The sequence below is a fragment of the Molothrus aeneus genome, chromosome 6 (genome assembly GCF_037042795.1).
Source record: "Molothrus aeneus isolate 106 chromosome 6, BPBGC_Maene_1.0, whole genome shotgun sequence".
NCBI lineage: Eukaryota > Metazoa > Chordata > Aves > Passeriformes > Icteridae > Molothrus > Molothrus aeneus.
In genome coordinates this window covers 37183747-37255835 of record NC_089651.1, presented here as the reverse complement: position 1 = coordinate 37255835, position 72089 = coordinate 37183747, and the positions used below count along the sequence as shown (strand labels likewise).

Below are 72089 nucleotides of genomic sequence, written 5' to 3'. Positions count from 1 at the left end.
TGAACAGCATTTAATCCAGGGGTGTATTTTTTTTTCGTGTTAAGCCATTAAGACTTATTTCTGTTTCTTATCATACTGCTTCTCTTGTTTTAACATGGAGGGTACCAATTTACTTTTTCTAAGTATGAAATGTAAGACAATATTACACCTGAGATCTTTAAAAAGAAGAGCACTTCACCGTGTTCTGTTCAGCCAAAGCAGGATCCAACAACAAACCAGTTCAGCCAAACCAGTCCAACAACACTGGTACATTGCTGTAGTTTTGTTTGGAATTCAAAGTAAACAGAAACACCTCACATCAATTTCATAAAGCCACGGGCAGTCTTTTTACATTAAAGTCTTTTTGCATTAAAGACTCCAGAGTTTAGCATTTGTAAACTTGATAACAAACATGGCAAAATTAACTACACGTAATGTAAAATGTTCTCTAAACCCACATTCCTCTCTATTTAACTGTATACGGTGGCAAATAAAGACATATGAAGACTCCTGAATTCAGAGATGTTTTACCAAAATGCTGGTTAGTACAGTGTCCCTCCAGATGTGAAGTGCATTAAGAGGAGCAGATTACAGAAGGACAGGTGTTAAATGCAAATTTTCACCTGCTTGATGTAGTTTCCCACTGCTCCACTTACAGCATTCTAGAATATAAAATGTTTGATCAAGGCCTTGCTCAAATGTGATTTCCGCTGAAGTCAGGATTTTTTGCTTGAACAAGGACTGCAGGATTTAGTACACAGGATTTTATAGAAATTATTTATTTTAGTGGGAAGTTTAGTAGTAAGTGCAATAGGAGAAAAAGGGGAAATAACTTGGGATAAGGGATTTGTAAGAAAGTTCCTGTGTTTGCATAAAAAATCTCATGCTTTTTAATGTTTTGGGTTGTTCTTTTTTTTTTTTTCTCTGTTGTAACACCTGTGTTGTAAAAATCAAAAACAATGTTGCATTTTAAAGCTAGCTCCTTTAAATTTTTTCTTCTTCCTCTATTACTCGCATTTCTTTTCCGGTTTTTATTATCTTGCCCCAGTGGGGATATTCTTTTAACTTTGTTATATTATAATAGGTAGTGTGTGTACATGAAAAACCCACTGACCTTTTTCTGACTTGTGAGTCACAGGATTAATAGCTGTGCATATGACCTTTTGAAAATAGGAAAAAATTTCCCTTAACCTGGTTTGCAGGTGAACAAAAGGTAAAATTCCTATTCTGTATTTTCTCCACATTTATTGCAATAGATTGCTTCTTTTTTATAACTGTCTCAGATTTTCAAGTTGTATATTTTGATTACTAATCTATAGAGTTATCCAGATAATAATATAGGTAACAATATAGTTATATATTCTGTGTTTGTTTTAAAAAGCAGATATTTTGTGCATTTTCCAGTATGTAGTTTCCATAATTGAAAATATTTTGAATTAGTTGGTTAAGGTCAGTCTCTAACCTCATTGTTATCTTCACTAATATGAATAGTTTCAGAGAAATACCATAGGAAATCCAGAGCCAGTCATTCCAGTGGTCATGCTGCTGGAAGCATAATAGCATGAGGGAGAGAATCTTGCAATTATGGAGGAACAAGCTGGTTATGTCTTTCCTCTGTAATTCACCCAGCAAATGCTAAGAGCAGCATTAGGGCTTGGGATTTGCCTCATGCAGTGACCTTTAGGGTAAAGAAGATTAGTGAAAATTTTCAGAAATCCCAGTTTTAGGGGTTACGATTACCAGTGGCTTTCTCTGAACTTCATGGGAACCAAAAACTTCATCCTAAAGAAGTCACCAGTTCAGATACCCCATATGGAGACATCCAAAAGTGGAAGTCACTTGGGTAAGTTCTGGCCTTAACTTTTGTGTCTCTAAAACCATTCCATGTAACAAGTAGAGGTTCTGAGAAGTGAGAGGGACAGGGAGATATCATGGGAGAAAGATATCTGGCAGTGGCATTTGCTGCAGAGAAAAAAAGGGACACAAATAGCAAGGAGCAGTTTGGGCTCAATAGAAGGGGAGCAGAGCAGTAAAAACATCACTTTGAAATGGAGCAAAGTCCAGTCTGTCTCAACATAAATTTTCCAGGTGCATTATGCAGCCTACAGAGAGCACTCTGATAGTAAAGCACCCTATGCACTGTCTGGAGTGTAAAGTAATATTTGATTTGCACGTTATTTTATTTTACTTCATTTTTGACCCTCCTTACATAGTTTTCGTTAGTGTAGGGCTTTCATTATTTACTGAAAACCAGACTTCTTGTGAGTCAGACTTGCTGAGAGCATGGGAGTATGTATACTGAGGAAGTGTATCCCTTAGCAACAGAATGCAAGTTAGAGTTCCTCAAAACTTCTCTATTCATGTTTCTCTCATTGTTAATAGATCTTTTACAGAGAAATTGGCTCACTCTTCATTTGGAGTGCTTTAGACCCAAAGGTTAGTCAGTTTAATGAGACAATTTTGGGAGTTTCATTTGCTGCCAGAAAGTGAAAAACGTGTACAGGGTTGCATCAATTGTTCCAGAGGTATAGACCTCCTCAGGAAAAAGGTAAGGGGAGAGAATTATGTCACTGTTTTTGTAGGTATGAGCTAATCTACTTAACAAACATCTAAACTGGAGACATGGTACATTTTAACCTGGTTTGTCTTCATGTTGTTTGCCTTAGTCAGGATTTAGGTGTTAAGGAGCATGTTGCCCTATCAGATGTATCAAGTTAACTGATTTTACCCAGAAAAGATTTTAACCCTACAGGAGTTGCAGTTACAGGAGCTGCATTTACTATCTGTTCCAGTGCCTGTTTTACTTCCAGCACACAGTGAGACACAGGTGGCAGTGAGAAGCAGGCATGCCATGGGCTCTCAGCTCTGACATCCTGACATCCCGTGTGCCTCTCCTTGGGTGACCCATTGCACCTGGCTCTCTGTGGTTGTCACTGCCACCATTCCACCCTTCCTGAAGCTGATGGATCCTGGCAGCAGAGGACAAGAGACTGAGTTTCCACCGGTGCCCATCTCCCAGAAGGTGGCCCAAGGCAAGTCAGAGCATTCCCACACAAGGCAGCAGTTGTTAGCTCCCAGAACACACACCTCAAGCTGCCTGGCCTTTCATGTTGTGTATTTCTATACTGCTGATGGCTGATGAACCCCAGACCACTGCCCCCTATCTGTATTTACTGCATCTATAACCCAGACTCTTAGGGACATGTTAAAGAAAAATCCCCAGGCAACTAGAAGGTAAGGGTTGACTTCATTGTCCTCTGTGTATAACAAATCATGTAGCAAAATCACTAAAGGCTAAACTGGCCAAGTAACACCGATAAGAATGAGAAAATTTGGAGAGGAAAATATTTCTCATAAATTGAAATAAATATTTTGTGTGCCTTTTATGTTGGTGGCATAGTTCACTATTTAATTATTTTTGTTCTAAATAAACCCATTAAATTTGAAATTATAAAAAGCAATCCTAGTAAGCTAAAGAAAAACTAGACTTTAGCTAAGTATATTGCTTAGTTAAATGAAGTGTGTTGCATATTCTGACTTCAGATCTTTCTTTAAGTGTTTTTTCTGTGTTATTGACTCAGTGAATACTTCATTTGTTTTCTGGCAGTTTTCCTGAAAGGAAAGCCAAGGAACATCATCTGAATAAATAATTGTAGTTTATTTTGGCAACGTATTGTAGCACCTCAAGTGGTCGGGTATTTTATTTTTTAACTGAAGCACCCTATCATCTTGGAGCCTCACTTGGAGCTTTCTGCCACTTTACTATTTACTTGTTTCACTCTGTTACCTGATCATTTTTTGTAAATAATACAGAGGACTTTTAGCTAAATATTGCTGTTTCTAGTTTCAGCTATCTGTCTTAAAAGCCAGAAACATAGCACCAGAATCACAGAATGGTTTGGCTTGGAAGGGGCCTCGGAGATCATCTGGTCCCAACACCCTGGATTAGGAATACTAACGTCTTTGTGGTACCCCAAGGAATGTGGCTAAAATACTTACAGGCATTCTCTTTCTGGCAAAACCATAAGTAATTTCTTTGAAAGAAAAACTTTAAAAAATAATAGGAAAAGGAATGAACCTATAATCCTGTGTATTCAGGTAGTTTTCTATAAAAGAATCCTCCAAAAAATATCAGATTTGAATAAGTCTTGAGCCAAAATACTGATTTGTAAACTTATTTCACCTAAACTTGGGAAAAAATATTTCCAGCAAAAATGAAGAATCTTTTCTCAAAAAAATAAAAAAGAAAAAAACAAAAAGAAAAAACACATTTCCATTGCAATTTTTTTTTTTTTAACTGAGAAGTTTTCATTTTAAAAAGTAAGTATACTTTTTGGCTTATACTTGTGTCACTGTCATAATTACCTTTACAAATAGGTAAAGGTAATTATGATGGACAATTAAATAAGCAAGCAATTGCATCTGAACAAACAAATGTAGGCTGAAAATCTGCTGTGCTGCTGCTTAATGAAGATACTCTTGAAGATGGTTGATCTCAGTTTCAGTTCTGGCTTCTGACATCTGTGGATTTTACTGTGACTATTGCTATGTGGAATGCATCAGCCATCTCTGGGATTGTGTACAGGCAGAGGGAATAGGTCACACAGCATCTCTTGGCGCCACCGGGCCTAAGAATGGGATCCCTGAAGGAGTGCCCTGTATTCTTCCTGTAATCTTGATACAATCTTGCTATAAATTGAGAATTGTGTTAAGGCTTCTAGTAAAATCAGTTTTTTAAAGGGAGAGTCTGCCAAAGCACCACTTTACTGTAAATGCCCTTCCTTTGCTTCTGTTTCTGTGGATAGCCTTGGCAGAAAACTCACAGTATAAAAGAATTTGAGGATACCTTGGGCCATATTTATTTTCCCTTTCCCATATCCATTTTTTTTTTTCTTTTCAAACATGAAACTGAAACCAAATACTTTCAGAGATTCATTAAGGAAATCAAACTATAATTACTGGTGAGTTCCACCCTGATGTAGCATGAGATGTGGCTGCCCACTTAAAGCAATACAAATCTGTTTGGTTTTGCCAAGCAGAGAGTTCCTAGTTAATAAACCAGCCATCTTCTGAAACAAGAGGACTAAAATTATCTGTAATGATCTATGCTGAGCTCAGTGGATGGGAAGACCATGACTCATCTTGGCAGACAAAGGAGTTGACCTCCAGGTCTTTGGCCCTTTGCAGGCTGTTTTGCTTAGGTATGCCTGTGCTGACCATGCTCCTGCAGATGATTAATTTGGTTTGTGTTTACTTCATCCTTACTTAAGTGGAAGTGATGAGAGGCAGCTCTTCTGAGTTGATGTAATGCTATTCAGAGATTTAGGAGGTGATATTTCACTGCTGAGGATGCTTGAACCTCCAGTCCCCACCTCTGCCAAGACATGGCTGCAAATTGGATGCAGATACCTGCAGGCAAGATTTGGGTGGGGAAGCACTGGGTAGGTTGGTCTGACCTAGCTGATGTGAGTCTATAAGTTCTGGTTCCAGATCAAGTAGAAATCTCCTGTTTTGCACAGCCAAAACCCTAAGGCTTTGCATCTGAAGTATATGTCACAGTCCTTGCTGGGTTTGTTGCTGGTGGTGGGTGGGGTTGATTCTGGTTTTGGTATTTTATTTAATTTGGTTTTGCTTTTAAGAAAAGCCTAGGGTGTACCTGGATGTACAGGACTCTGTGAGAATTAAGGATATTTATTTTGGAGGCTGGGCTTGTGTTGCATTTTTGATTTTTTTCTAATCCCTGAGTTGGGAAACTGAATCTTATTTTTCCTGGAATACAGGGGGAGGGTGGCAACAAGAATCAATGTGTTAAGCCATTAGCCACCAACTGCTAGAGTACAAATATTGACAAGTGCAAAGGTTTGGTGGTCTTGCTTTTCTGCATGAATATCAGCAATCTGTCACACAAAGCCTGCCTGTACTTCCAGGAGGCCTGTGCCTGCGTAACATGATTACTGCAGCGTAATAGGGAGGGAAATGTTGGACGGGGGCAGTGCAGCTTCCACTGAACCTTCGTTACCCAACACCTGCTTAGACAGAGGTTTGCCTTGCAACACAAATATCATACATAAACTTTGCTGTTCTAAAACCAGCAATTGCTTTCCTGAATCATACTTCCTCATAAAGACAATCTTGTAAGCTCATATCTGATAATTTGATTATGAATCTCTGGTGTCTCCTTTAAAAGATCACATGCTCTGAGGGATGTCCCCCAGGAAGAATGCTGTAACTGTGTTGTTCACATGCTAGGAATAGAGTAACTGTGGGAACTGAGCAACTTTCAAAACTGAAGCACCTTGCAGTGAGATCTGTGAAATGGATGGTCAGTGGGCTCTGAGCAGGGATCTGTGAGCAGAGAAGTAGATGGTAGACTTTAAAATCTTGTCTGAGAAAAGAAAAAAAAAATGAAAACTTTCCACTGTTGTTCAGTCTGGCTGAGCTCCATGAGCTTGCAACACTGAGTCATTATAGAAGTTGAGTCACTGGATGCCACAGGCAGTTTCAAAGCTAGAAGCCCTGGTGTTGGAGATGTCTGCAATCTGTGAGACAGGTACAGCCAAGGAAAGAAGTGTAATCTTGGTCCATCATACTGCAGATCCTCAGCCAAATTGCATACCCATAGTCCCTGGTGTTGTCATTCCAAAGCTGAGCATCCTCTGCAGATATTGTGCTGTCACCTCTTCCCTCTGAAATTCATAAATCACTTTCTGTATAAATCTAACTTTCTACCAGACTCTGTAACATCAGGCACCATTGCTATAGTCCCCCTTCCAAGGAACAGTACTGCTGAGCCTGGCATATATCTGTCTGCAAGTAAATAACTGCAGAACAAGAAAGAACAACATTATTATGTCTTCCACTTGCAGCAGTTAAAAGCACAGTTCTTTTCCATATTTCCATGCAAGTTCCATTCCCTTTTCATTTTCACATGACTATCATCCAAAATTATGATTCTTAGAAATAATCTGGATAAGGTTAATTACTCTGCCCTGATTAATGAAGAATTTCATTTGTTCTTGTGCATTTTATATGTTATATTCTTGTTAGCAGAAGAATTCAATAAGGAAAGCATCTATTCTTCAGTAGACCTCCTGTGCTTTGCTGGCTTTTGATCTGTAAACTTGATTCACAACATTTAATTTCTTTTTCCCAAAAATGTCTTCTTCAATCAGCTGTGGAATGTCATGTGTTACCTGTCAGCTCTCAAAATGACACTTGTGTCTGAGTAGTTTGCAAATGAAAGAAAGCAGGCAACTGAGTCTCACTCATTTTGCTTACCTGTTGCATCATTGTCAGTTTTGCCCTTTTTTCCTTCATTTTCTGCTGGGTAGTTGGTTTCTTGGGAAATTTTGTGGCTTTTAAAAGACATGATATCATGTCTTGCTATTTATAACTGCTTAGGCTTGTGTAAGCAGAGGATTTATGTGAGGACATGGAGAGTGATGAAACTATTTGTAGATCATGGGTGGTTATAGGGACAGTGGAAATGCCCTTCTCTCCACTGCAATGAGTAGATTTCCAGACCTGCAGAGGACATGGAGCACTGTGAAAGGAGACTGTAAGAGCAAGGAGTGAAAAGAGCTGTATATGCAATGCACAGTATGGATCACATCATCTATTCAGATTAAAGCAGCTACCAACAGATCAGATCCTGAAGCTGAGGTAAACAGCCACCAGCAGCTACTGAGTGGACATGGGTCAGACAGTAACCGCTAGGGAGAGCTCAGGTCTCTTTAGCTGAGGTTTAGCTCTTTGGCTCTGCCCTGCAGCAGGGAGAGGCAATGGGTGACCTCCTGAGGTCCTTCCCTGCCCTTGTTTCTGTGATTCCAAAGGTTAAGTGTAAATAGTTCATGCTGAACTCAAAAAGCCCTGAGGAGAAAGATAATGCCTGTGACAAGACCATTCATAGCTCACATACTTGTTTTTGTTATCATAACTGCAGCGAAGACAAAATAGAGTCAATGATGCAGAGCTTTGTGTGAAAGTTTCACAATTATTTCCTGTATTAGTGAGATGATGGAATAAACACAGAAATGGATGCACTTACATGAAAGAGATGAAATAGAAAGATACTCAAGTGAAAAACTGCCCTCTTATTAGTTTAGCTACTTTCCATACCGATATCAAAATGACCTGTAAAAGCAGCACTACTAATCCCTTCACTGCTTGGGCTCTGAAGTTCCACAGAGGAAGTTTGTCATGGGGCGGTTATTGCCTGTTTTATTGCATCATTGTGGAAAACAGCCCTCACACTGGACTAAAATGTGAGCAGAAGTGCTGCTTGCTGTGATGCCCATTCAAGTAATGGTGTGTGACAGAACAAGCAATTCTTGTCATTTGCTGACCTTTATGAGTCACTTAATAAATGTTAAGACAACTGGCACCCAGTGCTATGCCCCATAACATATCTTCCCAAAAGTGGACCACACAGAACATATATCTGCAAAATAAGGTGTCTTATGAATATAAGACACACCTCTAATGCTGAACAGGGCTTGACTGGACTGGTACCTGCATGGAAAATCCATTAAAACCTCTGTATATAGGAATATTTGTCTGCTCTGAACGAGACTCCAAGGTGTAGTGGTTGGACAGTATCTATCCTAGTGCATGAATACTCTTTACTCAAAATGAAAGCAAGTTGATACAATTTCTTCTCTCAGGGCCAGATTCGAGCAGGGATTTAGGGGTGGCCTGAATTATCCCAAGGTCTGTGTGTGAAGTGTAAGGAGCTTTACTTGCTAGGCAGAGACATCTTTCATCTTACATGTAGGACCAAAAAGGTTTGGACTCCTTGTAATCTTAGCCTTTTGTTTTACAAGTAGTTGCCCTGGCTAAATTCCAATTAGCAGTAAAGGTGGACTTAACGAAGAGGGAAAGGGGACTTGGAAGACATGAAGGATATCCTGTTCTGAAGACTGTAGATGTCTTGAATTTAATTGTCAGCTTAGCATAGCTGCCCTTTGTCACCTTGGCATGTCAGAGTTTCTGTTTTCTTTCCCTGGATTTTAAAGAAAAGAGAAGGATTGGTGACTGTGGGTGAGGAATAAGTTTAGTTTTCACAGAGCAATCCTCTAAAGGCATCTTCAAGATTGCCAGCTTCTCAGAGGGTCTGTTGTGTGAAAGATGCTAGTGCAGAGATGATAGTGGAAGTGGAAAGAAAACAAATGACTAATGACTAACAAATGCCTTGTCTAGCCACAGCGTGGTGAGACAAATATATAGACTGTAGTAAGGATAGAGAGAAAAAGTCTGCAGGGGAGAGACTATAGAAGTTGACAGGTGACTACGTGAGGTCCTAAATGATAGTCAAGTTCATATCATGAGTTCAGTGAGCATGCTGGATCTGTCTCTTCCTCTGCCTTTCATAGCTCTGGAACTAATTTTACATATTAAATGAAGTACTTTGTCGACCCAGTGTGTCTGGCACTGAATTTGTAAATCCATGCTTTCCATTTCAGTCAGGCGTGACTGGGTGAACAACCTCTATAACTAAAAGAAATGACATGAATAATTCTTCCTTGAAATAAGGTCAATGTTATCCTCATGTGACTTGAGCTGCATGGAAGGAACAAAGACCTACATCAACCGGGTGCTATTAGCAGCTCTGGGTGCAGATGTATTTTGTCATAAGTCTCAGCTAATAATTAAAGAGTCATTATGATTATCTAATTTTTTTCAAGAAAACAATATTCTTCATAGAAATATCTTCCAGCATCAATTTCACCTTGGGGTGAGAGAAATTTTGTCATTACAAAGCAACTTTCATGTTATGCCCTAGTGCACATTTACTAAAAAGTTGCTAGTATTCATATTCTGCTTGGTCTTTGTCATCATAAGCCTAATCTTTTATTGTCAGATTAAAATGCAGTTTATGTTTTTTTTGTTGGTTTCTGTTTCTTTCTGTAATTCTGACTTACTATTTCAGTATATAACATAACTGATTTACTATTGTCAGCTACCTTTTCTATACATACAATATTTTCAATGTAAAAAAAAGTGGTAATAGTGAATGCAGCCTGCTGCTGTTTTCAGATAGCATCAGAAGGGAATGTTTTGGGTTTTTTAAATATACAATCTCAATCTAGTTTAATTTACGTGGAAAGCTTATTTTGTCGTCACCACAAAAAGAAATGAACGATTCTGTAGATGATTTTTTCTACAGAACGATGAAAGAGCACTGGTGGCCATAAAATAGTAAAATGCAGTACATCTTGCTAGTAGAAAATTACAGTATCTTTAACAAAATGAACCTGCAAAGATCTTTCCTTGATTGTTGAAAGTATCCTGCCTTAAACAGTAGGCAATCTCTTTGGAAATGCTTAAGTTACCAGTTTCACTGCCATTTTATACTTCTGCTTACTGTCAATAGGAGTTCACAGTCTGCACTATGTCTACCTAAATCTGCTTAGAGAAAGGAATGGTAAGTCAGGTGTATGACATTGGAAAACCTACATTATTTTCTTTTGCTTTTCCTTTCTTAACTCTAAATGTCTCAGCACAAATTAAATAGCATAGATAGGAAAACTTGTCTTTCTCATATACACTAATTTATCAGTTCTATGTATAATATTAAATCCATGCTACACAATTTTATAAACATGCCACCAGCTTCATAAACACAGGGCTTTGAAAATTGCTTGTGGAAAACTTAGGATCTACTACTGAATCACATTCAAAAGTTATTATAGGTAAATATAAGGCATCATGAGGTCTTGCATGAAAGATCAGAAAAGAGCATTCTATATTATTGGTTTGTGAACCTTCTCAGGTTACCCAAGAGAAGCTATCTAAAACACTAGCTGGTCTGGAAAAGGTGTAGAGTAACTGGTACTGCTGTGTTATGGGAACCACTTTCTACAACTCCCAGATTATCTTCACATCATCGTATTTGAGATTACAGAGAATGGGTAAAAGAAAGCAGATGGAGATGTGGGTTTATATCTTTTGCTCATGTCACAATGTTTGTTGTTAAACTGTTCTCATTATTGGAATCTGGCACAGGTCATAGAAGAATGTATTTGGGTAATCTTTTTAAAATTTATTATTGATTTACCTGTCTTTTGCCCTGGTTATGTAATTAAAGATAAAAACAATTATTTTTTAATTCTGTTTCCCGGCGGTGGGCTGCTATTTCTAGTGACAGTAATAAATTTATTTTTATTTTAAGTCTAGCAGATTGCACAACTCTGGTTTTACTTCACAGTCTTTATAGATATAGCTACAGCCATTAACAGCAGATTTCTGCCCTTGTATTCTAAAGGCACAGATTCCTGGCCAAACTCAGCAGTCATAGAACCAAAGAATCATACAATTAGTTTGGTTAGAAGAGACCTTTAAGATCACTTCAGTAGTGTTAGAATATGACTAAAAGTCAATTCCTTATCCTTTGAAAATAGGTCAGGAGATAAAAAGGGTAGAACAAGCGACACATTAACATGGGTTGAAAAGAAAACTCTAGATATAAAAATTTATAAAATTGAAGTGGGATACATTTGATTTTCAGGAACTACAGTGAACCAGATCCTTTGAACATTTTAATTTATATAAGACAGTTTGTATAAGCTGACTCCTTTGAAGATGTTGGAATTAAATTCATATATCAGCTCTGATTTTCTGAAGAATTCAGTCAATGTATTTTCTTTAAAGCCAGTGATCTTTTTTACCCCTTCTCATTCTGGTGACAGAAGATATTTTAATGATTGGAGAATTAGAAATAAAAAACTGACTGTATTTTTTTTTCCTAACGAAACTTCTGATCTCCTAAATAAACTGTTCTGCATTTTCCAGGGTCCTCCCTCCACAGTCCAATGCCAGGCAGTAAAAATGGAACTTGCATACCCTAAGTCTATTTAGACTGGTTTTCCAGAAAAGCAACTTAGTCTGATCTCTGAATTTAACCTCACATCTAAACAATGCAGCATACTGTAACTATTGGCTCTTTAGCCCTAAACTTAATGAACAGAAATTTCCTAGATTATTTTTGCATTCCAGGACTGCTATCACACAAGATTCATGGGGACATGAGGAAGATTCAAGATGCTAAAAAACTATATATATATATATATGTAGGTAAAAATTATATTATTCCTCAAACTATCTGGTGAGCTAGCATTTTCTTCTAACATCACTAATTAGGTCTTGAAAAAATTCTGTGGTGTCACAGATGTTATTGCAGAGGAAACCATGCTGGCAAGCAAGAAGGAAATAATAACAGTGCTTTTGTTAATTTTACAGAATAGAAGGCTTAACCCTTTTAGTGTTAGAACACGGCAGGATATGGTGTTTTATATTAAATATTTTCATTCATTTGAAGATGTTAGTGCTTTTACCCTGGAAAGAGTTTTGGTACAGACTAACTGGACAATTCACATAGGCTTCCTTTGATTATGTTCCCAGGTATAAATGGCACCATATAAAAAGATGAATTTTTGATTAGCAGGAGGACAACATGTCAGAGGTTCATTGGACTAATCTGGCTTCAGTCTTGTTGAAGATTGCAATGCAAGTTGTTTTCCATTACCATCTGTATGGCAGATTACCTTTGTCAAGTGGGCAGTTTGCCTTATCTCTCTTTTTGAGTGACCACATTCACACCTCCCTCAGGAGGGGACATTGCTGATAACAGCTATTGAATGTCACTGCATGACTGATAAGAACTATAACATCCCATTGTGAGATGCTCTGCCCAGAGGGAGGAGCCAAGCATTGCTACCCAGATATAATCCAGAAGATTTTGAGACACTGTCTCAGCTTTCTCCATGGGATTCCCCAGAGAAACAGCAGCTGTCTCTTCTTCCACGGGATCTTCAGAGGAAGAACACATCCTTCTCTACAGATCCCCCTCGCTCCAGCAGAACTACACCTGATACTTCAGGAGGACTGCAGCCCCATTTCCAATTGGACTGCTACCAACACCCTGACCCACAGGGTGTCAGGTTGGGTTCTGACTCTGTCAGTGTTGTTCTGGTGTACTGCATTGTTTATTTTATCCTTTTTTTTCTTTTCCCTATTAAAGAACTGTTATTTCCTGCTCCCATATTTTTGCCTGAGAGCCCCTTAATTTAAAATTTATAGCAATTCGGAGGGATGGGGAGGGTTTACATTCTCCATTTCAGGGAAGGCTCCTGCCTTCCTTAGCAGACTCCTGTCTTTCCAAACCAAGACAAGTCTCTACTGATAAAACTCAGAGGAAAGTTTAGCTCCAAAGACCACAGAGAAAAAAACACATTTGATACAAGTGAAAAATGGTAATAGAATGTCATTTTCAAAAAATATATGCAAGCAGTTTTGGTGGCTGCCCAGTCAGTCTTGCCTGGGCTCCCCACCCACAGCCACAAAGGGACCCTGCACCCTGCAGCCAGTCCTCTGGGAGCAGGGTTGGGCTTGAGGCCCTGTCAGTGCACCAGCTCTCCTCATAATAGTGGGAGCTGAGGTTCCAACACTGACTTTTGCTTTGTTTAGCCTCTTAATTTATGTGACTGTCTCATTCCTGAGCGCATCATCACCTGCATGGACGAGGACTGAATAGTTAAGTACTTTCCTATTGTAAGGTCAGCATATAGGCTGCTGTGATGGGAAGGACTCCAGGGGTGTTTATGCCCAAGGGTGGAGAACATGAGAGCCTGAGAGGAATAAAGGATAGCTGCTTGTGAGTGCTGTGTTTTCAAGGCAGATGAACAATTTGGTGAATCTGGTTATTATATTGGCCAGCAATGAAACAAAAAACCCTGGGCACATCATGTCCTTCAAGCTGAGGATTTTCAGCAAGAAAATGTACAGGGAGACTAGAGTTCCCACAAGCACTTATTCTAAGTTCCTAATTGGTTGTGGGTGCTATTTTTAGACATCCTCACCCACCTGCCAGGGAGATAACCAGGAGCTAGTTACCCCCATGTTAGCAGGTTACTGGGAGTGCCTCAGTACCCTCAGCCTGGGGTGGAGAAGAGCATTTTGCAATTCAGGAAGCATTTGGCAAAGCTATTTGTAAGGACTTCTCCCTCGCTAATCACCCAGTTGATATTTATGATACTAATCAAGATAATAGCAGTCCCTGCTTGTCTCTTCTTTTCCAGTCTGATGAAATGCTGTGCTCTCTTCCTGCTAAAGAAGACAAGTGGCAGGTGATCACAGAGGGTGTGGAGCTGTTCTGCAAGAAGTCAACAGGCAAATGGATATGGCTTAAGTTCAACCAGGAAAATACACGAGACTCCCCTGTTGAGTTTTTGGTACATAAAATTTGTGAAGTTCACCTTTAGCATGTGGGTGGACTGCCATTTTGGGTGATGATGGGGAATGTAGCACTAATTTGAGAGTAGGTGATCATGATATAAAAGTGATTGTAAGGCTGCACCCTGGTGCTTATCTCTACTCTCTCTATTGTTCATTTCCTATCTATTGTTATGGTTATCACTTACAATAAAAGGGCATTGATTTACAAAACACTTGAACTTTATTAACAAGGCATTGTTGTAAGATGATGAAGTCAATTGAGAGTTGCACAGCAGAAAGAGGAGGTGGCTTGATGTAGTGTGATGTCTGCATTTGCTGGTTGCAATGATTTGCAAGTCCGGCTCTTAAAGGTCTGGGCTTACATTTCCTGCCATTGCCAGCATACTCCTTACTGTAGTTTGCAGTAGTTCTGTCTTGTGTTTCCTTGTCCAGATTGCATCCAGCTGCATGTCTTTTTGGAATTTTTTTGCCATTCCAGCTGGGTGGCCATACTAGATTGGAGAAGAAATCCAGTTACATTTGACTCCTTGTGAAGCTCTAGATAGCATAGGATTTACAATTTCTGTTGGTGTTTTGTCGGCCTCTGGACATAAGATTACAAAATATATGCTCGCCACTTTTTTTTTTTCCCCTGTTTTATGGTTCCAACCTTGACCAGAAATTTTTCAGAGGGGTAATAAGAGATTGCAGAAATTTGCTTCTTGAGGTTATGGGTTAACAGGAAAAACAAAGAACAGATAATTGTTCCTGGTTATTTTCCCACTTAAAAACATATATTTAAACCTTTATTAGAGCCTTGAAGCAAATACTCCATTTAAGGTCTTAGGTTTGAGGTTTTTTCCTTTGCTGTGCAAGATCAGCATATTGTAAAACTCCCGGGAATACAGATCTAAAGGGACAGGGAAGGGTAAGCAGAAGAAGTATTTAGTGATGGATATTAAACTATTCCAGATGGAATCCTTGAGGGAATATCTTTCAATAGAAATCCCGAAGTGGCAAGACACAAGCTGGGAAAATATTACACCAATATATTTTACAGCCTTCTGAAGAGCTGTTGGAATAATACGAGGAATGTTTTCCTTTCTTGCCACATTCAGTTTCCTCCTGTGTGCTGGCAAAACGTTAAGCATCTTGTGAAATACTGCCTTAAAATACATGAGTGCTAACAGGTTTCCATAGTTATAAACTGCAGGACCGAGTGTGGCTGCCTCCAGTGAGCTGTTAGAGGCTTCTGTAGCTCCCTCCCCTCTCCCTCTCCAGTAGTGGTTCATCACCCTGCATCTGCCTGGGGGATCAGAGCAGACCCCCAGTGGCTGAGAAGCTCCTTAGAGCACTGTGACATTATCCTGTAGATGATGCCACTACTTCCCATGCCATGAATAAAGACTATCTTTGCAGTACTTCTATCATCTGTTAAGACAGACAGAGCATGGCCTGAAACACGCATGGTACAATCCACTACTCAAGTTTGTGAACAAAAAAGAGAGTAGGTTATGCACACACAAGACAAATTTACTTTCCTGTGACCGAGTTTGTAGCAGAAAACATTCCTGTTCTACTTAAAAACCATGTATGTTGTCTTGGAAATAATGTAATTGAATTTCTGTAGGCAATCTTAGATGTCTTCTCCCTTATTTGCTTATATGTGTCCATCACATTTCACACCACATGTAACATAATCAATAAGTGTGGTTTGCATGCATCTATCATATAATTTATTCCTCTAATTTTCTATATTATGGCATTATAGAAAATTAGTTTTGTCATAAAAATACTATATAATACACTTTATAGGATTTAAATATTTTTCATTATTGGATTGAATCACATGCTTTAAAAAGATCAACAAATTACTGTTTGCTATATCACTGAGTTGAAAATGCTGCCTCCCCAAGCACTGCCTTTTGCTCTTGCATGCAGCTTTTGGCAATAATTAGCTGCCTTTGGGTGTTATGTGAGGTAGAGACCACTCATTGGAAATTACCAAACTGTTATAAATGAGGATTTTAGTGAATTTAAGGAAACTTATGATCTATTTTCAGGAAAATCTTTGGGGTTTTGGAGGTTTTGTTTGTTTGTTTGTTTTGGATAGTGGACAATCAGAAAAAAAAATCTTGCCAGAGAGGAAATGGAAGATAATTTGAAAGCATGTGAATGAGCTGGAAGAAAGAGGATACCCACATTTTCACTCATACATGTTTTCATCAGCTAGGAAGGTAGGGTCAGAGAGGCTTACTGAAAATTTTCTGTGCAGTAAATATTACTTTGAATTCAAGGTTATTTGTCAGGAATTTGACAGAGAGCACGAGTACCAAATATTTAGCTGAGTTTGTTTCTTGTGGAGTAATATAAGTTCAGGCATGAGAGTGAGATTCTGGGCTCTGTCTCTGTGTTAGGGTTGGACATAGACCAATGCTGGGCTTTCAATTTATTGTACTTTGCCTTTCTGTCCAAGACAATCCATGACTTCCTCTCTGCACCTTATTGACCATGTAGTTCATGTTCACTGACAGGGAATAGAAGTGGAAATGTAGCATCTCATAACACTAAAAAAATCTTTTAATATCACTTTGTCTTTGAATTATGGATATCAGCACTGAGAACATTTACCAGACACTTGACTGTGGGATGTGACCTGCCCCAAGATGACTTCATCAGTGTAAGTCACCATTTCCACTGCTCTGATGTGACCCACTGGGAGGGGTTTGCACTAGAAAAGAGTGTGCCAAAGTGTCAGCAGGATGTGCCAGCACCAGATAGATATGGATGGGATGCACATACATTTCTATTAGAGGAAAGCAAATTCTCATGGCATAATTTCCATGCTCAGATGAACAATTCTGTTGTGATTGCATTACTTTCTCAGCCATGACCCTCCAAAACAAACTTATTTTCCCTGACCTTTAAGGCCTTTTGAAAATCACTGTGGTGCCCAGAGCATAAAATAGTATACAGTTTAGCTATTATACATCTAAATATACATGCATGCTGAGACCCAGATCTTATCTATGTTCTTTATTTCTTAGTGCATAGTTCATTTGCACTAAAATGTGTTGCTGATACTAGACAGGCTAACAGGATGATCCAGTTTTCTCTATAAAATCAACCTATCCTTATCATTGATGCTGTATCTACTCCTGGTCACATATTTAATAATACACATACACTCAGAAAGCTTGTTGATGAAACAGCAGCTTACTTTAAAGACTACCTTTAAAATGTTGATTTATCTTTTCTGTATTTCATGGGAAAGACAGAAGTTTATAACAAAAATGTCAAGAAAAGAGATGAACATGAATCAATCTACTCTAGGATCAATACACTACAGCCTATTGATCTGGCCTCTATAAAAGCAATAAATCTGCTACAAGAAATCTCTTTTTGCCCCCAAGACTTGACTGAGGTCACATGCAAGATTTTAGTGGACTTTTCATCAGGCAGTTTTCTCTTACTTATAAATGCAGAGTAGCTTTTGGGATATAACATGACCTTAAGAATCCTCTCCTGGGACTGCAGGATAGACTCATGCCTAGATCAAGCTTAAGCAAGGAGTGTAATCAACCTCTAGAATCACAATGCAGTGTGGCACAGATCTCTTCAGGTGACTCCTCAGCCCAAGCCAGAGGGCATCATCAGTAATTCCTAGTTAAGTAAGGGTGCAGTCATTTGCCAAAAACCTTTCTTTTCAAAACATAAACATCTCTTTCTTCCTAGAGAAGGGAGAAAAAGACCAATTTTAAAGATGGGATTTTTTTTTTTTTCGGATCACACTATCTGATCATTCAGAGCACAGCAGTGCAAAGAAGAGCCCAGATGAATTTTCCATTCACAACCACACAATGAGAAGAAAAGTTTAGTCATGGGTAGTCTCTATTTATATTTCTCCCATACATCCAGAAAAAATGGATATTTTCCTCAGAAAATTGCAGAAGAATGAATTAGGTAGAGGCTCATTTAGCACAGACATAAAGCTTTGAAGATGTGCCTGGCTGCTGCAGTCTCTGGATAAGGCAGCTACCTGTATCTGCTCAAATTATCTTAATGTAAATCTCCACTGAAGATACTAGCTGCTCCTCTCTGGTTTGAGCACCCACATTCCCAAAGGTGGTGTTGCTCTGTGATGTCCAGGCTTGACGTCCTTGAAGCTGCTTTTGAACCCCCAGCAGATTTTTGGCAGTAAATAGCTACTTACCCTCTGACGTGGAAATCCCCAGAAAGGCAATGAAGGAACTGCAAAGTGAGATTGAGCTGTTTATTAAGTAAGAATGACATTTTGTACTGAGTTTAATTACTGCAGTGTCTGTTCAGAAAAGGCAGCTCCAAAGATCCCTCATGAAAAAAAATGTTGGTGACAAAAATGTTCCTCTTCAAAAGAGAGATTATAGTTGCAATATCCAGGGGTTCTATTTGAACATACTAGCATCCTGACATGCTAACATTTCACAGTCAAACAGACAGTGAAAAAAATATTAACATCAACTTCTTCTCTGTGGAAGAATTATGAAAAGCATGAATTAAAGTCAATCAATCCATTCTGGCATTAAAATAGGAGTAACTGGATCCTTGCTTTGAGTTGTAGGAACATTGGCTTGTCTACAAAATCAATGCTTTAAATATATATGAATTAAATAATTGGTCAACTCTTTTGGTTATGGTATTTTTCACTCCTTTTGCTTTAAATAGGCAAGAAAGTCATTACACAAGGCCTTTCTCCATTAAATCCCCTATCTATCACTTAAGTCACCATCTTGTGCCTGTAACACAAATTCTATTTAAGTTTTCCCATAGGACACAAAAATAATTTCAACACCTATGAAAAGAGATATGGACAGTATTTTTCCACAATACTTGTAATTCCTTTAAGAGTCTTCTTTTTTTAATGCACTACATGAAGGCCTAAATTTTCTTTTCTGCATTGCCTTTAGAAAGTTTTGCTGGGGAAAGACATTACTAGCTAGTAACAGCAAAGTATGTTTGAAAAGGCAGGTTTTAATTACAAGTATTGTTCTTTTTTGCTGAGTTGCAAGTAATTTGTGAAAAGTGATGTTATTTGGCCAGCAAAGAGACCTCGTGTCAGAGATGGAAAAGCCTTGTGCACACTGCTCTAAACACCAGGACAAGGACTTTCAGGTGTAAGAGGACTAGCACAGCATTTGGCTGACATGAGCTGAAAGCTGTGCAAGTGGGATCGATAACTACTGGGACTTCTGCCTTTAGCTCTTGATTTATGAAAATCACCCGATAGCATTGATTTCTGTGGCTATTATGTGGCTGGGTAGCTTGCTATCAGTGCTTGCTATCAGAAAGAAATTGCAATAAGAAAAAAAATTGTTTATCAGAGAACCAAATGTGTGAACAAGCAGGAGCCAGCCACATGATCCTCAGAAATCCACGACTGTCCAGATTTTGGTTAAATTTTATTTACAAAAAAAGAAAGTGATATTTTAAATAGATCAAACCCTATGCCCTGCCATGAGGGTGTTTAGAACTGGGTAAAGGACAAACTAAATGCACTTTTGTTATAAGGCTGGCACTACAACTATTTATATGCATAAATTATCAATTTTAAAACTTTACATGAACATGTATTTTACATTTTATGCAGCCAGAGTAAAACCTAGGCACTACTGTTCAGAATAACATCTGGCAAATGTCCTACAAAATAGATGAGTTTTATTAGAAAAATTAATTTAAGAGAGGAAAACAAATCTTTTGTGTAAGTTTTATTAGCAAGCTATTCAGAAGAGAATTTAGGGAACTGTATTTTCATGGTTCTGCATTAGGAGGAAAAATTGCTTTAATTAGGTATGGTAAGTGATCAATTTTGCAACCTATGAATAGGAGGACAGTTCTAGTAATTACATATAGGTTAAGATGTCCAAGTGCTTAAACATCTGTTCCTAATTATTAAACTTACAATATAGACGAAACTTACATCTGTATTAATTTTGTATAACAGAAACACAAATCAAGAATATTTTATTGTGATCTTTATATAAAAATTCTATTTTTAATGAAATGATTATGCCTTGTATTTTATGGGATTTATTATCTTCCTGATGCAAAAAAGTCTATATTTTAGTATAAAGGCCCTATACTTGTAGGATAGGAATAAAAGGCAGAAACACATTGCTTTAATTATCTTAAGTAGTCTAGAAACATTTTAACTTCTCACTCAGGAACTTTAAAAAGAAATCTTGGTTTCTGTTTATTTGTTTAACTTATATCATATCTTAATCTAAAGCCAAAATGGAGGACCATAATTCTTGACAGCTAAGGCATGAGATTTAAAATGTATGCTCACTAAGTTGCTTAAAAATTTTCTACTCATAGGTAAGTGGAAAATAAATAAAAAGGCAAGGAGATGAAATAAGATAAAGCAAAATCACACTCCCCCATGTTGAAGACTATTTTTGTATTCATATGGATCTGAAACAGGTGAGAAAAACCAGAATTCTGATTTTATTCCCTTTATAAGGATTTTTGTTGTCTCTGATTCAGCAACTTAAAAAAATAAAATAAAAACCCAAACCACACACACACATGCACACAAAACACATCCAAAGAGAAAAGTCAACAACAACCCAACCCAGACAGCTCTACTATCTCACTGGCATTTCAGTAACTGCTGTAAGTCGACTGTAATTTTTCTTGCCAGCTAGGGATTTCTCAGAAATTAAATTTGCCTGTACTACAATTGCACAGCGGCGACTTTAATTATAAAACCCAGGTAATAAATGACTGCTCATTCATTAACTAATAGAACAGGAAAAGTGGCAAGTCTGATCCCTAACAATGTCTATCTTCAAATATACTCTTGTTCTGATTTTTGTTTACATCACATACTTATTCCTTGTTTTCCTTGGAAGCTATGGGAAAACTAGAAATGTGAAAACTCAACAACTGCAAAGCAGCAGGGAAGACACTTTAAACACTTTATTTCTGACATTCTTCTTCATCTATATTAATAATCAGTTAATGTCTTTGAGAAAGAAAAGACATAGAAAAGATTTTGAGATCTGGTTTTATCAGTAGAAGTCTCTTTAATATTGAGAACTTTGATATCTTGTTTGTCAAAATTTATGTTTCTGGCTGTTACAGTTTCTGGCTTGAAATCCCTGGCAATGCAGTTAACATGTCTATGGCTCCAGTCTTCTGATCAGAGGATTGTGGATTACTGTTTTCCTGGACATATCCTCTATTTTATTACAATGCACTATTTGGGGCAGACTTATTTCTCTGTCATCAGGATTTACTGTTTAATTCCAGAAACACTGAGATACACTTGGGAGAACACTTGGGAGAAAGGGATGTGGTTTATGGGGAGGAATATCTACTTAAAAAGAAAGTAACTTTTAAATTAATCATAATGCTATCTATGGTAATTTTCTATTTAAATTCAAACCTAAACACTTGCATTGGATACAGCTCTTAACTGATCAATCCACATCAAAAAGGGAAAACAAACCTCTCTAAAACACAAAAATATACATATGGATATCTGCACTCAGATTCCTACAAAAATGTTAGGAATTTCAAATTCATTGAAATGTTGTTTTACAAAAATATTATACTCTCAAAATTTACTGTTTTCCCTTCTTTGTGCTATTTATTTACCAAATTGAACTTCTGTTTACATAAATGAAAATCTCAATAGTTGCCTCTTTTACCCTCATAGCCATACTTAATTCCAAGTTCTTGATGGTATGATACTTGATAGCCATAAAATTAACTGCCTAGTGCAATATTGTCAGACTGTGCATGAAGTGCATTTACCAAACAACTTTGCTCTCCTTGCACTCTGCTCACTTGCTAACTCCCTGCAGGACAGTTTGGAACACCCCAGAGCTCCTCAAGCAGCTGACAACATGCCACAAACATCCATTGCTCTACCAGAGATGCACCACAGGCCAGTAAAAGCTGCAAATTTAAGGTCTGGCATTCCTCAGGAGCTGCTGGAACAAGATAGGAGCAGTTAATCTTATCAGGAAGCTGGAAATCTCACTTCCTAAAGAGCCATTTTTACACCCAAACTGCTTTAGGAAAACCTTGATAAAACACCTGATTGTGGCTGACAGGTAGCTGAGCTCCCTTAGCCATAACAACACTTACAGTGCTGTTTTTTCTCAAGACAAGGATTTGGAAGATACTGGTACATCAGATACTCAGCCCACTTCAAACATGGCAATCTTTAGCAGATGTTTAGACTAGTCAAAGCCTACCTGGGAGTTTATTACACATTAACTAACTCAAACCTGGTTCAGGCTGGATGGCTGGAAAGGAAGGGAAGATACCAGTGACAGCTGAGCTCTCATAGAATGCCATGGGTTGAAGAAACCTTCAATATCATCTAGTTCCAAACACCTTGTCCTGGGCAGGGACGTCACCCACTAGAGCAGATTGCTCAGAGCCCCAACCAACCTGCCCTTGAACACTTCCAGGGATGGGACGTCCACAGCTTCTCTGAGCAACCTGTTCCAGAGCCTCAGCAATGTCACAGTGAAGAATTTCCTCCTTACATCCAGTCTAAATCTCTTCTCTTTTAGTTTAAGTCATTTACCCTTGTTCTATGACTATCTGCCCATACAAAAAGTTCCTCTCCCTCTCTTTTAAAAACCCTTGTAAGTACTGGAAAGTCACAATGAGGTCTCCCCAGAGCCTTCTCTTCTCCCAGGTCTCTCAGCCTGTCTTCATAAGAGAGGTGCTCCAGCCCCCCATCATCTTTGTGCCCCTCCTCTGGGCCTGCTCTAAGAGGTCCATATACCTCTTGTGCTGAAGGCTCCAGATCTGGACCCGGCACTCCTTGTGGGATCTCACGAGGGCAGAGCTGAGGGGCAGAGTCACCACCTCAGCCAGACAGCTGGTGTTCCTTCTTGTTTATCAAATTGTTCACTCCTGCCCAAAGAGGTCAGTCCCAATGGCTGCCATCCTTTCAGGGCATCTCTCTGGACCTAAGACAACTCCCCAAATGACTCTTTATTTTTTTGCTCAGAATTGCTTTTCTGCCACCTTAGCAAAGGAGATCACCCATCGAGGAGTCCAAAGTGTGCCAAAGCAAGTGCAAAGAGAGGTGTGGGGGAAAAGGTGCTGAATGAGTTGTTAGGTCAGCTCAAGCCATGACAGGTACCTTTGCCCTCACTCCTGCTTTCAGTGTGACCTAATATTAAGGGTGCTGACAAAGGAGCTCTGTCAAGTCCTGTGGCTGCAGTTGGAGGACACATCACACCAAAACACTGCTGCTCTGCCATGATACCTGCACAGCAGGCAAAGGAAAGGTACAGCTGCTGATGCCTCAGCTATTTCTGTGTAAAACTAAGCCCCCAGTGAAGGTGGATGTAAGGCTCTGGACTTAGCACTTTTGAAGAGGCTGAGGCAGAAATACATTCTCTTCTGCCAGCACTGCAGAGGAGAGGTTGAAACCTGCAGCAGAGGGATGGGAAGGGCAGGTGGGGTTAGTGACCTCTCAAGAAGCCATGGCAAGGTGTGCTAGCACTGGTGTGTCATTCCTGTACAAACACTACCTGCCTCTTGGCCAGAGGGGTTGTATAACCATACCAACATTGTCAGAAAAGTACCTTCTGTAGGCAGAACTTCAGTTATTTTGTCACTAGATCATGAGACATCAGCTCTACAAATCATGCTATGAGGTATTAAGAGTACTGTTTTACAGTTTCTCATCGATACAAAGAATACTCTTCCCTTCTACCCTTTCTCTTGCTGGGGCCTTTGCAGTTCAGCCCTTGGCACTGAAGAAGTCTGGCTTTCCAGCAGGAAAAATCTGAAAACAAGACTCAAAATGCTTAAAACTCCCTGCTCTAAAAAAGTGTGAAGCAGTTCATCTGTAAATTCTCTTGTCAGAAAAATAGCATTAGTGTATAACTAATATCCAGGCTTGACTGACACCAATTATTCTAATCCTCTAAAACAAATCTCCTTAAAATCATTCTGCCAGCTTGCTAATGTCCTTTTTTAGTCTACTGAACTCTAATGTGCGCCATACTGGCAGTGAAAGCAACAGATATGCAGGATTCAGAAGTTTTCAAAATTAGATGAAATGGAAAATAAGAAGGCACAGAATTAATTTTAGAAGTGAAAAAAAAATTCTCTATTGTAAGGATAAACAGAGCTTTATATGGCAGAGGGATTGCTCATCTATAATTGAATGATGTAGGATTTTTAATTAAATTGTGGTGACACCTTTCATGCCTGAGATGCAGAGCACTGTAAACAAACCTTATGTGTGTCCAAAAGTGCAGGTGACGTGAATTGCCTGATTTCACACCCTCAAGCCTTTGTTTGTGCCCTGTGCAACACTGACATTGTACATGGTCTGTGATAGCTTTGTTTGGAGAGCAGTGGAGTGGTCACAAGAAGTGCTATGGAAGGTTCAATGCCTGGTCCTGTTCCAGCTCTTTTGTTCTTCTGGGTGGTTCTCATCCACTGCAGTATACACTGAGAACTGCTTTGCCTTTTTATTGGCAAGTTCATGGCTTAGCTTGGGAATTACTGCAATTGCAGCCCAGCATCTCTCAACTCAGCTTTGGTACTCCTAGGGGGAATGAGAGAGCTCTTGAAGAGTGTCTGTGGGCTAGGCAGGAATTTGTCCTTTCTTGGTGATGAACAAGGTGATGTGTGATAGAGGCTGTGATTGCTCAGGTCGCAAACTATAATGATGGAATGAAAACTGTTTCTGGGTGCAGTCTGCATGCATGGAGAGGTTCTAACCTAAGCAATCACAACCTCTATCACACACCTTCATTATTATCATCATCAAGGAACAAAGAGATGAAGTAAAATGGCACTGGTAAATAAAACTAAATAGAATCACTACTCTTTGTTCCTCCTGATGTTTTATCCTCACATGGAACAGTAATGCATCTGACTGCTATTGCAAATGGCAGTATGAAAAGCACATCATGCTTCAAGGGCCAAAACACTTTGTCCACCAGAAAACCTGATTTGCCAACAAAGAGCAGCACATGCCCTCCTGAGGAAGACATGACATCAATGGTGGAGGAATAAAAGTATTTCCAGCTCTGAACATCACTCTGCAGCTGGGGCTGTGGACTCAGTTTTCTAAGACAAATCTCTAACTCTCTAAGGTGACTTTTTCTGATGGAGACCTGGAATCTGTCTAACTCATAATTTCAAACTTTCAAAAGGAGAGAAATAAAGCTGTAAAGACTAACTTCAGCTACTGCCAGAAGGCATCCCTCTTAGCCCTTGACTTGTCAAAGTGCATCATTACACTTGATAGAAAGGCTGGAAGTTCAGTGTTTACAAATACCTGATTCTGGTACAGGACTGTATATCTGCACTTGTGTGTGAACAAGAAAAGGGGAAAAATCAAAGGGTTTTGGCACATAATGGCTTTTATATAACAAAAATGTGTACAATAATGTACATCAACAATATTTCCTATGTATCCAAATTTCATAATGTTGAGATTTTGCAGCTGAACTAATCTTGCATCCCTTGCTTAGTATGACAACTGCTCTTACCCTATCATACATGACTGATTTCTCAGATAAGCATTAAGGGATTAATAAGATTCAGAATTGTATCTTATTAATTATAACCCCACTTTAATGTGAAGTGTGTACCTAAATCAAATAAGGTCCTTTGACAGTCCATATCTCACCACATACGAATTTATCTGATGTAATGTTGCTCGGCTCTCGACAGAGCTGTCAGGGACTAACTTTAGAGGATTAGACCTGTGCTTAGTGCTATGCACTGAGGGTAGACACCACTGGATTCAAGGAGAACAAACGTGGAATACGTGACCCGCTCCTGCATCTGCCGGGGCCTGGAGTTTGCAGCTCGAGCAGCACGGACTGCTTGTAATCCCGTCAGGATTCGGGACGTGAAGGGGAAGAAAAGAACCAGCACAAATTTTGCCTTTTTTGGGGGTGAAATGTGCCGGGTTCCAGCCGGAGCCGTCAGTCCCGCGCCGTGCCGTGCCGTGCCGATTGCTGAGCGGGCTCGGGGGGATCGTCCCGCACGGGCAGGCACACAAAGGGACCGCGTCCCGCACGGCAGGGACACACACACACGGACCGCGTCCCGCACGGCCAGGCACACACAGGGACCGCATCCCGCACGGCCAGGCACACACACACAGGGACCGCGTCCCGCACGGGCAGGCACACACACACAGGGACCGCGTCCCGCACGGGCAGGCACACACACACACGGACCGCGTCCCGCACGGGCAGGCACACACAGGGACCGCGTCCCGCACGGGCAGGCACACACACACACGGACCGCGTCCCGCACGGGCAGGCACAAAAAGGGACCGCGTCCCGCACGGCCAGGCACACACACACACGGACCGCGTCCCGCACGGCCAGGCACACACACACACACAAAGGGACCGCGTCCCGCACGGGCAGGCACACACACACACAGGGACCGCGTCCCGCACGGCCAGGCACACACACACACACAAAGGGACCGCGTCCCGCACGGCCAGGCACACACACACACAGGGACCGCGTCCCGCACGGGCAGGCACACACACACACGGACCGCGTCCCGCACGGGCAGGCACACACACACAGGGACCGCGTCCCGCACGGCCAGGCACACACACACACACAAAGGGACCGCGTCCCGCACGGCCAGGCACACACACACACAGGGACCGCGGCCCGCACGGGCAGGCGCACACACGGACCGCGTCCCGCACGGGCAGGCACACACACACACAGGGACCGCGGCCCGCACGGGCAGGCGCACACACGGACCGCGTCCCGCACGGGCAGGCGCACACAGGGACCGCGTCCTGGGGGCTCCGGCCGGGGCTCGGCCCGCGCTGCCCCCGTGGGGTGCGGGTGTGTCGGTGTGTCAGTGTGTCAGTGTGTCTGTGTGCGCGGACTCCGCGGGGCCAGCGCAGGTGGCCGCCGAGCAGGGGGATGGCTCGGCACACGGGCAGCGGCTGCGGGGCTCTGTGGCATCGGTAACTTCACAGACACGGACTCAGGCACAGCCGCCCTGTCCCGCCCGGCTTGCCCGCGGGCAGTGCCTCTCCGCAACGTGACTTTGCTTCGGTTTTGGTTTCTGTGGAGGCTTCTCTTGTTTGTTTAGCAAAACCCGGGCGTGTTGCGTGTGTGAGCGGAACAGAGCGCCTGTCTGCTGCTCGCTTCTTGGGAGGTATTTTACTTGAAAGCATGCTGCCCGGTCGGAACAGACCCAACATCGACCGTGGGACCGTACTTCGTGGCCAGCCGGTGCAGGGACAATGTTACCGGCAAGGGGAACGCGCGGGAACGGCGAGTTTTGGTTTGGGACGAATTTTGTCACGGTTTGACCGCAGCTGTCCCGTGGTGGCACGAAGCCGCCGACGGTCCGGGACGTGTTTCCTGCTACCAGAGCCAAGCAACCTGGCGGGCCCTTTGGGATAAATAATTCAGGGAAGTGCTCTTTTGCTATGTAAACCTTTTGTAAAAGGTGCATTTCTCGCTCAGAAGAACTGCATCTGCCGCTTAATGCAACAGTTCCGTCTGGTGCTGAAAGTGCCGCTGCGGTAGGCGGAGGTAAGAGGCGGCCGGAGAGCCCCGGCGGGGCATTGGCAAACTTCACTTGGGCTGTTCCAAGAGTTCCGGAGCGGCGGAGCAGGACGAAGCAGGGCGAGGCGAGGCGAGGCGCGAGGGTCGCAGCCGACATGCCGGGGGAGCATTCCTCAATGGCGCTGCCCTCGCCCACTCCGGGGGACCGCGGGCCACGCCCCCCGCGCACGTGTGGGAGCCCTCGCCGCGCGTTCCCCGCGGGCCGGCCCCGCCCCGCCCCACGCGATTGGCTGTCCTGGCCGCCGCGGGCGGGGAGGGGGCGGGGCGATCGCGCCGCGGCGGGCGGCCCCTCCCACGTGCGGCGGCGCGAGCACACATCCCGCACGTAGCCGGCGCGTTAATCAGCGCGGGGCCATCTGCCGCCCTCCTGCCGCGGGCGGGGGCTGCCCGCGCCCTTCCCGCCCGCCCCGGGCCGCTCCTGTACACTGCCGGGTGCCGGCGGCGGCAGCAGCAGCAGCGCGGGGCTTCGGCAGCACCGCCGCTCCCGCAGCGTCGGGCCGCGGTGCGTAGCCGAGCCCTCAGCGGCGAAAGTTTTGCCTCGCCTCGCCTGGCGTCGCGCCGCGGCGGAGCCCCTGCCCGGCTCGGCCTGGAGCGGGCGGCGGCCCTGCGGGCATCGCCTCCCAGCGCGGGCGCCGGCGGAGCAGCGGCGCGCCCGTCCCCGCCGCGCCATGCCGCTGGGGCACATCATGAGGCTGGACCTGGAGAGAATCGCCCTGGAGTACGTCGTGCCCTGTTTGCACGACATCGGCTTCTGCTACCTGGACAACTTCTTGGGGGAGGTGGTGGGGGACTGCGTGCTGGAGCGGGTGAAGCGGATGCACCGCGACGGGGAACTGGCCGACGGGCAGCTGGCCGGCCCCAGCCGCGGCGTCGCCAAGCGGCACCTCCGCGGCGACCAGATCAAGTGGATCGGAGGCACGGAGGAGGGCTGCGAGGCCATCAACTTTCTCCTCACGCTGATAGACCGGCTGGTGATGTACTGCGGGAGCCGGCTCGGCAAGTACTACGTGAAAGAGCGATCCAAGGTAAGGGTCCGCGGGGCCCCGACGTGCTGTCCGCCCGCGGCACCGGCTCCCAGCCGGCCCGACCCTCCTCGCAGCTGCCGCTGGGACCTGACCGAAACTTTCCGCGGGCGCTCGCCCGCGCTGTCGGGGGTGCCTGCGGGTGCCCGTGGCTCGGGCAGTCCCGCGGGGCTGTCCCCGGGTGGCGGAGGCGCCGTGCCTGCCTGCGGGACTCCCGTGACGGCAGCCGCTCTCCAGCCCTCGCCGCCGGGTGCGGGGTCCCGCTGGAAGCGGGGCCGCCCCCTGCGGGTCCCTCGCCCCGCCGGTGCCAGCAGCGCTCCGGGCCGGCTCCTCGCCGCTCCCTTGCTGCGTTTTCGCCGGGCTTTTCGGCTGCCGGACCCCGTCCGGTCCCTTGCCTTTCCACCTGACACCGGCCGTCACTTCTGCAGGCAGCTCTTCGCTCCTGGCGGTGGGCTGGAGCCGGCTGCACCCCGCTTCTGGTTGTGCTCACCCCAGGTGCGGACAGGATGGACCCGTGCGGGGCGTACCCCACCGTACCCCGTCTAACCTTGACCACGTTTCGCGGGGGAGCAAGCTCTCCATTCTCTCCCTGCGAACGAACGTACCCGGCTCTGATCCGATTGTTTGGATGTTTTCGCACATGTATTATTATCCTGAATAGTTTCGCGGTTCCAACTTTTGTCGCCGTTCTACAGCTGAAGAGATTATCGTTACTGAATTGAGTATGCACAGAATACGGGATGTTTAGTGGTTTGAGCACAGCAAACTTTTGTTTTAAAGAGATAAGTTGTTTTTTCCTAGGCTTTCTCAGAAATGGAGGCGTAACTTGTATTATTCTTTCTCAATGAAGTTTATTTGCACTGGCAATGACATTAGTGTGGGATAACTTGTATTTTCTTTCCTTACCTGTTTTGCTACGGCAAAGTGAACTAGCTTGGAACTAAGTTTACTTTGTTGTCCTGAATGCTTATTTCTTTATTTCTGACTTGATGTAGTACATTTTCAGAGTACAGACTTGACATAGTACATTTTCACTGCTTTTAGAGTATGCCAGAAACAAAACAATGAATCTTTTAAAAAATGACAATAGGGAGAAATTAGGCATTTCTCTAGATCCTAACTTGCACTGGACTAAGGGCATGTGTGAGTGGTACTGTGATTCTCCCCTGAAAAATGAAAAAAAAAGTACAGCGATGTTCACCAGTTGCTTGGGAACACACTGAAACCTGTGCATACACCCCCACACATTTACACACAGTAGTGGGAATAATAAAGGTTCCTTACTCTTTGCTCCATTGTATTACTGATCGTCAATTCAGTTAAAGCTTGGGTAGGTATGTTTTAAAATGTGGGTAGGTTGGATTGTACTTATTCCTGTTGAGACCCTTGTATTAGGAGGCATAAATAACCTGCCTTGGCACACCTTAAAGGTCATCCCCATCCTTTCTCTGGGTGATTTCTGTTTACCTGTTTACTACTGAAAGTGCATTTCTGGCTAAGGGGGTGTGTGTAGGGGTGGATATTGTCTGTGTGTGGAGGGGGGGGTTGCTTAAAAGTTGGATTGGAGTGAAAAGGAGGCTGTCCAGCCTTTTTACAAGGTATTTGTAAAACAAATCAGCTGGATGAATGAAGGATATTGGTGCTGGCTGGGAAGAAGCATGTTTTCAGCAGTGACTTTGGGTTGTAGAGATGATTTTAAAACAGTTTTGGTGTTTTTGAAGGCATTCTTGTACAAATAGTAAAAAATAGAACAGAACTTGTTTTATAAATAGGCAGCAAGCTATTTACAATGAAGAAAGAGTTCTGGCTCTTGTGCTTTAATGTGAAAGTTGTCAGACTCCAAACAGCACATGGAAGTGCTGCACAACAGTCTGGGACTGAAAGGGACTCAATATCTCAATATTGTTTACAAAACCAAATGCAGAGAAATTTTCATCAGATGTTAATGGTAACCAATCCTCTTGTTATAGTAAGAAGTACCATGGGTATGTGAGGCTCTGGAATAGCAGCTGCTGTCTGTAACTGAGATGTGGGATGCCTTCAGCAGGAAGATTATTCCTGTGACTAACAACTGATTACTACAGTGCGTGCAGGTTCCCACGTCGGTTTAAGACATTTCCCTTCCACCATAAAATCTTATTCTGCTTTTCATCTGAAGTCTTATGAATGCATACACAAAAATCTCAAATTTAAATCCAGTATTTTTATCTGACAGATTATGCATGTAAATGAATGCCCACAAAACTTTCACAGCTTAACATTTGTGGGGTTGTGGGGTGTTCATGGGCAACTGGACCAGAACATCTTTGTGGGACGTGTGCTGTTGTAATTTATTGTTTTGGTATATAGATATTACTCAAAACTAAGAGTTCAGAACAATTGGTTTAAAATGTAAGCATTTAGGTACATGTTAACTCAATTTGTCATGAAAATGTACTTATGTTGTACGAGCCCATCATTATTTAAATGTTTATTCTTTTAATAAGTAGTATGACTTTAGTCTTCAGCCTAAGTGTTGGAAGAAGGCGAGAGATTTTCCTGGTAAATGAACTTAGGTCAGATTATGTCAGTTCAGTGTGAAGTGCTTCATATTTTTGTAGCTACACAAACATAAGTCCTGAACAACTTTTGTCCAATAATTGAAATTTTCCTTTCAGCTAAATGAGAGAAACAAGTCAGTTGGGATTGTGCTGTTGCCAAATTAATTTCAATAGAGTTAAGATTGCATCAAAGAAAATGAACAGAAGTAAAATTTTCAAGGGTGCTGGATATTCATTGGAGCTGCTTGCTGACATTTGAGGGCTGATCATGAAATGTAACCTGCCATCTTTGCAGACCAGTGATACAAATATATCTTTGGTGTAAGTTGTATTTTAAAATACTGGCTGGTTAAATGATCAAAGCATGGTTAAAGGTTGATGGACGCAATGCACTGCTTGTTGGCTTTTGTATTCTCATCCACTAGTCTCCATTTTCTAGTAAGATAATGGAATGGTTCCCCTTTTCTAGTAGGTAAATGACTAAGGACATGACTGAGGCATAATTGACCCAAGTTCACTCTTCTCCTCAGAGTGAGAAGATTGATGTCCTTGTGCAGAGGGATGTTCTGGCCTGAGGACAGAAGTCACTCTCTTTTTGAGGACCTGTCACTACTCTGCTTTACTTGGTGGAGAAAAGCTGGTGGGTATTTCAGGTCAGAAGCAAAGCTGCAGCTTGCTCTGTGAGGCCAGTCACCCAGAGTGCCTTCTGAATCAGGTGATGCTCCAGGGACTGCAGGTGAAAGGATGATGTGCTGCAGCTTCTGACTCCCCAGGTCCCAAAGTTCCTTCTTGGGGTTAACTAGCATTTGCAGGGGGTGCCCTGTAGGAAAACACTGTACTATAAATTTCTCCTTCAAGACTTGAGAAATGTTTTGGTCATGGGTGGAGTGTCTTTGGAGGTTTTTTTGCTGTTTTTTTTAGGAGACTCATTGGAGCCTGGGGGAATTTGGAAGTCCCTGATGTGAGTAGGTAGGGGTAAGACTATGGCAGGAACCAGGCTGGCTGGCTGATGGGTAGAAGTGTTAAAGCTGTGTTTGCAGTGGGGTGTCTGCATAATTCATCTGCTGCTGATGCCCTTTTCTCATTTTGCCTCTGCTGGAGAAGGGCAGCTGTCCCTGTGGCTGGGCAGGGTCCCAGAGCAATGCCAGCAGTGCCTGCTGCCCTGGGTACCCCAGCTGAGTCAGCTCTTGACGTGCTGCCAGCACTGCCTGGGTCCTCATGCTGAGGGGTGGAAGGTACTTTGAACTGGTGTGGCTGCGCTCTCAGTGGACTCTGCACCTCCTGCTCTGAGTCACAGATACCCTCTTGGGTACCACCAGGGGCTGAAATCCATGTCAGGGCTGCCACTGGGGACTTTGAGCCCATCTTGCACCTGCTGGACACCAGTGAGTCCTGCTGGTTTGAAAATAAAGCAAGAATTTATAATCTTAAGAGCTGCTCTGTGCTGAAGGAAGCCTGTGACTGACGTTTTCAGCTCAGAACAGAACTGCTCACGTTGTGTCAAGTGTATGGCCTAAAATTAAAAAATAAAAAAGTGTTTTGAATGTAAGATTAGTTAATTTAGAAGTCCCTATGGGATGTGAACCTTCTCAAAAACTTGCTTCCTCTGCTTGTTGCCATAACACAACCCTGGTGGACCCTCTCTAATGGTCACAGGAGAGGTAGGTCTTTTGGTAGCAGTTCATAGCTAGTGAGTGTTTGCTGGAAACCAGAGTGGGTTCTTCTGCCTATCAAATGATGGGGTAGTCCTAGATAGGTTTTGAAATATGGTCTGCCTAGCAGATTGTTACCAAGATTTCTGTTCCTGAAGATTGAAGAAATAAATGGATGAGATGTTACAGCAGTAGTTTTATAAAGTCCCTTATAACTCAGGTAAGGAGGTAAGGTATTTTTGCATTTATATATGAAGAAAGAAAAGTGCTGTTCTATACCATTTAAATTCTATCCTTTGCAATTAAAACACAGTGAAATGCTGAATTTTCTGACTTGAGGTACTGATTTGAAGAGTGAGATAACAGAAAACTCTAGCTATAGTAGAGTGGTACTGCCCCTTGAGATATACTGGCTTATTGTACTTACAAGGTATTTTTGATACTTGGGTAGCAATGTGCCTTACAATTAGTTTACAGTGGGAGGTCTGATGAATACCACCATCCAGAAGAAATATGCATAATTTCTTTCTTCTAATCAAATGCACATGTTCTGCCATAATGCACAAGTTCAAATCTGTTCTTCTGGCCAGCTGTCGGCAGAGTCCAGAGCCCCTGGAACTGTAAATACAACAGACATGTCATTTTATGATATGAAACTGAAGAATTCAGCATTGGCACAGATCCTAGTGTGGTTGCTTTGGCTCACTGTCAAAGCTGATGTTTATATCTGTGTTTGTCAAGCAAGATTAGTTAGCCTGGTTAATTATACACAGGAATGTATAATTTTTACTTGACAATCAGATGAGTATAAACTTGGGCATATTAACACTTGTTTTTGTTCTTCATCAAATTATTTTCAATGACTTTTGAAACTTTCAAAAGAACTACTTCTCTGAAAGAGGTACTTGGAGAATCTTTTTGATAAATTCTTCTTTCAGCAGGGACAGGGTACTGGAGAAATGGATCAATATTTCACAGAAAGTGATGGACATGTCTGCAAGTGGGTTCAGAAACATGGGAAGCCTCTAGGGAATGGTGTTTCAGTTAATACTCAGGTGTTGAAGTTGCAAGCAGCTTGAATTCAGTAGCTATTTTGTATCCTCACTCTTAAAAACCTGACTGTAGTGCACTGGCAAACTTATTTCATGGTAGGCAGTGGCAAAAACCTGCTGCCTTCAGTGTGTGTTACACCAGGGCCTTTGGCTGCCAAGTGGCTTCTCTTGGTCCTCCTTTCCCCCTCTTGCCAGGGAAGTCTGTATCCACCCAGTGACCTTCATCACACTGTGCCAGGAGCCTGTCCATGTGCTCCACAGCCGTAGTCCCAGAGAAAGGCAGAAGGTGGTCAATCCTATAAATGAGGGGAAATGTCAGTGCTCTCAGGCAATGTAAAGATATGAATGCTCTGTTTATCCTGAGTTTGTGCATGTGTTTCTGGCATCAGGGCAATTTTTTTTTTATTGTCTGTAGTTTTACAGTCCAGCAGTTCTTAGTGAGTTTTGATAGACTCTGGTATTGCACAATGGTGACAAAGCAGTGAAGTTTTTCCACAATCTGTCATACATTGGTCATGCATTTTCTGCAGTAACTTATTTGTTGCTGTGCCTGCTCTGGTAGCAGTTCTTGCTGCTACCATGTCAACTCCTAGTGCCAGGGACTTGCAGAGGTTGCCTTACTGGTGTGCTGGCCAGAACTTGATCACTTGCAAGCCCTAAACAAGTAGGTGCCACTCAGTGTGCTTTTCTGTGAGGACCCATTGCTCACTGAATGCTGGTGTGACTGTAATACAGGGGCATTAAGGCCTCTGTGTATGGGAGTGTTTGTCCTTTGTACCCACGGGGATGTGTGTGTGGCATCACAAGGTGCGGTATCCTTGGGAAAGCCACTGGGGAAGTGACAAGATTCAGAGTTCAGTGCCCTGTCCTGCTGAGCTTGCATTTTGGGAGGGAGGAGAGCTGGCCATGGAATCACAGAATCAATTAGTTTGGAAAGGACCTCTGAGATCATTGAGTCCACACTGTGACTGAACACCACCATGTCAACTAGACCATGGCACTAAGTGCCACATCCAGTCACCTCCAGGTACAGTGACTCCACCACCTCCCTGGGGAGCCCATGCCAATATCTAATCACCCTTTCTGCAAGGAATTTCTTCCTAATGATCCTTGTTATTAATATTTGTGTGCCTTTTCCCAAGGTAATTGTTAATGAATAATTCAGTCCATTTCATACAGTTCATTGCTAATAGCAGTATATGTTAAAATGGACATTGATTCTTATAACACTGATGCAGTACAGGAAGTATGCAGTAAAAGTGGCCTGTTACTTTGCATTAAAGATTCCAGCTGTGTTAATCCCAATGCCCTTATTTGATTTCACAGTAAACTCTTCTTTCTCTGACTTTCAAATTTATCTGGATGGTGGCTCAATGCAATTCAGACTTTACTGCATGTTGCTTCCTGGGAAATCTGCTTGATTTATTACATGGAAGTATCCTCTTCCATATTGCAGAGATTTTTTTTAAATTCTTTTTCCTGAGGTGGTGGTGGAACAGTACTGCAAGTCCTTCCCATTTGTGTGTGGAAGGGATGAGAGAGGGAGGAGATAAATTTTTGATGTTTCCTGAATAAACGCAATACGCTTGGAAAAATCAATACTTTTATCAAATATTTCAAGATGACTCTTACTAAGACAAGGTACTTTCTTCTCTTTTGTTTCTTTGAGGTATTCACGTTTTTTCTGCTCCTCTTGCAATTGGATTGAGTTTTCCCATTGTGTAGCAGGCCAGGGGCAAGTGGTCCCTTGGCACCAGCAGCCCCATAGCACTCACCCATCTTGCAGTGGATGGCTTGAGAGAATGAGGAGGTTAGGAAGGAAAGCCTAGGAGGAAGTGTTACTGGTTTTACCTCTGTGAAGCAGGGTGTGTGCATACCAGCTTAAAGCACCGGGTTGGATTTGCCATGACTGTAATCCTTCTGTCACAAAGCTGAAGACTGAAACAACATTGTTAGAAAGCTGCCAACAACACATCTCCCTAAGCTTCTGTGCAAAGGCTTTATTGGTAAGGTTTATTAGTAGAGGAGCTCTTGGGAAGAGGTGTTTTGGAAACTGCTTCTGGTTCCTGTGCCTATGGCTGATGGCTGCTGTGGTGGGCTCCAGGGTGAATAACTGATGCAGTGGTACAGAACTTGGTGGGGCTTGACAGAAGATTTTGACTGATGCATAACACTACGTAACAATTTGGTTTAGACCTGTTACTGCTTTGAAAAGATGTTACTGAGTTGGTCAGAAAAGCAAGAAGGTCTCTCAGTTCAGTCAGTGAGGTGAAGTAAGATCATGAAGGAGGCTCATGCCAAGTAAATCATCTATCTCCTACTGTTTAAACTGTTCACAGGCACGTCATCCCATCAGCACACCACTCATGATCATTCCTGTGAATGATTTGGGGAGAGCTGTAAGCTCTGTTTCCCCTCCATCACTCACACATGTGCATCTAATATCTCGCAGTGACAGAAAGGAGCCCTTCCCCCTACAGTCATTTTTCTCTTGACATTGTGCTTTGATAAGATTAGTAGGTGAATAAACTTAGTGCCAACATGCAAAGCACTTAGTAGAAAGCAGTTGATTAAACAACCTACTTGTTGCTCTGATTTTTCACAAATAAAGTAATCAAAGAGATTTTTGCTGACCATAGTGGTTCCATGGAGGCTTACTAAATGTTCATGTTTAGCTACCCAGATAAAAATGAATAGTCTAAATGGCAGGAGTACAGCATAGCACTCTATCTGCACTGACTGGAAACAGCACAGATTGTCCAAAGCTTTGCAGTTGGAAATGGCAGAGTAGCCATGTCTTTTGCCAAACATCAGGAAATTGCATCTTGCTTTGAAGCAAAAAAAGATACCCATTTTGAATCTTGTGTCTATCTAGTTCATGTGAATCCTTTTGTCAAAATAGTCTGTTTTCTGTACTTTCTTTCTGAACCTGAAAATCCAAACAAGATACATGTCTGCATTTTTCCTGTCTGTAAGTCATAATATAATTAATCATTGCTTATATGTTCTTGCACTGTATTTTTTTATACAAAGTGATAAGAAAAATGTTTTTAAAATTTTGGCTCCAGTTCAGCAATTCACTTAACTACTTTTTCTTAAAGGCAGTTTCAGATCAATGGGACTTCAAGCACATATTCTGGTGCTTGGCTTAGACTATGCTAGAATATGTTTAGAAAACTATAGGAAAAGTTGTGTATCTTGTGCCATCCCTGGTGCTTAAATTTTTTTCTTACATTTGAAATGCGGGTCATCTTTTATGTGGTCTCCTGGGAGGCAGCAAGGAGCCTCATGTGATGAAATACATAGTAGTTATGATTTTTATCTGACCTTTGCAACTGACTGTCATATGGCAAACTTGTCTTAATACCATTAACAGTAGCACTTATTCCAGTAATGCATGCAAAGAGATAGGCAGTGTGTGGTGAGGAATGCCATGTGGAATGGGAAAAGCCTGGGGTATAAGAGCAGTGGGCTTTGTGCTGGTGGAGATTGGCATGGAGCTTCCTGACTGCCTTGGAACTCCAGGGAGTGAAGAAAGCTTCTTGCATAGCCCCACACTGGAAAAGGAGAAGCTTCACCATAAATGCCATAACATGTTCTGCTGTTAACACATAACAGCCATACAAGTAGATGTGCACAAACAGGAGAGAGTCCCCCAGAATGTATTGATAACTCTGTTCTTGACAATATTCACTAATGTTTCCACCTAAGTAAGTTAACTCACCCTCTGTCATCTGCTGTATGGAGCATGTGCATGGTGTCTCTGAAGCAGCCCAACAGGAAGGGTCACTGCCTGGTTCACTGTTTTACAGACTTTCTCCTCATGAAGGAGCAGTGAGAGGATTTGTGAGCTCTGGTCCTCATTGCCAAATTTGGTGTAATTCAACATTTCATGATGATCAAACACTGAAATCTCAAAGTTGTGTATTTTACCAAGATATTTGAGTGCATAACTTGATGTTTAACTGGTGATGTAAAGGCTCAGTGCAGTCTCACATTTGCACTGATAATTTCTTGGCAAAAGTAAAAATGTAGTTGATGTGATTTTTTTGTTTGTTTTTTTACACTTGGATGTCTGCAACTGAAACAATTTTTTTTCTTTGCTGGCACTTGGTTAAAAGCATGTTTCACTATTTACCATCTGTAGAAGCTACTGCTGCTAGTTATAAGCTGTATTAGTACAATGTTTTGGCTGCAGTTAGAAAGGGATCTAGCTGTGCCAGTGCTGACCAGAGCTACAGGCAGACATAGTACCTACTTGACCCTCACACTGAAAAGGGCATATGTAACCCTATAGCTCTGTCTTCCCCTCAAGTATCTGTCCTGCCTCCCCCCTCTGTGCTTCCCACCACAGAGATGCATTTGTAGCCCATATCTCTAGCAAAGCCAGCTGCAGGGCCCCCACCAGGTGGTTTCTTACTCCTGCTCTTACCACAGCCTGTCATGCCTATGCAGCCTCTATCTCTCATCTCCATCCCAGGGCAGACAGGGATGAGGGCTGCCTCCTCTGGCTGCCCAAGCAGCTGACACCCTGGGACAGCAGCCTCTGTCCAGCCTCCAGCTTGGCTCAGCCTTCGCTTCCCGTGGGGTGGCTCTGAGTACGTACTGCTCTTGTCACACTGGCTGCCAGAAGAAAGATTATGGAGAGGAAGAGGAAGAAGGAGGGAAGTGAGCCAGAAAGAACACTCCAGGCTTTCTGCATCCTCAGGAAACATCCTGAAGTCACACCAGAGAGTCTGCCTCCCTTGCTCAACAGTTGCAGTGCTTCCTGCAAACACTGCCTTAGATGCCATAGGACATTCTTGCTCTAAGACTCAGTCCTGAACTGGGCCTTGAGTAATCTCCTAAGGCCCACTGCTTCAGTGAGTTGTGGTGGTGGGAATGACTGGGTAAGGTTCCAGAGAGGGCTGCAGCAAAGCAGAGCAGCAGGTGTGAGCAGGCTGAAACCCTCCAGGCACGGATGTGTCCCTGTGCAGGGCCACTGCACCAGCAGGAGAGTTGAAGCCTGTGTCAGTGGCCGCAACACAGCTGGCCTTTAGGTTGGTCTCTGTCAGGTGGTGGCAGCATAAATCCACAGGAGACACTTGACCAGTGGACAGAGGGAAGTGGGAATTCAGCAGCTTGTGTTCAAATCCAAAATCTAATGTTGTCCATGTTGTTAAGGAGCAGACTTCCTTGTTCAGGAGATGAGAGCTTTTGTGAATATCTTTGAGACATGCAGATGTAAGGCTGGCAGTCAGTTTGTGGTGTGTGATGTCTGTCTGTGTGTGCTTACTTTGCTCAGAGTTGCCGAGTGTCTGTCTACACATACCTTACTGGTGTAAGTACCAGCTGTGTACGTGATGGAGAGGGAAGGCACTAAAACACTTCAGAAGATTTATTTGGTTTTTTTGCCAATAGGTTTTATTGCCTAGCTTTAGAACAGGTGCACAGTTTTACTATTACAAATTTCCCTTGAATCTGAATATCTTGTTTCCCTTCCTGCATGGAAGGATGGTGTGTCACTGAATACACATTTATCCATTTTAACTGAGAGATTACACTGCTGTAAAGTGCACGTGTAGACAGAGCAGTACAACTTTATGTGCAGGCAAAGCCTTAGAGGTAAAGACTACACATTATTGAACCATAGTAGAAATTATTTCTGATGGTAATTTGTTATAGATAATTTTAATGGGTTTTACACTTAATTATTCACTCAAAATCTTATGCAGGATACTGTTATCTAGGCAAGTCCTTTGTAAAGGTATGGGTGAGCAAAAGATGTGGGGGTAGTGAGTGAGATGGCTTCCTTCCAAAATTAACATAGGAGATAACTGGTCTCATCAATTAGCATTAATTTGGTTTTACTGCTGTGATAACAAGCACTTAAGAACGTTGATCTCTCTGTTTATGCAGCACAGTGATGTCTTAGCAGCATGAGGAGCCCAGATGGCTCTGACAGGGAGGACCCTTGAGGCATATTTGGGGTACCTGCCAAGTGTGGTGGTGCTTCTCTGAACCCTGCATTCCTCTCTGGCAGTGAAGGGTGTTTTTCACTGAGCCAGAGGGGCAAAGGAAAACATCTCCCCCAGTGTGGTGCTGCCTCTGGTGTGGTGGGATCATGTGGGGTCACAAGAGGCATCCTGAGTGGTGGCCTCAAGGAGGGACTGTTCTTGGCAGCTGGGGCCTTCTGTCCCCTTGGCACACCAAGGTGGTGGCTCATCACCTCAGCCTGCCAGCATGTCCAGGGCTGCCCCGATGAGCTCACGGGAAGTGTTTGAAGTGCTGCATGCCAAATGTGAGCTGATAAAAGTCTTGTGGGCTCTGCCGCTCACTTGCCCTGGGCCCACAGGCTAAAAATAAATGGGTAATAAAAAGAAAAGGATGTTGGCAGTTCAGGCAGCTCCAACAGCAGCAAAAGTTTGGCTATGTTGTGGCTGTCTTTCCTGACCTTTATTAGTACAACCACAAGAGCATCAAAATATGCAGTTATTTAAATCTTGCAAACAAAAAAAAAAAGTAGTGTAATCCTCTGGGTGACTAGTAGCAGAACTGAAAAGGTCTGACTTGCTGATGAAGAATGAAAGGCTGGAATATTTCAGGAACTGTGAGATTATCTTTCTACCCCACAGACGAGGAATGTTCCTCAGAGGATGTGTATGCTGGTTACCGGGCTTTTATTCCCTGCTGAGAAACTGAACATACAGGGACAGTCCTTACAGATTTCCTTAATGAGCTTGCACTTATTTATGAATTTGCCTTTCTGCGGGGGTGGTGCTTGTCACCATGTCCCCCAGGGCTCATTACAGGGGATGCTTTCTCCACCTGCATCAATTGCTTGGGATGCTTTCTCATTAGTGCAGCTTGGCCAGGTTTGGCTCTTTGGGGAGAGGAGAGGACTGAAAGAGTTTTCTGGGTGATGAAAGAGGGCTTCAGCAAAAGGCAAAAATAATCCTAAATGTAATTAGACAGCATTTTTTTGAAGTGTGGGAGATAAGCCTCTGTGCCTGTGTTTGCAGCGCAGGAGGGAGGGACAGCCCAGTAAGAACGAGAGCCGAGCAGTGCCTGAGTGTCGCTGCCTGTGTGGGTTTTTCCCCGTTCCCCCGCAGCCCGTGTCTGAAGCGCTCTCTGGAGCGGAGTTTCCTCGCTGGCCATGGCCTCACGCTCCGCACGTAGCACTGTCGCTAAGCCATCACCCCGCTGGCCCCCAGCCAGCGCTCCCCGGCGCAGGCGGGCGGTCTCTCTCAACTCAGCAGCCTTTATTGATACATCCACGCACTGCGCATGTTTACAGCTGCTAATTGGAGACTTAATCTGAATATCCTTGACTGAACTAATTCACTGGCAATAGCCTTTCAAGTTTCGGGTCCTGCCGTGCTGGTGTGCCCGCTCTCCACAGCGCTGATCGCCTCTGGAGCGGCGCTGCTGCTGTGTGCGTGCGAGGCACAACGAGCCCGTGACAGCACAGGCCAAAGCGTGGTTTCAGGTCAGAGTAGGATGTAAAATAAAAATCTTGTCTGATTCTGTGTTTGCAGAAGACGAGAGAAGCACTTGAAGTAGTGGAGAAAAGTGTTAATTGACATGCACATAGACTTATGTAGATTTATTAAGCATACAAGAAAGGAGGCTAATTGTTTTAATTACTACAACAGGCAAAGATGCTCGTTGCAAGGACAGTTGTGCTCCTATGGCAGTTTCAGATTTGTTTCCTTCACTTTCAGTGTTCTGATTTCTCCTTGCTGTGACCAGAGGCTGAATACAGAGAATTTGGGTGGTGGTCTGAAAGCAGTGTTAGTTTCCTTGGCTTTTTAAAAAATGTGAGCCACGTAGACAGTATACAGCGGTGGATGAATGCGGGAGCTCTCTTGCCCTTGGAAACCTGGAGAACTGTTTCCATGGTCAGATCCTTTCAGATCCTGTCCCTTGACTTTAGGATCCTGTAGGATCCCAGGAGGTATCCAGCAGTGGGCACAGCTCAGCAGAGCTCGCTGCTGTATCCAGAGGCTGGTTCCCCAATGCTCCCTGCTCTCTTGACAGTTGCAGATGGCTGCTGCCCACATGAGGCACGGCTGTTTCCTGCCTTCCCGTTTCACAGTGGCACTGCTCTGGCAGCCAGCTTGAACTTCAAGAGCATCCAGATTTATTTCTAAGTGTGTGTTCTGTTAAGGAAAAAAAAAAAAAAAGCAGTCACAGGCTGAAACAGTCCTTCATATTAATAGGCTATGAAAAACTAAATTTTTTTGCCAATCATAAGGAAAGTTTCTTAAGCACCATCACAGATTCATTTAACAGGGAGCTCATTTTTAAAGCAGCATTAATCTGTGATCTGTTTTCCTTACAGACACATTCCATAAGATTTGAGAGCTTATTAGAGGCTCCTTGAGCTACAACTAGATAACATGCCAATCATCAACAGCTGTGTGGCATGGAGGTAATCCATGAACAGAGCTTTCCTGGGTAGTTCTTTTTTTCTACCCTTAGTTCTTAAAAGAAATTTAACAAGTGGGGACAGTTTTCCATCATACAGTAATCAGAATATTATCAGGTAATAAAAGACTTCTGGTTGGTAAGCAAAAATAAACCAGTGTTTTAGCATCTTCTTCCTGCAGATGAGAGAATAGTCTTTCCCACAATTCCCACCCTCAGGTTGCTTCTCAAAAAATTCTTTAAAAAAGTCCTTTTATGTACCTGTAAGCAACAAGCAAACTGTGGTGCATTCAAAAGACTAGAAAAATAAGAAAGGAGAGATGAGGTTTCAGCTCCTGGAAGATCTGAATCTAATGATCAGGCTTGCATGTAAGCAAGAAGCAAGTGCCAGACCACCTGGTGAGTGCTATCCATGGAAACAGGATTTTTTTACACAGTTACAAGTAATAGTTTGATTGAAGACTGGTAACCAAGTTATGATGAGGAAATGAGGGACCAGTTTCTCATGCAATATGAGAAAAATGCTACTGAAACCCATTTCATGTGTTGCTTGACTGAAATTAGCAGACTTTTACTCCCTCTTGGAACTGGTGATTCCCTTTCCAACAGGCACTAAGCTAATGTTTCTGATTTGTTGGTGTTTCAACATAATTTTTTTCTCCTCTGTTCATTCCCATCTCTATAGAGTATTAAGTTAGATCAATGTTTCCAGTTCATGCTTCAGTATAGTAGTTGAATATTTTAACTTTCATAAATTCAAACAAACTAATATTTAATAATGTTCATGAATATTTTATACTTAACCATTATAAGCTATGCAGCACAAAACACTTAGGTGCAATTGGGTGCAATAAGAAATTACTTAATACCCCATAGTGTTTATATGTCAGTCAAGCCTCAACTGAGAATGTCCTGCCTTTGATCATGAAATGTCAGACTACTCATGTTCTTTAAATGTAGAGCATGCTGGGTGCTTTTCGCTTTCTGGATGTAAAGACTCTGCACATCTATGAACTAGAATCAGGTTGAGCACAATATACATTCAAAACTAAGACAATCAAGTGAATCCTGGTAGTCCTAATACCCTAGAGGACTGGCCAAAAGTGATTTTTGTTTGCCCTCAGGTTCAGACCTGAGAACCACATATTGGGCTGAAAATTGGGACCTTCTGACCTGGTGTCTCCACTGCTTCCTATTCAGCACTGTTCATTTCCACCTACAAACATCTTCTATCCAAGACATTTTCTGAAATGTTCTGTTCCACATATCAGGCTGCTCTAGCATTGCTTATTTTGTAAATCATGTCTCACAGCATGATCCTGGCCATCAGCTAAGAGAATTTGTTTTTCTGCTTGCTAGAAGCACTGGGAGGCAGGGAAAAACCCTCTCAATGGAACAGTTGTTTTTTATCTGACTTCAAACTTTACTAGTGTCTTGCAGTTTGACTTGCAGATTTCTCTGGCAGACTTGAATGTAATACTTAGACTGAATCATAGACAACTTATTTTTGCAAGCTTCTGTGCAGTGTGGAATTTACTGACGATTCCTGGGTCCTTCCTAAAGCTGGTAATTGCTGCTTGTTTAACTTGTGGTCGATTTGCACCCTCTTGGGAAAGCTAACATCCCTGAAAATGACAGGGCGGAAGCTTTAGTCCTGATGATTCGCTTTTCATTTTCCAAGCTTTGTAGGTTTAATTTATGACTGTTGACTAGACTACCAGAGCATTGGTCCTCATGTGGTGGTGTGTAAGTGTGACTCCAAAGGCATGCATCTGGGTATCAGTTTTTAACTATTCAGCTGTACTGTAAGACAAGCTCTTCTTTTTTAACTTAAAAAAGGGGAGTGTTGCAGAAATTTTCTGAGTGCTTACACTGGGAAGTTAAGCCAACCAACAGCCATTGTAATAGATTGTATTGGAAAAAAAGAAATATTAGCTATATTCCTGATCATCACTAAGTTTGATTAGTTTAGGTTTGAAGATTGTTAATGAAGAGAGGAGTTGCTTCCAAAAATGGAGTGTGCTCTTCTGGACACAATAGCCAAAAGCGTAGGAAACATTTTTAACTAACACTCCACGTGCACACCTGGTAAATGGTTTGATTATTGTTATTGAGCCTCTGGCTTTTGTAGCTGGACTGTGCACTAATCTGGCAGATACCGGTGTTCACAAATTACCTAAATTAAGTCTGGGTCACGCATCTCATCTCCTGTTTCTTGTTTGCTTTAAATGAATCCAAAAGTACTGCTTACAGCTGGAATCCCTGCTGAGGCCAGCTTGATCTGCTCTGGAGCTGCTCCAGCCATTGCTCTGATAAAGCTTCATATCATTTCAACAGTCTCTAGGAGGACCAGAATGATTTCCCTTCATTGTTTAAGGTTTCATTCAAATATTCGCTGTGCCAGGAAAAAGGATATTTCACTTCTGCTTTTCTTCTTTTGCTACTGCTACTAGAAACTTTTTTCTCTTTGCTTTTCTGAAAGTTAAGCTATAGTGTGGCCCATGCTTTAGGATTCTGTGGGAATTGTTCCACTTAATCTCCAGGGATGGAGTGTTGCAGTTGCAAAAGGTGCACACTGTAAATAAATAAATTATGCATCAATGCTGGAGACAAAGCACATGTTCTAAGAGAACATATTATGTGGGGGAGGCCAGGGGAAACTCTGGCCTTTTGCCTAGATTTCCATAGTAAATAAAGCACCTAAATCCCTTTCAGGGTCTGCAGTTCAGTAGCTTTTTGTTTTTTGTGGCGTTAAAAACAGTAGTAATACTGGATTGATTTTTAGGCAGTTCAGTAATCTTGGAGTAATGTTTACTCTCCAAAGAGAGACTTAAGGCCACCATAATTTTGTGTTGTACACTGACTTAAGACGAGGTACTGTTGGTCAGTGAGGCTGTATTCCTGTCCTGCATCATCCCCTGGCGTGGTGAGCAGGGCTGGGCTGAGCTGGCCCTGCAGGTGCCTGTGCCCCTGGCAGAGCTGTGCCGCACCCAGCTCCAGCACTGCCCTCCTCCCTGCCCCCTCCCCTTAGCCTTCACGGTGGGTTGGGTGTGCAGGGCAAAGTTTTGGTAGCTGAGAGGCCATCAGGGTTTTTTTGTGAGAAGGTGGCAGAAGCTTCTGTGTCTGACAGAGCCAATGTCAGCTGGCTACAATGTGGACCCACTGCTGGCCAAGTAGAGAACTTGGGAGTGAAGTTGAGCTTGGGAGGAAGGGAGGGGTAGGGGGAAGGTGTCTTAAGGTTTGGTTTTATTTCTCACTATCTTACTCTGATTTGATTGGCAATAAATTAAATTAGTTTCCCCAGCCTGTGACATTCACTGGTAGGTGATCTCTTCCTATCCTTATGAACCCATGAGCCTTTCATTACACCTTCTTTCCCTGCTCAGTTGAGGAGTGGAGTGATGGAGTGGCTTCAGGGGCACCAGGGTCATGTCTCCCAGTGTATGAAGATCCTGTTTTACAAAAGGTTGCTAATTTTAATTGTTAGACCTGATGCAGCTCACTGCACGTGGGATGGGTGAAGGTGCCCCTGCATGAGGTGCTGTGCTAATAACTGGGATGGGGAATGCACAAACTGGGTTATCCTCACCAGTGAGGGCCCAGCTTCCTCAGACCATTATTACATTGCAGATACAGCTGACTTGTGGTTTCCACCAGACTTATGCCCTTAACATGTTTCGAGCACTATGCTGTAGACTGGCCCTTACTGCCGTTATCAGGCTGATAGTGAAATGTAGTGCAGCTCTGGAGCCATTTGTAACAGCAGGATGACAACAGAGCAGATAGGATCTACAGCAAGGCATCTACCTGACTGCTAGGTGTATGGAAGAGGGCTTATTACTTGGAATTAAAAGTATTTGCTTTTGTTTAGCATAATGTCCTGACCCTGCAGGCTACTAGTCTCTAGGCACCTTTGGCCTGAGGCGTGGAGAGCGGGCCCTGGTGACTTACTGCTGCCTGCAGGTACTGTTTTGGTGCTTGTTGTGGGGAGGAAAGTTAATTCATACATGGCTGACTCCTGTGGATAGGTTTTGTTCTTGGTAGCAGAGGGTTTGAGGGATCCACTGTGCTGTCTTGCAGTAGCTTCTGTGCTGGCGTTTGTTGGCACAGTAAAATTTCCTTGTTGATTAAACCAGCATGTGCTGTACTGTACCTGGTCATGTCCCATGAGAACAGCATGCCTTTCACATGTGCTTGGAAGAAGAAAACAGGAATTCTGGGGTTCCTAGATAAAAATTTCTCAGTAAAGCCTTATACTGTCAATCTCCAACTATCAATTACATTATAAATTTTGCATATCAGATCATTGGAGCAGGTCATGCAAATGGTGCACAATCATATCCTCATTCTGTGGCATGTAAATACTCTTACATGTGAAGTTTGGGTTTTATTGTCTAAAAGGATGGAAAAGTAGGTGGGTAAAAAATTGATTGGATGGTTGGACTTGGAGGGTCATGGTCCATCAGACCTCCAATACCTGGAGGCTGCTACCAAATGGGGCACCACAGGGATCTGTCATGGGACCTGTTGTGTTAAACACCTTTATTTATCAGTAACCTGAAACAGATGGCAGAGTGCGCTCTTCAGCTGTGCAGAAGACACCAAACTGAGAGGGACCAGTTGATGCCCTTGGGGGCAAGGCTGCCACTAAAAGGAAACCAGATAGGCTGGGGAAACAGGCCAACAGGAGCCTTATGAAATTAAACGTGGGCAAATCTGACTCCTGCCCTGGGAAGGAAGAGCCCCTTGCAGAAGTACAGGCTGGGGGCTGCCAGCAGATCTGCTCCTCAGGGGAACCTGGGAACCCTCAGCTCATCCTGGTGGACAGTGAGCTGAACTTGAGCCTGTGGTTTGCTTCATGCACAACTTGTTATGGGAGTACAGCACACGGATTGAGGAGTGATAATTGCAGAAACCACATCTGAACACTATCTGCAGTTTTCCAGCTGAACTTATTTCCCATCATTTCCCATCACTCTTGCTGCTAGTTACTGGCAAGCAATCTGGAGATGTCAGGGGAATAGGAACAAGACTTCTATTGCAACAGCTTTAGGGGTGATCAGTATCACTGCCAAGTAGCCCCAATAATGATGAGTGACTGAGACACTGAGTGAAAGATCTAGTACCCTACCAGCAGTCTCACCTGCTCTTGCCTGCATTCTGCTTAGGCTGCTAATTAAGTCAACTAAGTTTAATATGTTTTTACTGTAAAAACCTTTTAAGACCTGTTGATTGCCGTGTGGTTTGGAGTAATTCGTGTCAGGCTTATCTCATCATTCAAGACGAAGTTTAAACCATGAATTAAGTGATTGTATCAGCAAGTCTGAAGATGATCAAAGAGAGAAATGCTCTGAAAGCTATTTGGTTAGTTCTGTGGCTCAGTCCATGAAAGCAAACATGCACTGCCCTGTACAAACACAGCACAAAGGAGTTGCAGCTTTTTGCACACTTTGCTCTATAGAGTTTTACCAACACCTCCTGGGGACCACTCACTTTGAGTTGCATACAGGGGTGTATATGACAATGACTGGAAGATATGAATAGAGGAGAATGGTGGTAGTAAAGCATGACATCCTGGGATTGCTTTCTACTTTCATTATGACTGGAGAATCTGTTTTGCAATGACTGCTTATCTGTAGAAACCCAAGCAAATTCAGCTGAAACTGCCTCAAAGTCACGTAGCTTATAACAAGCTTGTACCATGCATACTAGTGCTCTAGTTTCACTTTTCCCCCTTTTATTTTAGTGTATATATTGTGAATTATAAGAGTATTTATTTACCAGTTTTGAATTTCACACTGGCTGAGCTGTCCTGTGAAAAACGTTTGTGCAAAAATACCTTCAGGTGATGTCTGCTCTAGGTTTTGGATTGATCATCTGAGAAATAGTGAGCCAAACTGGTGGTGGGAGGATGCTTAGCAAATTAAAACTGAAGGTAGACATCTTGTAGAATTAATTATTTTACAATCTGTATATTTCAGGCTATGGTTGCTTGCTATCCTGGAAATGGAACTGGGTACGTTCGTCATGTGGACAATCCAAATGGTGATGGGCGCTGCATTACCTGTATTTATTACCTGAATAAGAACTGGGACTCCAAGGTGAGTAAGCCATGGGGTTGAGGCACAAGAGGAAGGAAAAACTACTTGAGAAACAGAGCTTTGGAGCTGTCCGTTGTTTCTGTGAACTCTGATGAACTTCTGAGCTGCTGGTCCATTCTTCATCTCTTCTTTTTTTTTTTTTTTTTTCTGTCTGTTTTTGGCAATGCTTTGGAAGTAAGAATGTGAACTGTTTCCTTATCATCCTCTCTCTCATTCTACACACATACTGTTTTGTTGTTATAGGATAAAGCTATAAGCACTGGTCTGTATGCTCTTAACACTTTGTTTAGAGGAAACAGCAGAAAAAGAAAATCAATTCACTACAGAATAAGTGGATTGTGGGAGCAGAGTAAAATGACAACCCAATTTTGTGACTTTATCATTCTTGATACTTCAGGCTAACCTGCAGAAGATATTCAGGCAGTTCCCTTTTCTTATTTATGAAGCAGTGGGGCTTAGGAAGAGGAGCAACATGGTTTGATTCCACCAGTGGGTCTCTTGACTGGATAGAACTCTTGTTCCCGCCTATATTACTGTAAGGCAGTTGAGTCACCCCTGAATGTGCCATATACCTTTAAATTAGAAACAAAAGAAGAGTTTGTAAAATTTCAGGATGTCTCTTTGCAAGTCTGTTGTCTGTTGTAATGCACCACAAACTGTTCGTGAGGGTTATCGCTTGAAAATTGTCCAATGTTGTTTGCTTCTCTAACCTCTTTTTAGGCCAATATGCTCTTTAAGAACAGGTAAATACTATGAACCCTAATAAGTGAGTTCAGATACAGAGACAATGTGATTGAAAAATGCAGTGTTGCAGAAAAGCACATCTTGTTACAAAGAGTATGACAGTGAAACATCTCACTGTAATAAAATGAAGGAGGAGATGTGGGAGGAAATGCAAATATCCAGTTTATTTTGTGCATTGCACCCTTATCCAAATAGTGGAGAGGCACCCAAGTGAGCACCAAGAAAAGCTAACTGAAATGCAGGACACTGATGGAGTTTTTTATGTAGATGTGATGGTGATTTTATGTAAGTGTATGCTGGAGGACATGCTATATAAGAGTATAATAGTACTGGGCTTTGGAAACAGCCATGTGGCTTTAAACCTGGCTTAGTAGTTTCTCACTGAGGTCTGCATGTGACATGGAGGTACCACGTCAGGTTGGTGCTGCACTGCACTCGGTGATGCCGCATTAAAGTCTCCAAAGAGCACTCTAACAGCAGCAGGATGAGGCAGGGTTCATCTTCATCTTTTGAAGTTTCTGGAGTGTGTGCAGATCACCAGACCTTTTTCCTGAAAATTGTGGCACGTGGAAAGACAGAAATTGTATGGTAGAGAAACCAGGCTGTGTTATGAGTAGGGAAAATGGTGGCTGGGATCTATAATGCATTTGAGAAGTTTTACAAATCTAACAATAGAACAGACTTCACTCTTCCTGAGGTGTAGAATTTAAATCCTAAGTGATCAGGCATGTCATCTGAAATACTGTGAGCAGTATCTAACAATTGTTGGGCAGAGAGCTTGATCTCAGACTGGTCAGGTAGAGCAGCTCTGTGGTATTCACTGGTTCTAGAAATGTGACTGGAAGCTCAGAAGTTTCCCAGTGTTTGCTGCAGGGCTGGTATTACCTTTATCTTGGTTCATTTGCAGAAGCTTAAGCTGAAACATTACAAACTGGTAAAACAAAGTGGCCAAGAGACACAGTAAGGTTTTCCAGTGTTGTCACGTAGGTGTCACATTTATCATTAGATGTTTATTCCCCATTTGTTAGGTGTGGAGGAGAGAGAAATAAGTTATTTTTCATGTGATTGTGTGGCTGTTTATATGTGCAAAAAACCAATCTTTTCTTTCAGCTGCATGGTGGAATTCTTCGAATTTTCCCAGAAGGAAAGTCCTATGTAGCAGATGTTGAGCCGATTTTTGACCGATTACTTTTTTTTTGGTCAGATCGAAGGAACCCACATGAAGTCCAGCCTTCTTATGCAACCAGGTAAGTAGCATATTTAATATTGGTTTCTGGCTAGGAAATACCCCAGGGCATCTCTTCTACCAGTATTTTAATCCAAAATTATGGCGATCATGTTTTAGTACATGTGCATAAAAAATAGACAGATGTTGAGTGAATTTCCTGGTTTTGAGTCATTGGGAATTCTCTCATTAAGTAAGGAGGAGCAAGCTCAAATGATACATTTCCTCATGTGTTGGAAAAAAAGGCCCTTAACCATTGACAGGAGAAATCTTCCAAGCTGGGCATAGCTGTTTAGCTGGGAGGTGCTGGGTCATTCTTTTGCCCTTGTAACACTATAGGGAGTGTTGGGGCTACCATCTGTCAGCAGCCTGTGAAAAGCTGATGTGACGCAGGGCAGCCCCCAAGCTGCCTACAGGCCTCTCAGAACAGAAAAACATCCAAAGGTCTGGAAGCTACTTTTGCCCTCTGTTACCAGGGGCTGTGCTCTCTTTTATGCCTCCAGCAGAAATTCTCACCTATATTTTTATCTGACTTGTTAAAATATGCACTAAAATGCTGTCTGTGTTTGCCTCTAAAGATGTGTCATTTTCATTCTACTTTTTTAGTCTACTAATCCAGTTTTGTTTTTGCTTTCTTTATGAGCATAAAAGTGCAGTGCTATATTTTAATATTAAAAGTGGAAAGACATGCAAGGTTTCTTTTTTTTATAGATATGCCATGACCGTGTGGTATTTTGATGCCGAAGAAAGAGCAGAAGCCAAAAAGAAGTTCAGGAACTTAACTGGTATGATTTTTTTATAAATGTTCACTAGAAAGAATTTAATGCATTTTGGTATTTCCAGAATCAAAGATAGACCAGAAGTGGTTCTGTAGCTACAAGCATATGTAATGCATATTTAGAAAGCTTTTTCTCCTGTTATTGCTAGTCAGTTATTTTTTGCAGGTGAAGTTGTGATAGGAGATCAGGCCTGGCCCTAGAATCCCTGATGAACAAAATGGGGAGAATGGGAGAGACAGTTTCTGATCTGAGGACCAAATGACTGACATTTTTTTCCTACCCTGGGTGGCTACTCCAATCACAGGGAGTCAGCTCTTCTTTGTTATTTGGGAGGTATATTTTTGCCTCCTCCAAACCCTGTTTAGTACTGTGTTTGGAGTTTCACAGACAGTTTAATAATTATGTTCTCTAAATGTCCTGAATGAATAGGGTCTCCTGTATTCGTGAAGGGCAGAAGCCCACAAAGGGGTGACCCAGCTCTCTGATGGCAGCCACCCTGCACTGCTGCTGTAGCAATGGCATATGAGTCATGGACTTGTCCAGATACGTTCCCACACCCTACCTGGGGCCACGATCTAAGGGTTGCTGTTCAGAGCAGTTTAAGATCTGGTCTTCAGGGGCTGGCCTCCTCAAAAAACAGTGTGGAGAGCACTTGTCTTTTTAAAAATATGTGCAGCTGAGCAAATTTGTAATTAGTCAAATGATTTTCAGAACAGACTGTTGTCATCTCTGTAGCTTGCATGCAAAGCAAATACTGGTTTCAGCTGTAGAGAGGATCATGAAAAAGGGACCAAGAGGTGGTTGGGGGAAAAGTATCACTGATCTGGGGTCTCAGAGTTTATTGGGTTACTTAAATATTGCATGTGTCATCTTCAATTTGAACATGAAAAATGTACAAGATCTTTGTGTGACTGTCCTTGTTAGCATGCTGTGGTATCATGTAGCAGTTCAGTCCACATAGTGGATTCACGGCATGATTCTGAAATGGAAAGTATTGTCCATTGAAAACAAACCAATTTTTTTCTGTTTCTGAGTTTTCAGATGAATACAGTCAGAACCCCCTGGTTTAAACACTTCTTGTTTTTTTTTTTTATGTAGATGCGAGGAAGAGAGAAGCACCTCTTAATGAAGACTAATCAACTGCTCATGAACTCTTTGTGAGGAAATAAGATCCCAAAGATGACTTCCATTTCCAGCAAATAAGGGCAAAACATTTTTATGCATAAGTATGCACCGGTTGTGTCTAGCACGTGCATCTTATGCTGATGGTACTTAAGGCAGCCTCCTGTCATGCTGCATCTGGTAGAAGAAAGACTTGTTTGCTCTTTGCCTTTTGCTGGAAATAACCAGGGTTTAAAAAAAAAAAAAAAAAGAGCGTGTGATACTCAAGCCTAGTGGTAGTGGCTCAGCCAATTGGCTTTTGATCACTATTGTAACTAAGATAATGGTCATTGGAACTAGTGGTAAAAAACTGAGTCTTATTTGCACTTTATGGGGGAAAAAAGTTCTAGTTAAATGGGAAGAAGCCTTGCAAGTTTAAAATCAGTTGGCAGACTGCTGACAGGCACAGAGAGATATTTGACATGGGAAATTAAATTGGATGTTTGTAGAGCATTTTATGGTCTGTCCCAAGTGGACCTGTTGATGTATTGTTCATCATTTTGCTGTGCAGAACATTGGTTCAGCTCTTCAGAAACATGACTTCCCAGATGTTTGTCTACACAGTCGTCGCATTTTCTGGATATTGTTTGCTCTTCAGGAGGCACATTCTAGCTCTGTAGCTGTACTGCCCTTTCTGTCCCAGGATCGAGGGGAAAGTAGTTATGCATCTGTTCACAACTTCATAAAACCAATTTTTTTTTCTGTTTTTAGGAGGATGGGTTGTATGTTTTCTATTTTCAGCGTTTGGTAAAGCAGCTGTTTTCTCCCAAAGATCTGGTAAACTTGAAAGGCTTATGGCACACAATGCATTGGCCCTTAAGGCCAGTGATATGTGGAGAAGTGTTTGCTTTGCGACTTCTCCATCTGCTATGTTCTGTGTGGCATAGATATGAATCTGAAAGGGAAAGATATGTCTGGCAGTCTGACAAATATATGATAAATAATGGGTAACTTAGACCTGATTTTTATGCTGCATATTTTTAGTGAACACACTTGTTTAATTTTGCATGTATATGTGATTTGGATGAAACTGCAATTCTGTTTCAGTTGATCTGTGATGGCAGGTAACTACTGCTGCTGTGCCCAGGCTGTGAGATCAGAGTTATTCAATGGCAAAGCACACATTTTTTCCCTCCATTATTTTTTTTAAACTTAATAGACTCAATGAGTAACTGGTGACCTATTCCCAGTCTGTCTAAACTTCTACAACCAGCACTTACTATGCAGTTCAAAATAGCTCTTAATGAAGCTGGGATCTGGCAGTGGATGTATTTATCACTCACACTAATTGTTCTCAGCCTAATACACTCACTTGCATTCATTTTTATCTCATGCTGTCAGTGTGTATGTCAGACCCTATTAAATGTTCCAAATAGATGCCCTCTTCAGTGTCCCATATTTTCCTGTGCCACCTCCCCCTGCTGGTGAAGGTGGTGTGTCTGAACCTCTGGCCCCTGCACTGCTTCCCCATGCTCTGCTGCATCATTGTGCTGTCATGGGCTGCTCTTGAGCTAGGGAATGCAAAAGTAGTGTGCAATGGCAGCTATTAAATGTGAGTGACAGAAAGGTAACAGCTGCATAGGACAGAAAAGAAGTAACTTTCATAGCATAAAAAATGATAATAGAAAATGGAGTATTTTTTAAAGCAGTTTTGTGTCTTAAAGAAAAGCTGAGCATCCTTCAGCCTGCCCATGAATGCTGAATGTAAATACAGCAGTGCTAAGAAACCCTTTATTCTCTCTGGCTTCTCCCAGAGATCCAGCTATGGTCGTATAGCACTGTGCGCCCTAAGAGAGGAGTATGAGGGAACATGTGTGACTAATATATTTACAATTAGAAAAAGACAAAGAATGTGGTAAATGTCCTTTAATGTTAATAAAAACATTATTCTACTACAGTTGCTTCTAAGTAACACCAGAGACTTGAAGGAAACTTAGTGATAACTTGAAATTCTCATTCTGATATGTTCATGTGGGAGGTGAAAGAGTTTGGCTCTTCCTTGAGAGAGGTAATCCTTTGAAATGTGTTGGAAAAGACAGCATTACTATTTAGAGAAGGTGATGGAATACACCTATTCAAAGTTAATAATGGCACATAAATTTGAAACTCTTACATGATTTTAAAAGGAGGAGAATCAGAGCAGAGGAAATACTGCTTTGCCTCTAGAAACTGTAACCTTAAAAATGAACTAGAAAGCATTGTTAGTACACATCTCACTGGAGCCTGGAACAATGGAAAAACAAGATGTTGGAAGGGGAAAAGCTTTGTGTAAGGGCTGAAAAGGGAAGGTACTTCAGTTATCACTGTTGCTACCACCAGGTTTCGGCAGTGGTCAGCAACACGTGTAGTGAATGGAGCATGGAGCAGTATAGTTGCATTTATTGTAAATAAATACATATTTTCTTTTTTGTGAATATCTTCCTCATCTGTATTACATATATAGAAGACAGAGCAATTATTCTGTGGCAGGGTGTGTTGTCTTTATTAACACTTGTAATCAACTGCAAAAAAATTTGAGGGCTTGAGAGCTTGAAACCAATTCCTCAGTCCTCCATTTCAGATCTCTACTCTGTTTTCAGTGGGATGATCTCCTTGAAGAAGCTGTGGTTTAATTGGGGGTGGGGTGTGGGGGGTGTTGGTCATGTGTGACATGCACATGGGGAGGGTATTTCAGAGAGGCCTTTTCCTTGTGGTTTGTCTTCATAGCAGACTGTTTGAATCAAATGGCTAAAGAGCACTTGTCAGCCAGTTGTGAAAAGGAATGCTTTCTCTAAGGTATTTAACTTTGAATCCTCCAAAAATTCTCGTTGGTATTTTTTTTAATCTTTAGGTAATGTGCCTTCGTTGTTCATATCTGTGAAGATGTTTCATGCTGCACATGCATGTAATGTCATGCAAGTTTTTGATGGCTCTAAAAAACATGGTTGCCTTTTCAATTGCATGGGAAAAATGTGCAGAGCCACTAAGCTGCAATTTTCAACAAAAGGTTTTTGTTGGGCAGGGAGGAAAAAGGCCAGGAGACAGTGCTGAAAATCAAGAGACTGTTTTTGTTCTTAAACCTGTGAGCACTGGCCTTTTGAGCAAAGTAGCCTCTAATAAATCTTTTTCTCTAGATTACTTCTGGTTCTATGAAGAATGACTTCTACAAAATAGTGTCTAAAAAGCTCCACTCTTTTTTTTCCCTTCTATTTTTAAACAGTTTTAGTCCTGTGTGTTTTTTAAAATGCTGGAATATATTATATGTATTTCTTGTTGCAAAATAGCTGGCTCTAACACCACTTGCATCTAGAAGAAAATGTGTCTATTTGCAGGCAAATGACTAGTTCTACTTTGACCGTGATGTACTCCCAGCAGATATCTGAGAGTGAGTTATGACTACATCTTCTCTTGTCAGGTTGTATGCTGGTCAACAATGCTGGCACTTTGCATTGGATTCATGTAGAAACCCCTAGTAGTATTTTACCACACATCACATTTTGTGTTCCTGTTACTATTGATAAAAATGTCGCAGGAGTCAATAAACACTGGGTCATGTTAAACACTGTCCTGTGCAAATCTCTTCAGTCTTGTGTTTTACTGTGGCCAGGGATGCAAGGGGTGGGTGCAGTGCCATGCAGCTGCATATAAGGTGACACTGAAATCTGTATTCACAACTGTCTTCTGCTGATGGAGAGCCTTTTTTGTTGCCCTGGGCTTGGCACATTCTCTTGGTCACTTCCTGCTATTTTGAAGTTATTTACCTTCCTAGTGATCCTCTTCTTGAAATGCCCATTTGTTTTCACGCTCCTGTTGAACCAGATAACATTCTCACGATTCAATTGTTGTCTGATAAGTTTTATTTTTAACAGTGTTCACATCCTCCCCCTGCTACTTTTCCAGTCTGAATCCCACAGTTTTCTCCTGTGGCTGTGTGGGAGACTTCTCCTCACTCCCACTAACAGTGCAGTTGAATGAAAGCCAGAGCATTTTCACTCGTTTGGTAGAGCTGTGAGCTTTCTGATTCCTTTGCAATCTTGTGAAGAGTGAGAATTTTCCTTTCCTATTTAAAACATACTTTCTATCATGGAGGGCTTGGATTTGAACTGTGGGGTTTTTTTGTTAGAGAGGGAAGAGATGTCTAAATAATTTGCCATTGATTTAAGCGTTTCTTTTACACTGAGGAGTTCTTAGAGCATAGGGAGAAGACCTATGGAAAGCAGAGGGGTTTCTCTTCTGAGCATGCTCCTCAAAGAGTAAAGGTTTCTAGGGACAGCTTGAGAAGAAGCTGGCCATTGGCCATCCAGCTGCCAAGGACTTTGAACTCTGACTAAACTTTCTCTAAGCAAATATGTTTGCAGTAATTGTTATCTTACAGCTATTTAGGGGTTTCTTTCCTCCCCCACCTACCCAAAGGGATATGGCTAAATATATTTGCACTGACAATTCTCATGACTCTTGAGAATGCATCTGATGTTGGAGGTTGCACTGAAAATTGCAAAGGAGCATGACAGAGGAAGAGAGGTTAGTAAAACTTGATTCCCCTTTCCCACATAATGTTGTCTCCATGGAGTACTTCTTCTTCAGAGAGTTGGTTAAAACTCGCATAATCTTCCACAAGGCATAGATAGAGTTTTTTATCTGTCTTGCAGAAAGCAGGGATAATTTCATCTGCATGTGTGCTTATTTTAAACAAAGCTGGAGATGCTAATAAACCACACTGGGTCAATGGCAGTCACCAGCAGTTCTTGCATGGCAGTGAGCAGAGTCAGTGCCAGCATGCTGGGCACCCACAGTCCTGCCACAGAGGAGGAAGTTTGTGATCCCTGATCTTAACAACACCCTGGACCTGATTTGACAGGAGGGGAGTCAAGAGTGTAACTGGCTCTTAAAACCCCTCTGTGTGTGGGGCTGGTGAGAAGCATGGGAAGAAAGACCCTGTAGTCCAAACTAGTAGAGCTCTGAAAAATCACTTGTGGGTACATGGGTTCATAGCTCCCTGGGTAGAGGGAGCAGAGCATCCTCTTCAGGATGAGTTATCCCTTCCCTGGCAGAGGATGTTGAGTTGTTAAAGTGGATGGGAGACAATGGTTACTATCATTGTACCCTCTTGCTGAACCAAACAGTTGATTAACTTCCTAAAAGGGGCTTTGCATTCTTCTGCAGCACCACCTTCAGAGGTTGTCTGTCAGGGACACGGTGCTGATCCACCTTGTGCCTGGGAAAGCTCTGGTTAGGATGTAGTCTTGGGGGGTTGATGTGGCATGCAGTGCCAGCAGGTTGCTTTATTTTACTAAACATTGTATTTCATGGTAGCTTTGACACCTGTCCCACCTATACAGTGGTTCAGTGGATGACCTGTGTTCATGACTGTGATACATGGTAACACACCACCCCATGATCTAAGCAAGGGAGAAAATGCCTACTGTTAAGAAGTACCAGCTGCTTCTTTTATAAGAAGAAAAAAAAATCAAGGAAGGAAAAAAAAAGACATCTGAACAGACATTTAATTGTCAAAGGAAGAGTCTTAACAGACTTAAGCTCGGCTGTCTTCAGAGAGTTTTCAAAAGCATACTGCAAACACTTCTGTTTCAAAGCTTATGCTCCTTTATCTTGAGAAGCTAAACACTGGCTAATTCTTTAATTAGTTCCCCACAAAATGTTTTCCTCTGTAGCCAAGACTTGCTACAGGATAATTATGTCTTTAGTTTGAAAACAAGTGTCAATACAGAAAGTGGTTTTGATTTTTCTTCACCTTCTTTATTTTGCTTTCTACTTAGTTTCTACTCTTCATTCTCACCTGCAATATCCCACATACTCCCAGCCCCCTTGCCATTGTGGCAGTAGGAAAGGCAGAAAAGGTTTGTATGAGCATTGCTCAGTGATAGCAAAAACATCTCTGTATTATCAACCCAGTATTCAGCAGAGATCCAAAACAGCCACTGTGAAGAAAATTAACTACCCCAGCCAAAGCCAGCACTGAGACAAAAATAGGAGGAGAGGAATTGCCCTCTCTACCCTTCTCTGATCCCTGTCTGTCAGTGCATGGATGCAGGATGCCAAAGGTCAGACACCAGGCTTACCCAAGGACAGTCAGACTGGCTTCATTTATCCCAAAGGAGAAGATCCTCACTATTAGGCTACACAGTATGTCCACGTGATGAGGGAGGACTGTGACCTTTCTGTTGAACCCATTTAGTTGTTACATTTCTGAGGGAATTAATATCTTTTCATTGATTCAAGAGGAAATTTGTGTGAACTCAGATATTGTGGCTTCTGTCTTCAAGAAAGATGTGGAAAAAAATGTTCACCTATCAGTCCACTGGAAAAAATAAGTATAATCAGAGACCTACAAACTATAACCTGTGAGGACAAGCTTAAAGATCTGGTAGTGTTCCTTCCAGGGACAAGGGGAGTGAGAAGACAAGTGAAGGAGGAAGTAAAAGCATTATAAGGAAGTAAAAACATTATAAGTAGTTTGCTCTCTATACTTATGATGCATAGCATCCAAATAATGGGATAAAATTGGAGCAAGGAAGTTACGAGTCATTTGTTGGGAAAAGCTTTCTTATGGCTGGGATGCTGAACCACTGGACTATCTGAAGATGTTGTAGAGTTCTCTTACCAAAGATTTGGTTGGAGAAATGTCTGTCAGGAGCGATGTAAGTAGAAGGGGCTTTTTTTGTTGTTTTTGTTTTTTCTCTTGGAACAATGAGTAAGGACCAGCCAGGTTAAGTGACACGTTCCGTGTCATGGCAATGTAAGCATTTTTTTTGGAACTTACATGGTCAAGGCATCCCAAGAAGGGACGAGGTAAAAGGTTGTCCTGTTCCAGTAAAGGTTATAAAGACCACTACCATGCATTGTTGCAGGACTAAACCAGGGCTGCCCTTCCCCAGGGGTGAAGTTCAGCCCAGCCCTGCCATGCTCAGTTGTTCTCCCTGCACTTTTATTTCAGTCATGATGCACTCACAGTTACCACAGGCATGCACTGCACAGCAGGGTGGGCTTGGTGAGCAAGCACCTCAGGAGGATCCTGTTGCCTGGCAGTGCTCTGTGCTGAGCAGCACCTCTCCTCTTCTTGGGCAGCAAAGAACTGAACCCATATTTTCCACAGCCATCAGGCATCGGTATCTCCTTTTGAACCCGCTTGCTGTAAGACAGTTCATGCAGGTTGCACTTATTTGTTGTCCAAACCTAAAGCTGTGCTTTCCTCTCATCCTCTTTTTCCTGTCTCAATTCATTCATTCATCCTGAGTGTGATGTCCCTTTGTATCTAAACTCAAGATATAGTGGGAAGCAACTTCCCCTCCTGTCCAGAACAGCCATGAAGCTGGTTGGGTTCTCTGTTTCCTAGGAAATGTGTTATAGGTCATCAATCATTCACTACTCGTGGAAATAATGTTGGGAGGGAAAAAAAGGGAACGATGAAGAAATATACAGTGGGGTATCAGAAGTTAGCCTTTGGGGGAATATGGCTTTAAAGGCAGGAACCTCCCCTCTCTTCAAGAGTCCATGTTCTGATTAAAAACAGTGTGCATGTGTCTGAGAGTTGGTGTTTGCTACGTCCATTAAACATTTTCTCCCATGTTGCTTTCCAAGTATATTTTAAGTAATTCTCAGTTGAGTCATAATTTCACCCATCTGAAAGGGCTTGAGTTAACTAATATTATCATAAATTTGATGACTTTGAATATCAGTACTTGAGCATAAATATGTTTATTATTAATATTAAATACCATGAGTAGTTCTTGCAAACTTTTCTTTCACTTTTAAAACTGGCAGTTCATCAAAATTTTATATGAGGTTGGAACCTATACTATTGTTCCTGCTATAAACATGTTAATATCATAAGCTAAACATTTTCCCTTCATTGTTAGTATATTTCCTTTTCTTTGCGACTGTGCCCAGGGAACACATGAAAATTGTTGGAATCTCAGCTTCCTTTCATTCCCCTTGTCAGCAAATCATGACCATAAATGTTTTGGAGGACATGGGGGAGTCCCCAGCCTCTGCAGGTGGCACGCCTTCCCCGAGCTGGCTTGGTGTTTTGAAGGGATGGATCCCTCACCATCCCCACTGGCCAGAGCACCCATGCCAGCACCCTGACCAGCATCACCCTGTGCAGCAGCACAAAGGAGTTTTCTCCCCTGCCATTTTAAGACTCAAAGTCTCAATTTGCTCTGTCCACTGCTGATTTTGAGGTTTCTGTGCTATTATATTTATGCTCTGTCTCCTGAGAGTTGAGGAATAGATAAAAGCACCCCAGCTCTGAAAATCACCTGTTTCATCACACTGACCTGTGCTCCTGCAGCAGCAACCACATGGTGGGTTTCTAGAAGGGCTCCTGGGGCAGGCTGAGGCTCCTCAGTGCCTTTGGGACCCAGGCAGGGCTGCAGATGTAGGGTCAGCATGTGGCCTCCCATTCTCAGGAAATACAGACTGGAGAGTCCTGCTCAGGCCTGGAAATGCAGCATCTGCCACAGCATCCTAGGGATTGCACAGCTTGGGCCTTGCTGCCCCAGGAGGAGGCTCACAAAGTGCTTTTCCTGGTGGCCTGAGGTTGGCTCAGTTGGTCAGCGTGGTGCTATTAACACCAAGGTTGTGTTGGGGGTTGGTTGTGTTGTCAATCCTTGTATGGGCCATTCACTAAGAAGTTGGACTCAGTAATGCTTGTGGTTCCCTTCCAACTCAGAATATTCTGTGATCTAAGAAAAGCATGAGCCATGTGGGATGGCGATGGCTCTACAGGACCCTCAGCAGAGTGTGACACTGGGACTGCAGGTTCTCCTCTGCCCGTGTATGCCTTGTTCTTGGTTATTACCTGTGAGTTTGCAATAGAAACTGATTTTAGGCTTTTCTGTATGCTATCAGAAGTTCTTCAGATGGATTTCTTCCTCCCCAGCTTCTCTCAAGCTGAATCCAAGCCTTACTTCTTGCTCTTTTCTCCTCCCTTGAAGGCATATCTCCAAGCACCACCTCTGCCAGATCCTGGCACCATCTGGAAGCACAACACCATACTCTCCAGCTCCAGCAGCTGCTGGTCACCAAAGGAATGCTTAAAAATTAATCCAAACTTGTATTTCTCATTAAGAGTGCTAAATTGTTGGTGCACAGCCCAGAAAGTCTATATGGGTTCAGTAAATAGTGTCCCCATATAGTAGAGGAAATGTATTAGAATATCTGTATAGAGGCTTTGCCCCAGAGGTCCCGGTTGTCCTTGATGGGCTGCAGCTGTGATGTCCTTAATTGGGCTGCAGCTGTAACCAATGAAGATGACTGGGATAAAAGGGGGTGGGTAAGCCAGTCAGGGAGAGCCTTGGAGGAGCCCTGACCTGAGAGAGAACAGCGTGCAGAAGAAGGAGTCCATGCAGTGAAGATCTGCAGCTATGAGAATACACCAAAGAGGTATGGACTTTAGAAAGCTGATAAGAACAGTATTGGACTCTAGAGAGATAATGGAAGAACAACAATCCCCATTATTTAATAAATGACTTTACATAGAGCTGAATACAGCTACAGAATGATTAGGGAAACTGGGCAGTAATTACCAGGCATGAGGTGGAACCCCCTTTCTGCATGGGTCTCCTAGGGAAGAAGGACAAAGCAAACCCATGGGCACCAGCCTCTTTCCTCCCAGGGCAGGGAGATTTAAATCAATCTCAGTTTAAACACAGTGCAGGCACCAAATGGAGAAAGTAGTGGGTATGTCTAGGAGACCTTTGGAGCAGTTGAGAAAACAGCCCAGGACTGGGCATCATCCCAAGGGGACTCAAAGTGTTTCCTTAATATTAGGGCCAAATTATTCCAGACTTAAGTACACAGAAGTCAAGCAAAATATGTTAATTGACATTTCACTTGCTAAACACTCTCCCAGTTTGCAAGTAGTAGCATCCATATGTGCAAAGAGGGTTTTTGGCTCAACCCCTGCCGTGTGTGTGATTTTAGTTGTGCTTTATACTGTTGCTCCTTTCCCAGTGTGAAATAAGGAAAGTTTTGCAAGCATGTGTTTTTCTTCACCTGTGCTAGGTAGCCCTGGCCCAAGCCAGGATTTTGTAGCAGTGATGGAAATGTTAAAGAGCAGGAAATGTGTAGCTGGTTTCCCCAGATGGGATAAAGCTGGGTGTCACATCCCAGAGCCATATGTATATATTTCACAGATCCTTATATATATTTTAATGTGGCTCTATCAGGATCACCTCCTATGTAGACACGTGCATCCACTGCATGTTTGTGTTTGAGAGGTCCCTGGCCACGTGGTGCTGCTCAGGAGTGTCTGGCTGTGAGCCAGGAAGCTGTTTTGCACCATGATGGTGCTGACACAGTTTGGGACCTGTCTGTCCCTCCCCATGCTGGCAGGCTTTGCTGGAGACCTGGCATTGCAGCAGTCTGGTGAGATCATACTGGTTTCAGCATCTGTTGAAGGGCAGAAGGCAGCTGCCAGCCTCCTCCAGGCAGTGCTTCCTTGCCAGGGACTGCACTAGTGCCTTGGTGAGTCTCAGCTTGCTGGGTTGGGGGACTCCAGGCTGACAAGGTATTGCTTCCCAGGACCCTGATATGTTCCTGCACCTGATGCCTTTCCTGCAATGCTCTGCCTGTTTCCTGCCTGCCCAGTTCCCATTGGCTCTACAGGCCTCTGGCTGCACAGACACTCAGATCTGGCTCCTGCAGCACGTTCCAACTGAGCTCAAGTTTATGCTTACTCAGCTCAAGCTATCAGCAATATCAATTATTACCCAGTGTTGATCTAGCACTTGGGTAAATTAGAAAGCTAGGGCACTTCAGAAACCTTCCCTTCACAGTGCCCATGTCTGCACTGGACATCAACAGGTAAGTGTTGGGGCTGGAGGGATTGGGTCTGTGTGTGTTGTCCTGGTGGCTATGACTGCAGTGAAAGTGACAGTGACATGCCACAGGGTCCCCCTGTGTCTGACTGATCTGGTGCCTGTTCTGTCTTCCTGAGGTGGACCTGTGTGTGGACCAGGACCATGGCTGACAGCACAGCTGGATCAGTACCGCCGGCTCCTTCTACTGAGAGTGCAACCCAAGCTACAGACACAATGCGGGTGGAAAAACCTATTCGTCTAAAAACCCTTTTGAAATCCTATGTCTCGTAGGGGGCTTGTAGTTCCAAGTTTCATGGAGGGAAGCTGAAATGCAGCAGAGGACCCAGGGAGGCCAGCAGCAGCTGGGTGCTCTATTCACTTGGCTGCTGCTGCCTGGTTTGGTAATGATTGCAGACATTCAGCATTCCTACATCCTGGCCAGTCACCTGGTCATTACAGAGCCACGTGCATTGTCCCTGTTCTTGCTGAGGCTGCCATGGTCTGGGCTGGTGAGCACTCCTGCAGGTTACTGCAGCACAGGACCCTCACCCACAGCAGTCTGCTTTCTACCCAGAATTTGCCCATGACTGTGAACAGAGGCGCAGGAGCATCCCCATTCTCAGCACCACCCCTGGGCCACTGAGGGACTTTGGGCTGCTTTTCACAAAGCCACCCTGCTTGGCCCTTGACAGTTTAGAGTGACACGTTAGCTTAGAGACAGCTGGCAGAACAGGACACCACAAACTGCAGGAATATGAACCCAATGCCAGTGAGTTTGCGCATCCTTTAATTTAGAAATTGTTGACATTAATGATGTTGATTATCAGGTTTAGTGGGGTGCCCAGAGTTGAGCAGGTGGGGACACTGAGCATCTTTGCTGGAAGAATGAGTCTTGTAGATCAAACTTAAACTGCAAGAGTGAGCCATGGCATGGTTGTTGCCTGTGCACCATGCAAGACTACAGCTAGAATTCCCTTCATTTGTTCACCTGCAGTCTTAAAGCATACTTGCAGTGGAGAAACCTGCACAGTGGTAGTCATCTAACTTGTCTTTTCTGAGCACCTGGTGCTCTGCAAGCAGCTGGTCAACATTTTCTGTCATGGTTGTGGTTGCACATTGAAAAAAAATTATCTTCTGCCAGTATTTAAGATGAAATTGCTGAACAGGGCTTCTCACTGATGCCTGAGGAATGTGAAATTTTCCTATTAGAAATGTCTCAGGACATAAAACAATGTAATCTTGAAAAGAATTTAGTATTAGTCTTGGACAGAAAGTAGTACCAAAGCCATTCAAACCTTTTATTTTTATTCTCTGCAATAATTAATTGCACATACAGAGCCTACACTTGTCCTTTTCAGTATCAGAAGAAAGATTATGAGAAAAGTTCAATAAATCAAACATGGAAGTGTTGCCACCAAGTGGTATAAACTGTATTAGGCAATGGCTCATAATTCTAGATCACAGCAATGTATCTGAGATGCCCTGATGTTTTACAAAAAGGTTCCTTTTTCCTTTGTTTACCTATATTTTTTTCTCTGTGTGTGATTTATTTTAGTTCCCATGATGTTAAATGATGATGCTTGCATCCATCTCCACAGAGTCACAGAATGTATGACTTGCCTCTTTCAGCTTCTTCTGGAGCTGCAGGCAGTGGAGAGGCAAACATGAAGAGCCTTCTGGATGTATGGGGCTGTTCTGGCAGTCTTCACTGCAGTCCCCTGTCTTGTTGGGGTGTGGCATAGCCCTCCCTCCTCAGCCTCTGTGAGAGGAGAGCCTCCTCTCTGTGAGCAGAGAGAGTGGCCTGCAGTAGAATGTGTCCCCCAGGACTTGGAGACTGTCTGAGGAATTTCCCAGCCCTCTCCTGACATTTCTAGTGCAACCCATCCTGAGGAACTTGGGCCCTTTTGAAATCATGTGCAGATTTACATGATTTTTTAATGATGCTATGTATGTGCTCAGGTGTTTTGTTTTTCAGCTAAAGTATTTAGCATGTTGTACTTCAGCCACATATTTTCCATTACATTGCAGGAGCTGAATAATGTCCTTTTTCCCCCCTGTTTAAAAAGCCTAGATTATTAAAAAAAAAAAAAAAAAAAAAGAAACTTTTCCTGGAAACTAGACTGAGGTGCTTCTTTGCTATTTATGTTGTGAGGCACACATTATTATTGAGAGATGTCTCTCTCATGGGAACATGGCTCCCCGGAGCCTCTTGGGGCACAAGGCAGCAAAAAGGGGGGCTGATGCAGAGACTTGTGCTCATGCACACACAGATCCCATCTGTGGACAGGCATATTTCAATCCCAGCATGTGCCAGGGGTGCAGAGGGTCTGCAGGTCTCATACCCTTCTGCTTCCTGTGCAATGTGGCCTCTGGCAGCAGGAGACTGACCAGCTGAATGGTCCTTTCTGCTGCTGGGTGGGAAGATGGGGGTGGTGCAGGAGTGTGGAGAACTGAGAGTTGTGATGGGCCCTCAGATAGATAGTGGTGATAGTGCAGTGCTGGACTGGCTACTTGGATTAGTCAAACATCTGGAATAGGTGCCCAACAGAAAAAAAAAATAGGTAAAAAAGATGCTTTTTCAAAGCTGACATCTTTTCTCAGCTTTTTTCCTCAACAACCTCTATCTTCCTCTCTGTCAAGTGTTTCTTAGAGTGCAAATCTGAAGTACTCTTCATTATTTTTTTTTAAACATTGTCAGTGTTGCCACCATTATCTTCTGACCAAGCAAATGATGGCAAAAGGCAGAATCAGTCACCAAGCTTCTTTTATCCCCAAGTGTAGTCTTTGTTAACTACAAATCACAGTAAAGGAGTTAAATTAATGCAGCTGAGCCCCTGAAAGGACCCACTAAGAAGGGAATTGGTAAGTGTGTGTTGTTGAAACTTAACAGGAGAAAAGGTCTCAAAAAAATCTTGCTGCATGATTTCCAAAGCTCTTACAAGTGTGAGTACGTTTCAATTTTATTTTTTGACATTATAAATTAAATTAAAGAATTAAAATAAATGCAAAAGGTGATGTTAACCTTAATAACACCTAGCATTGTTACCCAGAGGGAAAGGAATAAAATTAGGATCCTAGCTATACAAAATATGTCTTAACAGGAGCAGAGGGATTTGTCTAAAATTGCTTCTATTTTAGTCTGTTATACAGAGTAAGTTTAACATGATTATTTTTGAGTAGCTAATTATTTTCCAATATGATGTCTCTTCGACATCACAATTGCATATAGTTATTCCACTACTGCTCCTTTAATAAACAATCAATAGATATAAATAAGCAGACAATTTGATATAATAAATTTACTAGCAGATGAAGTAATTATTTTGGAAAATATTATAGCAAAATTAGGTTTTCTTTATTTTCATGTGAAGTTTTGCAGATGGAAGAGGCCAAATCTTAAGACAGAATTTGTACATGGCTATAGCTGTTGATTATCTATATGCGCCTATATTTGTAAACAAAATATATATTTTTTTCTCCTTTGTTGAATTCTTCCTCTTACTGAAGAGAGAAACATAAATAGAAACTATCATAAAACCATGTAAAAACGAAACACAAAGGAGTCACTGGATAAATATGACTTCAACTATAATTCTGTTCACCAACAAAGAGTAGTTTTAAGCAAGGTATTTGGCAACTAGACAACTATTTAGAACCTTTTTATTAATATTTTACAAAGTCCAGGAAGCTTTCTAGTTGTTTCTACTTTTGCTTATGGTTCAGATACAGTGCCTATACTGCAGTTATTATATCTCTACTGAATCTCTGTATCTTGTTGAAAAAAAATAGAAACAAAACAGAATAAAGGAAAACCAGAAAGCTCAGGTATATTTTTTAGCAGACTGTGCATATTTTGGTGATCAAAACAGTAGGCTAAATATTATAGAGCTATAGTGGGGCGAGAAGAAATTTGGAGGCAATTTGCCCAAATTAAAATGCTCATGCACTAACAGCAAAGACATGTCCTGCTTTTTTTCAAGGCAGTAGGTGACAGATGTGGCATGCAGCATGCCAAGGGCCAGGATGATCATCTTTGGACTCAGTCCTGCTGATCCTGTGTGCACTCAATCCTTCAGGGACGAGGGGGTGAATGCTTGGGTTTGCCACTACTGACTTGCATTGTGACAGAATGAGGTATGTGGTCTTCCAGACCAACCTGTCCAGATATCTGGAGGTCAAAGAATCAAAAACATTTAAGTTGGAAAAGACCTCTAAGGTCACTGAGTTCAACCAGCACCACTGTGTTTGCCACTAAACCATATCTGTGGTTTGCTTGTCTTACTGGACTTTATCAAGGATTAAACCTTGATAAAGACCTCTGAAGAGCAGCAAAGAGGGAGTTTCTGGCCATGAATGTTTCCTGTAATTTATTTGTTTTGCAGTTGTTTTTGAAGGAAGGGGGAAAATTATCATGGGGCATTAAAGCTCAAATACCTAAACCTCTTCTTTTTGGTGTGTAAGAAGAGTCTTAAGCATTTATGTAATTGAGCTATATGGCTAATCTTCTTTCAGCACTGAACTTTAAATTAGGTAAAAATATATTAAAGGATTATAAACTAATTGTCATATTAGAACTCCAGGGCATGAATGTCAACACAGAAGACCTTTCCAGAGACTACTCCTGCACACTCAGTGAACAGGTACATTGGAGAAGCCTGTTTCCACACCTGAGAATTCTCCACTGTGGCATCTTGTCCTGCCACATCCCCAGGGTAACACACAGAGGAAAGGATGCTGTCACAAAGAGATGCTGCAAGTTTTCAAAGGTATGTGCAGCACTTGTGGTTAGAGGAAGCAACAAAGATGGTGAAGGGCCTTGGAAGGAAACCATATGAAAGTGGCTGAGGTCACTTGGTCTGTTCAGCCTGGAGGAGACTGAGGGGACACGTCACTGCAGTTACAGCTTCCTCATGAGGGGAAAAGGAGGGGCAGGCACTGATCTCTGTGGTGACAGTGACAGGACACAAGGGAATGGCCTGAGTTGTGTCAGGGGAGGGTTAGGAGAAAGGTTCATCACCCAGAGGGTGATTGAGCCCTGGAACAGGCTCCTCAGGGAAGTGGTCACTGCACCAAGCCTAGCAGAGTTTGAGAAGATTTCGACAATACTCTCAGGCACATGGTGTGACTCTTGGGGATGTTCCTGTGCAGGGCCAGGATTTGGACTTGATGATTCTTGTGAGTCCCTTCCAACTCAGCATATTCTGTAATTCTGTGCTTCTGTGATATCCTTACATTACTGATAATTTTTTTTTTCTAATTACCTCATATTAATTTCTTTAGGGAACATCCCATTTTGAAGACCCCTACCCAAAGAAAAAGTTTTCTTACTATCTCTACTATCATCTTTGTGATTATCTAAGAAACATCATTGGGGTTTGCTACTAATTGTGTTAATGGGGTCATAGGGCTTCTTCTCCAGAAATAGCTACTGGCAAGAGCAGAGCTTGTAATTTTCCAGATGCAATGTTTCCTCACTTTGTGTGGAAAAACCCTAGGAAAACAAAACAGGACCTGTGAAGAACAAATGTAACTGCAGTTCACTGTTGCCTTTCAGAACAGAGTCGTGAAAACCCTCCCAGACCACACATAAGGCTCTGCTGTCAACAGAGGCCTTTCCACTCACGTGTCCTTGCTGCCATAGGTGTCTTTTGCCCTCCCATGTCCGTGTGGAGCAGGGCTGGGAGGCACCACAAAGGCTGTGGCTCTGGAATGGGGTCACTCATGTTGGTGACATATATGACTCTGTGTTTTTCCTCAGAGATAATTTTGACATTACAAAGACTATAAATAGAACACCCAGAGCAGAAAAGTACAGGAAGGAAGAGTAAACCTCTAATAAATTATATCTTAAAAGGATCTGAGTAGAGGGAGGAAAAATGTACCTCCAACAACAGGAAAGTTTAAAAGAAGCTTGTATTGAATATTATAAATTCACATGAGAAAAAGGTCTTCTCTCGGTGTGGAAAGACACAAAGGTTTCAGTACTTTATGCTTAAGTAGGGAAAAGGTCAAGACTCCTTCTGCCATACTGTGGTTAAAAGTCATGCCGTTAAAATTGTATTAAATGGGACTCCTGATTTCTCGTAGACACAGATTTAAGAGCAATTGCTTCACATTTAGCTTGTCCAAAGTTTTGTCCAGCAGGAACCTGGCACTGCACTAAGAAAAAATATTGTGTAACTTAGGACAAAATACATCAATCTCATCCCTGTTGCTACCCTGTAGCTTTGCACATGATCTGTGAGAGAAAGCTCCTTGTCTGTTGGTTTTGCTGGTGGACTGTGGAGAAAGGAATCTGAATTTGAATGGAAGGTGCTGTAGGTGCCATAGCAAAATTGTGTTTTCCAGCCTCCAGCCCAGCACTGCAAAGCTCTCCTTCCTCACTTTCTAGTAAACATGATGAAAAAAAGACATGCAATATAAGTTTGCATGCACACAGAGTGAAGGATCATGAGGTTTTTACAGACAAATTTGAAGATGAATTAGTCTTTTTAGATACTGTCTGTTTAAGGATTATACTGTTAATAACCTAAATTTGACACACATTTTTCCCCTCTTCAGTCACTACCTGCAAAGCCTCTCTGAAAATTATCTCTTATGAAGCGGTGTCATTAATAGCTTCCTGCAAGGTTTCTTTTAGAAGTGGCAGAAAGGTAAATAAAAATGAATTAATACAGCATTTTGGGTTTGTAGGCAAAATATGCAAATCTCTTACTGACAAAGCCTTAGTAGCATTAAAGGCTTTCAGATCCTATCCTCAGAGGCTCTGCTTGTGGAACCAGAAGCCTTTAGGCAACCTTTAACTTAGTTTACATGTAATACATTCTCTTTCTCCCTCTCCCATTCCTCCCTAATGTCCTCTTGGACCAATTCCCTCTGGTGCAGTTTCCAGCTTCACAGTTCATGAATTTTATTTGCAATCAATAAATAAACCCATTATCAAGTTTTGTATTCTCATCATATATTGTCATTCCTCATAAACCATTTCACTGTATGGGTCAGCTTCACTGAGCACGTGCCACTCACCTTTATAGCTCAGCAGAGGGCTGTCAGGTACATGGATGGGATGTGTCTGAAGATCTAATCAGATTTCAGTTGTAATGAACAATTATGAATAAGACTGTGCTGCCATTCATCATTATTATCATTATTTTTAACACTATGGTACTGTTTAGAGTTAGTGATCAGCACTTAAACACTTTTTGAGCCCTGGTCTGGGACATATTCTCACAGTATGAAGCAGAGGTTCCCAGACCCACCCATATCATCAATGAAAATGTTATTTCTGACATACAACATCACAGCATTTATCAGCTGTTTGAGACAACTAAAGAAAAGCTTCTTTTTTGCTCCTTACAAGGCTGTCAAGTTCCCACTGTGGTAAATTATAAAGTAACTAATTTTGAGAACCAGTGACCCACCATGATGAGGCCCCCGGTAGCTTATGCAGATTTCTTTGGGCAGCATTAGTTTGGGCATAGCATGAAAAGGCAGGTCATCCTTGTGGTGATCGGGCCCTTGGACAGTTACTGATTTGTGCCTTGAATTTTATCTGTCAGCCCAGACAGAGTATTAAATGCTGGTGTCACATGCAGTTATCAAATGACAGTATTACAAGGTCAACTGACAAATAATATTCTAACATAAAGACTCCAAGTTGCCTACTTTGCTAACCTCTGACAGTGTGAAATCTTGTGCACAAATGAAAAAATGAGTCAATCAGTGACCAAGATGGGTAGAAGCAAGCAGAGAGGGTAAAGCAAGTTGGAAGCAAACATTCCCAGCTGAGTGCACTTTCATAAGCACAGGAAAATCCAGCAACTACTTTGAACTTATCCTTGTACCACTACCATCACTACTGGGAGATAGCAAAAGTGATACTTTTTCTACAGTATACCACATTACTACTGATGCTAATACAACTGCTAACAGCAGCAGCATTATTACTCAGCAGTGCTACTAAGTAGTATCACAACACACTTTTAGGGAATTACAAGTAATTGTTTCATTAGATTCATTTATTTATCACTCTCTTGATTGTTTTGTCATCCTCTGGCCTGGACCAAAATAGATGGGGAGAAGATATTTTGAGCCTTCTCAAAGAAAGCACTTTAGATTTCCCACTTTTTAGGGGGACTGCAGGGATATATCTTTCCCTCTGTAGCCTCTGTAAGAAAGGAATGTTTGTGCTCATGGTCAAAGCAAAGGTCTAGAATATTGTAGTGGTTTAATTCAGTTTCAAAAAAACTCTTGTCTGCATTGCAACCTGAATTTAAGTGATGGAAATAAATGCATGACTAGGTGAAAAAATCCTGTGTCTCATTGCAGCATCATGTAGCTAAAGTGGTGCATGTTTGAGGCAATTCACACCTCAGCACCATGCCTTTAAAATAATGAAAGCGTTTTTGAGCTTTGTATCCTTCTTTTTAAACTTGGTACTAAGTCAATGTTGAAGTTAATATTTATGAATTTTGGGGAAATTGTTTTCAGGGTAAGATTTCTGGTAATATGAATTTTCATATTTTAAGCAACTTGATTTAACTTTAATGGCCCAAAGTGTATTTAGAAATTTTGTGCTGTGCTCACACCCATGCAAGTCAGTGTATGCCTGACAGTGCCAGCCAGGAGTGATGTATGCAAGGCACATGTCCTGTGCTGCCCAGCTGTGACTCTGCCACTCAGTGCTCAAGCTGTCTGGAGGTGTGAGTCCCTGCTTATCATGGGGAGCCAGATCCCTCTTGGTGTATGGGGATGTTTGAGCTGTGATACAAAGAAGCAGAGAAGGCAAATGTCCTGCAGATGCTTAATGATGAAGTTAA

General features: G+C 42.4%; 1 protein-coding gene and 1 long non-coding RNA gene across 2 annotated transcripts; both read left to right on the top strand.

Annotated features, from left to right (window-relative positions):
• The first annotated feature begins 11220 nt into the window (after positions 1–11220).
• Positions 11221–14421, top strand: LOC136558284 (uncharacterized). The gene is made up of 2 exons (XR_010783848.1): positions 11221–12917; positions 14055–14421. It is a non-coding gene; the product is annotated as an uncharacterized lncRNA (long non-coding RNA).
• Positions 14422–28451: 14030 nt separating this feature from the next.
• On the top strand, positions 28452–56007 carry EGLN3 (egl-9 family hypoxia inducible factor 3). The gene is made up of 5 exons (XM_066551710.1): positions 28452–28808; positions 48440–48559; positions 50414–50550; positions 51240–51313; positions 52406–56007. The coding sequence occupies exons 1-5, from the start codon at positions 28452–28454 to the stop codon at positions 52441–52443; spliced, it is 726 nt and encodes a 241-aa protein (XP_066407807.1). The 3' UTR covers positions 52444–56007.
• Positions 56008–72089: the final 16082 nt, after the last annotated feature.

Coding starts and splice junctions, on each gene's coding strand:
- EGLN3 (XM_066551710.1), top strand. CDS start 28,452: ATGCCGCTGGGGCACATCATGAGGCTGGACCTGGAGAGAATCGCCCTG. Junction 28,809..48,439: donor ACGTGAAAGAGCGATCCAAG/GTAAGGGTCCGC, acceptor TGTATATTTCAG/GCTATGGTTGCTTGCTATCC. Junction 50,551..51,239: donor CAGCCTTCTTATGCAACCAG/GTAAGTAGCATA, acceptor TTTTTTTTATAG/ATATGCCATGACCGTGTGGT.